Consider the following 70,740-nt stretch of genomic DNA (forward strand, 5'->3'; position numbering starts at 1 on the left):
TGAAGCCCCCAGCCCCTAAGCTTCCATTATATATACATATATATAAATATAAATATATTGCTGGTCCTGGGACTTAAACTCAGGGCCTGGGCACTGTCCCTGAGCCTCTTTGTGCTCAAGGCTAGCCCTTGACCACTGAAGCCACAGTGCCACTTCTGGCTTTCTCTGAGTAGTTTATTGGAGAGAAGAGTCTCATAGGCTTTTCCATCTGGGCTGGCTTCTAACAGCAATCCTCAGATCTCAGCCTCCTGAGTAGCTAGGATTGCAATACATTTTATCTTTTATTTATTTATTTTTGGCGGTGTGGGGGGGGTGTGCCAGTACTGGAGCTTGAACTCAGGGTCTGGGTGCTGTTCTTTAACTTTATTGCTCAAAGATGGTGCTCTACCGTGTGAGCCACAACTCTATTTTCAGTTTTTTTTGGGGGGTGGTTAACAGGAAATAAGAGTCTCATGGAGTTTCCTGCTCAAGTTGACCTCAAACTGTGGTCCTCAGAACTCAGCCTCCTGAGTATCTAGGATTACAGGTGTGAGCTACCATGTCTGGCTCTTGAACTTTTTTTGTTGTTGCTGTTGCGAGTCTTGGGCCTAAACTCAAGGCCTTGGGACTGTCCCTCAGCTCTTCTGCTCAAGGCTAGTACTCTACCACTTGGGCCACAGAGACACTTCCGGCTTTTTCCGTTTACTGAGGAATCAAATAGCCCTTTATACTATAGTTGTTTTTCAGGTAGTCTCGTATTTTTGTCTAGGGTTAGCCTCAAACCTGGATCCTTCCACCCATGGCCTCCGTATAGCTGAGCTGGGATCAATCACACGCATGAGCCACTGCACCTAGCTATATCTTGCACGCTTCAGCACAACTCAGTGAGACAGGTACTATTACTGTTCCTACTTTACGTATTGAGGAAAGTGAGTCTCACGGAGCAGTGTGACTGAAGCCATGCAGCTGGCGAGTGGGAGAGACTTGGCTTCTGACCTTGCTTCGCTTGGGCCTCATTGCCAACATTTGGTCCTTGATGTGAAGCTTTGTTTCTGGGGTTTTTTCTTTTCGTTCCGGTCTTGGGGCTTGAACTCAGGATCTGAGTGCTATCCCTGAGCTTTTTTTTTTTTCTTAAAGCTGGCATTCTACCACTTCAGCCACAGTTCCACTGTTGGCTTTTTTGGTGGTTAGTTGTTGGAGATAAGAGTCTCAACAAACTTTCCTGCCTGGGCTGGCTTTGAACTAAGATCCTCAAATCTCAGCCTCCTGAGCAGCTAGAATAACAGGTGTAAGCCACTGGCGCCCCACTTCATTGTATATTTCTGCATGTGCAGCAAGAAGCAGCGTCATAAGAAAGCTGCTCGGTAGCAATGTCACCTGTGGAGACAGACAGACCCCTACCCCAGCTTGCCTCTATTGCCTGCATTCTGGCTCCAGCCTCAGCTTCTGGAAGAGTGGGCAAAATTGCCAGAGCCTTCCCGAGGGTGATACCTTCCCAAGGGCAAATCTGCTGGTCTTTATATATCCAGGCAGCCTGGGAGGATCCAGCAGGCTGGCACCTTTGTTTAGCATGCCTCCAAACTGGCGTGAAAGAAGTGTGGTGGGGGGGTGGGGGGCTAAGGGATGCAGGCGCGTTTGTATTTCAAGGGGCGGCTGCCCATGAATCACCAATTTCATTTTGTGCTCTCAGCTCTGCGAAGGCATCGTTTCTACCCAGCCTCACGAAAAAAAGCTGGCGGCCGGAGCCTCTTAGTGAGGCTATAAATAGCAGATCATCAACTCACCTCTTCCCTAGCTCATCACAGGCTTCTGGGTTTACTGTGCGTCTTCCAGCTGCCTGTACGTCACTGTCACACCGATTTCCCAGGTGAAGCCTGGCTGAGACCTAGGGTAGACTCTAAGTGGGGCGGCCGGGTGGGGAGAGGGTGGAGGGAGGGAGGGAGGGGGGAGGAAGGGGACTGCATGGTTTTGCTTCCCAGATCTGTTCAGGGTGACAGGGAGGGCAATGGCAGACTTTTTGAAGAGCTTGACATTTAAAGACGTCATAATTACAATCTTGAGTCTCTGTGCTCCTCTCCAATTAAATGCAGTAGCAAGGGACTGTCATTTCTCGGCAAGTCTTAGAAATCAAAGGCAAAGGAGTCACCACAGAGAAAGAGAGGGAGAGGGAGAGGGAGAGAGGGAGAGAGGGAGAGAGAGAGAAAGAGAGAGAGAGAGAGAGAGAGAGAGAGAGCACCAGCCCAGAACGGGTAGCAACAAATGAACAGTTCATACCTTCCTGTGAACTCGCCTCCTCACACTGAATGAAATATGTATGGCTCTCTGGCTTCAGCTGTAACATGGCGTTTTTCAGAATTACTCCCTAGATCCCTCCTACAGGGCCTCAGGCATCAAGCCCAGCTTTGCTGGGCAGCAGCGTGTAATCCAGTCTTCATAGCCAGATGAGCTAGCTGCTAGTAGCCTGTGCTTTCTATAGGGAGGAGACATGACACTGGAGACTCACTGTAGTCACAAAGACAGACTACTGTTTGGGACTGCCTGGGGTGCAGACCTCAATCTCCGAATCTCTATCCTCTCAGCCTCCTGCTGAAGAGGCCTGTGTATGACCCTGTGATCACTCATGGTGCTGAGATCTACCCACTCCTTTCTGAACTCTCTTACCCAGCTTGATTTTTCTTTTTCTTTTCAGTCATAGTGCTTGAACTCAGGGCCTGGGAACTGTCCCATGAGCTCTTTTTGCTCAAGGCTAGTGCCCTACCAACTTTGAGCCACAGCACTACTTCTGGTTTTCTGGTAGTTAATTGGAGGTAAGAGTCTCATGGACTTTCCTGCCTGGGCTGGCTTTGAACCTAAATCCGCAGATCTCAGCCTCCTGAGTAGCTAAGATTACAGGCAGGAGCACCTGGCTTGATTCTCTTCACTTTTGTTGTTGTTTTGTTGTTTTGGTAAACTCAGGGACTCTCAGGTTTTTCCATGACACAGCTAGGACTCTACCATTTAAGCTATGCCTCCCATTCAGCTTTCTTTCTTTTCTTTTTTTTTAACTGGTTTATTGGAAATAAACCAGTTTTCATGGGTTTTCTTGCTCAGGCTGGCTGGCTTTGAACCATGATCCTTAGATCTCAGCGTCCTGAGTACCTAGGATTGTAGGCATGCACCATCAGCCTGATTTAAAAACATAGCTTATCTTAGTTACCTGCTCAAAATCCTAAGCTAGCTCTCACAGCAGGCAGAAAGCGCAAAGCTTTCGGTGTGGCATTCACAGGTCCTTTCCATGTCAGCTTGTCTGAATTCTAGATGGCATCTGGAAACAATGGGGCACAAGAAAGTGGCACAATCTTCCCTAAGACTTTGAGCCTCTTGAGCTCGACGCCAGTGGCTCAAACCTGTAATCCTAGCTAGTCAGGAAGCTGAGATCTGAGGGTGACAATTTGAAGCCAGGCCTGGCAGAAAAGTCTGTAAGTCAAAGAAGAAGTATGGCTCAAGTGATAGAGCATCAGCCTCGAGCAGAAAAGCTAAGGGATAGTATCCAAATCCTGAGTTTATGTTCCAGGACTGGCACACACAAAAACCAAAACAAAAGAAAAGAGAAACTTGGAACTCTGTTGTAATAAACATGGGGAAACCATTGCTACCAGGTTCCCCCCTATTTTTTAAGAGGGAATTGAAGGGGTTCCATGCAGACACAGCACAGTAGCAGGAGCACAGCAGAACAGGAGAGATGGGGCCATGACCTGTGGCCTTCATTTTGCTTTGGTTGGGGCCACACGAGGTAGAGAGGACCTGGCAAGTACTGGGACCAGGGCTCTGCTCCAAAATGCCTCTCATGCTCCCAGCTGTCCTAGAAAAAGCCAAACCCAGCGCTGCAGTGAGGCCTATGAGCTGTTTTGTTTTTTTTTTCCAAAAGGTCAAGAGTGTCTTACTAATATGAGTGTTAAATGACGTGAGTGTTTGGACTTTGCTCCATCTGCCATAAAGAAACATCTACCCCAAAGAACATAAAAAAGTGGACTGAAAGGAAGAGTTATTTCACAATGCAGGCAGCCTGGAAATTGTCACCGGAAAGTACTTCCAAATGAAAACCAGCACTGAAGGACTCCTGGTTCAACACCAGCAGAAGATTCTCCCGTGAATCTGTCTACTCCCTCTCCAAACACCACTAAAAAGGACCATTAAAAAGATAAAATTAGGGGCTTGGAATGTGGCTTAGTGGTAGATGGAGTGCTTGCCTTGCATGCATGAGGCCCAGGGTTCTATTCCTCAGCACCACATAAGCAGAAAAAAGCCAGAAGTAGCGCTGTGGCTCAAGTGGTAGAGTGCTAGCCTTGAGCTGAAGAGCTGAGGGACAGCACTCAGGCCCAGAGTTCAGCCCCCAAGACAAAACAAAAAACAAAACAAAACAACAGACATACCCTACCTTGAACTCTAACCATACCCAATATATTCTATCAGACTAGAGACCAAAGAGCTTTTTTTCTATAGAAATCATGAAAACCTGAAGGGAAGATCATTAGATACTGGTATTCTAGGCCCCTCGGAGGAGATCCAGCTAAGGACTTGCCAGAACCAGAACAGAGAAGTTCTTCAATAGACACGCTCTGCCCTGGTATCTGAACTACCTATTCCCGAACCCTTCAATGTGATCAGAAAGCCAGGATTCCCAGACATTTAAGGAATGTAGGAGAAGGGACCATGTAGAGGAAGGTACAGGGGATGAGTGAGTAGGAGAAGAGGAAGAAGGTAGAAATCTAGCAGGGAAAAAATGGTGTATTGAGGGAAAAACAATAAATTCCTTCTTTTTCTTTTTTCTGGTCCTGGAACTTGAACTCGGGGCTTGGGTGCTGTTCCTGAGCCTCTTTGTGCTCAAGGCTAGTTCTCTATTACTTCAGCCACAGTGCCACTTCTAGCTTTTTCGGAGTGGTTTATTGGAGATAAGAGTCACAAACTTTTCTGCCCAGGCTAGCTTCCAACCTAGCCTCCTGAGTCGCTAAGATTACAGTGTGAGCCACTGATGCCCAGTTCCTTCCTTTTTTATAACCATCATGGAGCTTGAACTTAGGGCCTAGACACTGTCCCTGATCTAATGTCAGATCATCCCTTCCCCCAGAGAAATGACTTTAAACAAAACCCACCCTCGTCCAAAGGCAATGACCCTGGGAATGGACCCAAGAGGGCCCAAGGCTTTCAGAATTAGGAGTGAGAATAATGATTTACATTTATCAAGGCAATAGTTGAATAAAAGTTATCTTCAGACAACGGAGATGTCAAATAATTGGCCTTCCATGCTTCCTTTCTCAGGAAGTCTCCCCTCCAAACAAGAGAATGATCCAAGAATGAGGAAGATGTAGCCAGGAGGGGCCAAGGATCCAAGGACCACCTCCAAGGAGAAGACATGGCTGACAGATGGGCAATAGGCCTCTTAAGACTTCAGGGGGGAAAAAATGAACTGGATAGTTTTCCCATCAGGTTTAAGTAAATGGTAAGAGGCTGTTGGCCAGGGGCGGGGGGAGGGAAGGGAAGGGGGGTTGAAGAATTAGGAATAAGTTTACAGAAAACTGAGTAAATGAAAGATACAATACAACTACCTCTACCAAACACACAGAACACCTAAACAAGAAAAGAAAATAGATGCAACATAAACCGGGCACAGTCGTTCAAGCCTAGCTAGGATTCTAGCTACTTGGAATATAGGGATGAGAGATCAAATGCCAAGGTCAGTCTGGGCATACAAGTTTGTGAGACCATCTCAACCAATAGCTGGCATTCCCAACGGTGGGGTGCAGTGATGTTCATCACGAGAGACACAAGGAAGCCCCAAGTAGGAGAATGGAAGCTGAGATCTGGCTTGGACATAAAGCAAAACCCTGCTTGGAAAGTAGCCAATGCAAATAGAAAGAAAGAAAGAGAGAAAGAACGAAAGAAAGAGAGAAAGAATGAAAGAAAGAGAGAAGGAAAGAAAGAAAGAAAGAGCCGGGCGCTGGTGGCTCATGCCTGTAATCCTAGCTACTCAGGAGGCTGAGATCTGAGGATCGCAGTTCAAAGCCAGCCCGGGCAGGAGAGACTGTGAGACTCCTATCTCCAATAAACCACCAGAAAAACGGAAGTGGCACTGTAGCTCAGGTGGTAGAGTGCTCGCCTTTCGCCTTGAGCTGAAGAGCTGAGGGACAGCGCCCAGGCCCAGCGTTCAAGCCCCACGGCCGACCAAAAAAAAAGAAAAAAGGAAAGAAAGAAAGAAAGAGAGAGGGAGGGAGGGAAAGGGAGAAAGGGAGGAAGGGAGGGAGGAAGGGAAGGAGAGAGGAAAGGAGAAGGGGGTTGATAAAAAGGGAAGGAAAGGGAAGGGGGAGGAAAGGGGGAGGAAGAAAAGAAGGGGAAAGGGAAGAAGGAGAGAAAGAAAATGCAGTGTAAAAACATTTTATATAGCCATGCTAGCATGATAACAGGAAATGAGCTAGGAAGGTGGTATAAGGAAGAGTATGTGGGTAGCTGTGGGGAAAATAATGCAATCCTCATGTCTTGGAGAGGGGAGTATAGCTCACTGGCAGAGATCATGTTTAGCATGGATGAAGTTGTGGGTTCAATCCCAAGTATTAAAAAAAATCCTTCCTGCCAGGCGCTGGTGGCTCACGCCTGTAATCCTAGCTACTCAGGAGGCTGAGATCTGAGGATCGCGGTACAAAGCCAGCCCGGGCAGGAAAGACCATGAGACTTCTATCTCCAATAAACCACCAGAAAACCGGAAGTGGCGCTGTAGCTCAAATGGTGGAGCACTCGCCTTGAGCTGAAGAGCTAAGGGACAGCACCCAGGCCCGGAGTTCAAGCCCCACGACTGACAAAAAAAAAAAATCCTTCCTCCCCTATAATTGCTTTTTTATGTGTGCCAGTCCTGGGTTTCAAGTGCCTGACTCAAGTGTTCATTACTGAGTCTTTCTTGTTCAAGGATAGTGCTCTACTACCTGAGCCACAGCTCCATTTCCAGCTTTTTGGTGGTTAGTTAGAAATAAGAGTCTCAGGGCTGGGAAGGTGGCTCAGTGGTAGAGTGCTTGCCTTGCATGCATAAGGCCCTGGGTTCGATTCCTCAGCACCACATAAGCAGAAAAAGCTGGAAGTGGTGCTGTGGCTCAAGTGGTAGGGCGCTGACTTTGAGCTGAAGAACGCAGGGACAGCGCCCAAGCCCAGAGTTCAGGTCCCAGGACCAGAAAAAAAAATAGATATGAGAACTGCACCTGGCTGTGGTCATATATGTTTTTTTTTTAACTGAAATACCTGTATCTAGTTCAATCACATATTTATTGTAGAACTGTGAATGACCATTTATTTGAATTTTCCCAATGACAGAGAAGTCAATACAAGAAAGTATTTCATATTTTTTCAGACAGTTTTGATTGTTTCGTAGATGAGTGGTACAGTGCTTGGTTGGGATACACAGGTCCTGGGTTTTATCCCCCTGCCTCCCCCCACAAATGAGATTTGGCATGGTAGTGCATTCCTATAATCAGGAAGTTCACAGTTCAGCTCAGCCCCGACAAAGAGTCAGTAAGATCCCATCTCAACAAACACTGTGCATATCTATAATTGGAGTTACTCAGGAGGAGGATGATTTTGAGCCAACCCAGATACCAACACAAGACCCTTTCTGAAAAATAACTAAAGTAAAAAAAAAAATGGGCTGGGGGATGTATGGTTCCAGTGTTATATCATCTGCCTAGCAAGAATGAGGCCCTGAGTTTAAACCTCAATACTGCCAAAGAAGGAAGGAAGGAAAGAAAAAAGAAAGAGAGAAAAGAAAGAAAAGAAAAGAAGGAAGGAAAGAAGGAAGGAAGGAAGGAAGGAAGGAAGGAAGGAAGGAAAGAAGGAAGGAAGGAAGGAAGGGAAAGATGGAGGGAGGGAGGGTTAGAGGGAAGGTGGAAAGGAGATAGGAAGGGAGAGAAGGAGGGAGGAAGGGAGGGAGGCAAGAAGAGGGATGAGATCTCACATTATAGAGCTCTCAGGATTTGACCCTAAGCTTGCCTTGAAAAAACAGGAAGAATGAGCTATCATCTACAAAATAGCTCTTCAAAGCCTCTCCAACTGCATCTTCTACCCGGCTATTCTCCACTTCTCCGCCTCCATCTCCTTCCTCTGAGCATTGGAGTTCATCAATGCTGAGCTTAAAATAAGGCACTCGGTTTGAAGTTCTCCTAGTATGGCCCCAGGCATGCAGAACCTTAAAGAGCTTAACTTTGTGATCTCCTTACTGAACACCTATTCAGGAAAGCAAGAGTAGCCACTACACTGCTATTCTAAGAACACCAATTTTAAGGTTTCTGGCAGAGAAAAGACTTGTCTAATTTATCACAAAACAGTTAAGCACACATTTCCCAACAAGCTGATCCATCCATCCAGAAAATGCCACCCTCTATGAAAGAGAAATAATGCCTTAACAGACAAACTTGTGCCAAGACAGAAGTAACCCGATTTTCAGCAGGGTGCCAGTACCTCATGCCTGTAATCTTAGCCGAGACATCAGAATCTAGGTTCAAAGGCAGCCCAGGCAAACCTCTAAGTAACCAACAAAAAAACCAAAGTAGAGTTGTGGCTCAAATGGTACAGTGCCAGTCTCAAGTGAAACAGGTAAGAGACAGTGTGTGTGTTGACCCCAAGTCCAAGCCCCAGGACTGACACCAATAAAAATAAAAAGTAACCTGACTTTTCATCCTTACTCTCTGTGGTGCTAGGAGCAGCATTACTTCCTGCCTGCTGTGGGAAAGCTATGGTGGAATAGAAGTTCCATTGCTTTTGTGATATTTCAGGCAATTATTGTAAATACACTCAAGAAAGTTTTGCAGATTATTTGTCCTGTGATGTTGGAGCCTCAGCCACAGGAGAAGCCTGGGGAGATGTCATTTCACCTTCCACCTCTGCAAGTTCCATTCTTTTATGTGTACATCAACTGCAGGTGGAAATATGCAGCTAAAAGAACTGCATCTGCAAAAAGCTGGTGCCAGTGGCTCATGCCTGTAATCCTAACTACTCTGGAAGCTAAGAAGGTTGTGGCTCGAAGTTAGCCCTGAGCAGGTAAATCCATGAGACCAACTGGTGAGACTCCTGGAAATAACTCCTGGAGGCCTCCTAGTGGGTAGTGGGAGTATGAATCATGGACCCCAGAAAAGCTCAGCAAGGGATTTATATTCATAGTGGTCTTGGATATGTCAAAGGGAGTGGGAGTGAGGTGGGGGTGGAGGGGGGGGGTAGAGAGGGGAGGGAAGCCTCGGTGGGAAAAAAGATCCTATTTTTAAAATGCTAAAAATGAAGGTACATTAAAACCACCTGGCAGGGTGCCAGTGGCTCTATGCTCGTAATTCTAGCTAATCAAGAGGCTGAGATCTGAGGATCAAGGTTCAAAGCCATCCAGAGTAGGAAAGTCTTATCTCCCGTTAAATGCCAAAGAGCCAGAAATGGAGGTGTGGCTTAAGTGGCAGAGATCCAGCCTTGAGCAAGTATGCTAATAGACAGTTCCTGGGTTCAAGCCCTAGTAACAGCATTTTTTTTTAAATAGCATAACATATGCATTTATACACCTACATCTATGCACATCCACACATTTTAAACCATATCTTGATGATTTATAATCCCTAATACAATGTAAATGCTGGTGATATACTGTATTGCTTCTGGAATTATAAGAAAAAAGTCTGTGCCTGTTCAGTACAGATGCAGTTGTGTGTGTATATGCCGCTCTTGAGGCTCGAACTCAGGGCCTGGGTGTTGTCCCTGAGCTTTGTTTGCTCAAGGCTACACTCTACCACTTGTGCCAGCATTCCACTTTCAGCTTTTTGATTCTCAATTGGATAGAGAGTCTCTGGAACTTTACCACTTGGGTTGGCTTTTAACTGTGATCCTCAGATCTCAGCCTCCTGAATAGCTAGGATTACAGCTGTAAGCCGTCAGTACCCAACCTACTCCATTCTTTTTGTTCCACCCTCTCTCATCCTGTCTAGTAATGTAGGCATTCTTTTCAATTATCTTCTGACATGCAGCTCTGTGGTCATGGCCTAACTCTTTGCTAACTTAACTCCTGTTCATTCTTCAGCTTTTCAGCAATCTATTCTATGACCTCAAGACTGGAGTAGGGCCTTTGCTTATTCATACTTGTAGCACTCTGGGCTTCTCCTTATTACTTGTCAACATTGAACTTTTCCATTTACTGGAGCAATCATTTCATTGATGTGTACCTCCCTTCCAAGATGGTAAAGTTCATTAGGACGGGGTTTTGAGTTTATATTCATGCATCTGCAACAGTTAAAAATGCCTGGCAGATACCCAATGGTTGGATGCATCATAGGCAGGCTCCAACCTGAACGTGTGTAGGGACATACAAGTCCCCAGATCTTGGGGACTGCAGCCCAGCCCATGATGTCGAATCCAGATAAGGTGGTGCCTGGGGAATCCCAGGGTGAAAAGCATAATGGCATCTACCTAGAATCGAGCAGGCGAATGAGTGTGTGTGTTGATGGGAGGGAGGGGTGTCCTAATGGAGCTTATAGGCCTCAGTTTCCCCAGCCGTTCACAGCAAGGTCGACGGCCCCAGAAGCGCCCTAACAGGTAGCCTTGAACAGACTCACGCCAGGGGCTGGCGGCGGGCTGCGCAGGCTTGAGGGGCGGGGCCTCACAGATCCTCCAGGCAGGTAGAGGGCGCTCCAGGCGGGTCTTCCGGAGCAGTCGCGCGCCGCCGGGAGGTGAAGGAAGACGTTCTAGCCGCCAGGCCGTGGCGCAGTGCTTGTCGGGAAGGCGGCGGGCGGGTCGGGCCTTTGGCGGGCCGCGGCAGGCGTCATGGTTGGCGGCGAGGCGGCCTCTGCCGTGGAGGAGCTGGTTTCTGGGGTGCGGCAGGCGGCCGACTTCGCCGAGCAGTTCCGCTCCTACTCAGAGAGCGAGAAGCAATGGAAAGCCCGCATGGAATTCATCCTGCGCCATCTGCCCGACTACCGCGACCCGCCCGACGGCGGCGGCCGCCTGGACCAGTTGCTGTCCCTGTCCATGGTCTGGGCCAACCACCTCTTCCTGGGCTGCAGGTGCGGATCCACCCCCAACCCCACCCCCGACCCTGGGCCCCTCTCCCCGGGTTCGCCCCTGGCGGGAACCCTGCCCCCCCCACCCCAGTGACCCCGCCTCCGATCTGCGATCCCATTGGCCGGGCTTCTGGTCGATGCCCTCCTTGAGGCCCCCCCTACCCCAGCAAAGATGCTTATTACCTTCTCCGAGCCTCAGTGTCCCCATTTGGAAAAAAAAAAAAAGGGTGATTGTGATCAACTGCCATAGTTTTAACTGTGGAGGGTTCCAAGATCTAAGCCCTCTGTCCCGTTGGGGTTTCTTTGCACTCTTGTGCTCTTCTTGGCCACACTGTCATCTTTGCAGGGTGCATTGGCAATCCGTCCGTTACCTCCTTTCACCCCCCACCATGGCAACAAGGCAGAAACCGAAGGGCATTGCTCTCCCCATCTGACGCAGTTGTTGAGGCAAAGGAAATGGTGGTATACCCAGGCAACTTCTAGAAGAATGTAATCTGTGACTCCTGACTTTTATTTCGCCCCCTTTCTCCCAAGCTTACCTGGCTTTCCCTTTTATGAGAATAACATGCCTTGTTGTCAAGGTCCCCTGTTGCCAAGATCCTGAAGTGTATTTCATGCTGACTACTGCTCCCACAGGCCTGCTTTTTTTTTGGGGGGGGGGGCAGTCCTGGGTCTTGAACTCGTCCTGGGCACTGTCCCTGAGCTTCTTTTGCTCAAGGTTAGCACTCTTACCACTTGAGCCACAATGCCATTTCCTGCTTTCTCTGTTTTATGTAGTACTGAGGAATTGAACCCAGGGCTTCATGCATGCTAGACAAGGACTCTTATCACTAAGCCACATTTCCAGCCCTCCCTCCTTTTTTTTTTTTTGGTGCCAGTACTGGGGCTTGAACTCAGGTCCTTGGCACTGTCCTTTACCTTTTTCCACTCAGAGTTAATGCTCTACCATTTGAGAGAGGGCTCGCTCTTGAAGTCACTGACATTTCCTTTATCCCATCATGTAGCAGGTCACAGACTTTGAGCTGCTTTATACTTTTTTGAGTGTGCTTGTGTGGAGGTACTGGAACTTGAAATGAAGGCTTGGTTATGTTCTGGAGCTTTTTTCATTCAAGGTTAGTGCTCTACCACTTGATACTGGACACTGTCCCTGAGCTGCTTTTTACTAGCACTCTACTACTTGAGCCACAGCGCCACTTCCAGCTTTTTCTGTTTATGTGGTACTGAGGAATGGAACCCAGGGCTTCATGCATGCTGGGCAAGCACTGTACCACTGAGCCACATTCCTAGCAACCCCCTGCCAGAAAGCCATTCGGTTTTTGTTCCCCATATTGGGACATTTATTAGAACAGGATGTGAGGAAGCCAAGCCGGGTGTACCCATCTCAGACACACCTATCTCTTCTGCCTTTTGTATACTCCTGGGAAATCTTTATTAACAGGATCTAAGGGTAGGCAGATGGGCAAAGAAGTGAACAAATGGTCACATGATGTTGTTTTCATCAAACCAACATTCTGCCTGTTTTTAAAGTTGTCAAAAGATATTTTTGGCTCTCGTACCATATTCATAAGTATATACTGCCAGATGTATGGTGCCTCTGCTTTTATCTTAAAGCATCTGTTCTGTCATCATTATTAAAGCCTATTTGTCTACCCACAAGCAGGAAGAACTGTTTCCTAACCTTGTGCTGAACAAACATAGGTTTCTTCTATAGTATCAGATTAGCCCTTTGAAGAACCCTATGCAATAGCATGTGCCTGTAATCCTAGTTACTAGAGAGGCCAAAGAAGAATCACAAGTCCAGGAATTCAGGTTCAGCCTGGACAATATAGCTAGACCTCGCCTTTAGAAAACAAAATCAACACATTCCTCCCAGTGACTGTATAATCCAGTAACTGATAATTTCTTATTTACCTCCGGTGACCAATTCTTCTAAGGTTCTTACTTGACAACTTTTTATTGTGCAGTTACAATAAAGATCTTCTAGACAAGGTGATGGAGATGGCGGATGGGATTGAAGTGGAAGATCTGCCACAATTTACAACCAGAAGTGAATTAATGAAAAAGGTAAACAGGGTTTTCAAGTGTAGAAAGTGACAAGCTGGTGGTGTTCAGTTAATGGCCTGCTTTGATGACCATGTTATGATGTTGCTTTCTGAATGCTTGTGTACTAACACAGATCTAAATCCCTTTATTTGTATTTCCCCACAATGGTGCAAACCCTTCCATAATTGGATAATAACTGAGAATAATAAATTATGTAACATTGGCAGAATAAACCTCTTCATTTTGTCTAGGAATACTCTTTTTCCTTTTTCCTGTGGTGCTAGGGATTGAATCCCCAGCCCTGAGTTATTCCACTTCAAGTTTTTGACTTGATTTTGGCTCTGACTTGATAAGAACATGGCTGGGGTAATGTCCTGATATCATGGTTGTTCCCTAATCAGCAAGGTTTAGTCTGATCTTGGGCTGTGGACAGCAAATTCTTGCCTGGAGTCTTGTATCTGGATCATGGAGAATTTACCATGGATATTGTAGCAGAAAGAACCCTAGAGGGTGAGGCTGGGCATCGCAGCCTTGTCAGAATGAACCACTCTACTCTTCCCTTCCCAGACATGCATTTTTTCATATTTGCCCTAGTCTCCTCAGACAGCAGGATTAATAGCTCTCTCTTCTCCTTTGGCATTTGCTTAGGCCTCTTTTCTGGCGTCTGTGACCTTAATGGTGCCTGATGTTTTAGTCTTAATAACTAATTGCAAGAAAGTACTCAGAAATTTGAAAATTGATCGAAGCAATAAAGAGCTTCTGGTTCCTTTTTAGCTTTACTCTCAGAAACATAGGAAGTTTCCTTGTTGCACTTCAGTTGCGCTTGTGTGGGGAGGCAGAGCACATAAAGAGGCTCCCTTTTGGTCACTTCAAGACCTAAAGAAATCCTTAGCTGCCCAAAAAGTATTTCAGTCCCAAGATTCACATGGTTTGTGGAAGGGAAGGAAGGATAGAGGGAGGAAAAGAAAGGTTAGTATTTAGACCTAGAGCCAGAAGCTTCAGATTGGTGTTTGGTTGTTTTAAAGTCCACTGCTAACAGGAGCTGTTTTTAGCCAGTGAGCTATGTATTCGGAGTTAAGGCTTTATGGAACCTCTCATGTACTACGTTTTTTTGAAGTCTGAACTCAGAACCTCATGCTTACCAGGCAGTCATTTGAACCAAAATACTACAGCTCTCATATAGTACTTTTTTTTAAAAAAATAATTTTTATTGAGATTAAGTGATGATATAAATTTCACAGTATTGTGGGATAGTGATACTTAAAGTCACAAACACATTTTAACCTTCACAAGGAAAATTGTCATTATCATGGACTCTAAAGATTGTGAATTCTATAAGCTTTGACCAGACAACTGTTACTTCCAAATTTGGGTGATATGTACATTTCTTTCCTTTTGCTTAGTGTAAGCTGTTCCCTCTTTCCCTCTCATTCCCTCCCCTCATATAGTCCTTTTTTTTGGGGGGGAGGGGTCCGGTCGTGGGGCCTGAACTCTGGGCCTGGGCACTGTCCCTCAGCTCTTCAGCTCAAGGCTAGCACTCTACCACTTGAGCCACAGCACCACTTCTGGCTTTTTTCTTTTTGCTTATGTGGTGCTGAGGAATCGAACCCAGGGCCTCATGCACGCAAGGCAAGCGCTCTACCACTGAGCCACCTTCCCAGCCCCCTCATATAGTACTTTTAAGGAAATCCCTGGGCATTCCTTTCTGGGTGTCCCAGACTGGTAAGGTTTTGGGGGCCCAGCGAGAAAGGAAGTAGAATTTCTGGATACAAGACTTCTTGGGGTTGGGGTAGGCAGGGAATGGGAGAAGCCTTCATTTTCTAATTGCTGTGGTACCTTTTTTTTGCTTTTTGTTTCTAAGAGGTTTTCTGGCCATCCTCATGCCTGTTTTTCTTTTTCTTTTTCTTTTTTTGGGTCCGGTTGTGGGGCCTGAACTCTGGGCCTGGGCACTGTCCCTCAGCTCTTCAGCTCAAGGCTAGTGCTCTACCACTTGAGCCACAGCGCCACTTCCGGCTTTTTTCTTTTGCTTATGTGGTGCTGAGGAATCGAACCCAGGGCCTCATGCATGCAAGGCAAGCGCTCTACCACTGAGCCACCTTCCCAGCCCTCATGCCTGTTTTTCTATTAGTTCTCCATTATAGTTGTTAATGGTTGAGTATGTTTGTGTGTATGTTAGGAAGAGTTGTGTGAACTGTTGAATGTCACAGGGGTCTCACACCTTAAAAAATGCACGGAGCCCACCATTAAGATTCTTTCTTTGACACTTTCAGTTTGCATCTGTACCTGGAAGAAGCCTGCATGGAGGTCATAATCCTATAGTTGTTTCTCGGGATTATGTGTTGTCATTTGCTTCATGTAAAACTTAGTAATTTTCAGCCATTTATGACAGTGAAAAGTGAGTGCATTGAGTCTTGCCAGTGAAGACCCTTCTTAGAAACTGTGGCTCAGTGGTGGATCACTTGCCTAGCATTCATAAGGCCCTGAGTTCAGTCCCCAGCACCACCAACATACTACCACCCCGAGAGCAGGTCCTCTACCTGCGTGTCATGATGCATCTGTGGTGTGGAAGGAAGGCTCTCTTTCCATTGAGTGCCACCCCAAGGACCCACTGGAGAGAGAACCTTGGCGTCCTCACAGCAGGTTTTCCTTTGTCTTCAGCTTTTTCGCGTCATGGAAGGAAGCTAGCAAACCTCAGGCTACATTGCCAGCCCACCGATGAAAAACCTTGATGTCAAGCCATGCACCTGAAAATGTGTGTTGCTGTGCTTTCAGAATTGATCCTTGGCTCTAAAATTAGAGTTAAGTAGGGCTTTCAAGCTAGCTAGCAAGTAGAAATGAATTGCCTGGCATTGTTGACATCTTAAGACCAGACGGTGAAGATGAGTTGAGACGTGAGCTCTCTGAAATAAGATATTAAAAATATTTTCTGGCTACTCTGCAGCTCTGGGTCAAGTACATCTTTGAGATCGGTCCAACATTATTATTATTTTTTTTTTTTTTTGTCTGAGAACTGAGCATTGGCCTTCGACAGGTGGATTTGCTGAACAGTTACAGTGTATGATTTTGGGGGGGATACACTGAGCAAACGATCTTGATTACCTAACCGCCATCCCGAGGCATCTGCTTGCAGTCTGTTGTTTTCTGTACCGCCAAGCTTACCCCACTAATGAGCCATAGAAAACGGCAGCAGCTGACTCCAGAAGGGGATAATTTCCAAGGTCATGTGTTGAAGGGACAAGTGGCTGACTGGGAAACTGTCATTCTCAGCTTAAGGAGGTTGCCTCATTCATTTTTTTTTCCTTCCTGATAACATTCTTAATCCCAAAATGAAACATGGCAACATGCAATCATAGGGACAAGAGGTAAAATAGGAAAGTCACATGCACCCACCTTTCAGGAAAGCTATGCATGAAAGCCCAGTTTTGACAAGCTCTGATGAAAGCAGCCACGTGTGGAAGTATTGGTGAGAACTTAAAAAATTCACCCTTTCAGACTCAGTAAATCAGAGGTGGTTTTGCATGCCAAGGTCAATGTTCAGTGGAGCTACTTGTATTTTTACTGTAACTTCCATTAGAAGTCAGAAAAGCTGGGTCCCACTCCATGAGCCAGTCATGTCTCATGCCCACGCTGGCTGTGTCTACTTATAACAGCCCAGCCCAGAAGAAGCTGTTATGTTACAGTTGTGTGGGTTTATCCTGTTGGAAATTTGAGAAGGGGCTTATGGGGCCTTTTCCTTTAGGACTAAAGGTGGTTTGTTTAGATGTTCATAGTCCTGAAAGGAGAAAGGGCTTCTTTTATTATGCTTTTGTTAAGGGCTTTTGGCTTCTCTAGGAAATAGGGCATACCTTGACATCTCTGATTACTGAAAAGACTCTCAGGATTGATTCACTCACACTGCTCAATGTTAAGGAAATCCATTCAAATACAAGGTGAGAGCCAAAGCGATTTCTTCACACCCTCCTCAAAAGTTGTCCAGAGCCAAGTTTAAATTTACCAGAGGTGCTAGAGTACCCAGAAAGAATATATGTGCTCTAGTTCACCGATGTTTGAAGACATGCTTTTACAGTTTTCTAATAGTGTGAACTCCAGAAATAGATAACCTATACCTGACTCAACATGAAATATTGTGAATGGCTACCTGATTCTGTGTTTAATTTAGAGCAGTGTTTCCATGATGCTTCTTTTAGAACCCTTCATTGTGGAGCAGGACAGGAAAAGTTGCATTTGAAGTATTTCCGTTACCACAGTAAGTTGTGAACACTTAAGAGACTGCAAGTGACAAGGCAGGAAAATTGAGGTTCTGGCTTCCAAATGGATGGTGTGGTCAAGGCTCTGCTGAATTTTCTATGTGTAGTAAAATATTAATAATATCTGAGTAGACTTACCATCTGGATAGTACATAAATATTATATCAGTGCTCCATTTTAATTTATAAAGATGAATTTGATTCTGTGGGCTTCATGACTACATAACCTTTCCTTTTTTTTCTCCCAGCATCAAAGCTAAAGCAGAAGATTTATCACCTTCCCATCACCGGCGGCAGGCAGAGAGAGGACGCTGGGTGACAGCATGGCAGCTCTCAAGATTCCTGCCATTGCCAACGTAGAAGTTGGAATGACAAGGAATCAGTCTACACGGGCCTTTAAAAGTCTGCATTCCTCCCGTAGCTATTGCTGCAAAAGTATGCATGGATATTTATGTATTTATAAATTGTCTATTTCATCATTGTACAAGCAAACTTCGTTTAAAATGCCCCCTTTTTTTGAAGTTGATGTAATAGTTTGGATTTTTCAACAATGTACTGTATGTGATTGTTTTTTGGACCATTTTGTTCCCTACTGAGACAAACCAGATCCATTGTACCATGCCCCTACTGGATGGCTATACATACTTAGCTTCTTGTAAGAAATTATAGAGTCAGTCATAGGCCTGAGAGGCCATGAGCTAGCTCATGGGAAGATGCAGCCTACAGAAAAGTATTTGCCTTATTCTAAAATTCATCGGGGAATGGGGATGTAAGCTAGTGGCAGATCACTTGCCAGGGATGCTCAGGGCCCGGGTTCTGTTCCCAGGACTGTAGATAAAGTAAATGAAGTTCATTGAGAGGAAAGTCATTCGGCTGGTCTTCCAGGCAGCTCAGTAAATCCCATGTTGTCCTTGTCTCTGGATCTTCCAGATTTGAGAAAATGTCTTGCATGTATTATCTCAAGAAATACTGAGAATTTGGTATTTTAATATTCCTCTGTTAATGTATGTGTTCTGTGCTGCCTTAGTGTCCTTTTGTTTAGTCTCACAATTAAGTCTATACGTTTAGGTATAGGCAACAAGAGGGGCTTCATTACCGGAGGTAGTATAACTACTGCAACAGGACCCCTCACTGTAAGTACGGAGCTTAGTACAGGAAACTGGTAACTGAGACTGTAGCACTTGCCTTAATCTACTGGTGAATACAGGTAAGCAAGCCACTGGCAGTGAGGAGCAGGGCTGGTGGGCAACATGGTGTCTGAGGCAGAGATGGGATCGCACTCACTCATTCACGGAGGGGAATGAAGGCCAGGCAGCATGCCTCATAGGGGCTACGCTGTGCAGCCTCTAGTTCTGTTCTCCCTAGTGACCAATAGGAGGGATCCAGTGAAGTCAGGACCTCCGATCTGTAACCTCAGACCGGTTTCCTATTAGAATACCATAGAGAGCTATGGCAAGGATGAAGATAGCAAATGTTGAGGGCCAAGCAGTTCTTTGAGTGTTAGCCACATCTTTTCCTCAAATGCAGCCTAGCTTTTTTCCACTGTTTGCAAATTCATGAGGCTTAAAATTTCATTACAAAATGGAAAAAAAAAAAACCCATCAAGGTCCAATTCACCTTTGTCTCATGGATTTCCTGTATGATCAAAACCCCAATAAAGTATCCTTTCCATTGTATGAAGTTTAAATTGTGGCATGATTCCCAATCTTTCAGCTTAATTTGCAGGGCTAGGAATCAAACCCAGGACTTGATAAGTGCTTTACTACTGAGCCACATTTCCACTTTTATTCTTTTCTTTATTTTGGTGACTACCTTCAGAAAATTTCTTTGTAAAATAATTCCTTAGAGTGTGGTCCACACCATCAACCTTCTGCCTTAGAAGAATTCCATGTGGACTGTGGCTTATATTTGTGGACACTGGAAAAAACCCCTGCCTACTCTCCCTCTGCTTTGTGGTCTATAGTAAGTTGTATTCTGTCCCATCTGAACTTTATCTTTAAAGAATCTCTACTAACAAACATAAGGTCCTGAGTTCAAACCAAGCACCACCACTACCCCCACCCCCGAAAAAGTCTCTGGTTTCTGCTGGGCCCCAATGTCTGGAAGAAGATGGTCAACATTTGGTGTATGAGAACTTGTGTGGTATAATGTAGTTTGTTTTTTTGAGCTAGTATAGGGACCTGAACTCAGCCTCCTGCTTTCATTCTGCTTTCTGGCTCTCAGTTGGCACTCTACAACTTGAACAATGCTCTAGTCCTGCATTTTGCTGGTTAGTTGGAGATGGGAATCTCAGATTTTTCTGACTGGGCTGATCCTTCAGGTCTCAGTCTCCTGGGAGCTTGGATTGCAGGCATGAGCTGACGGTACCTGGTCATGGCTCTAATTCTGGTATAGTTTAGTGGCACTTGTCCTATAGGAACAAGAGGTTTAGAACCTATGAAATAGACTTTAAGTCATGAAAATTGGCTCATTCAACAAATATTGAGTGTACATTAAACAAATCTAGTGGTTCTGTGACTGAAGTTCAGGGAACATTGTTCTTCCTCTTTCTGTCCTTTGTATGAGTTGGACACTCCTAGGCTAAATGGTAGCAGTATTGGTACTCTTCTCCCTGTGGTTTCTTTTTTTTTTTACCCAAAGCTACCATAGGGCAGAGTGCTTGGCATGAGGTCTGTCAGTGATAGGCAGGCTTGAAGGCTTGCTCACAGTCATCCACACACTGAGAACCAACTGAAGAGCTGGACCAAAAACTCACCTGCTGGGCGCTGGTGCCTCATGCCTGTAATCCTAACTACTTAGAAGGCGGAGATCTGAGGATCATGGTTTGAAGCTGGCCCTGGTGGAAGTCTGACATTTAGCTCCAATTAAACACCAAAAACCTGGAAGCAGAGCTGTGGCTCAAGTGGTAGCACCAGCCTTGAACGGAAAAAGCTCAGGGACAGAGCCCAGACCAAGTACAAGCCTCAGGACCAGGATACAACATGCATGAAAAAAAAGACTATCATCACCTAACACAGAGTCCCTTGGAAGTCAAAGAATAGAAAACAAGAATGAGACTTGAGCTATCATTAAATTTGAGCTGGTTTTTTTTGTTTGTTTTTTTCCCTTTTACCTAGATCTGGGTATGTGCGCCAGAGCTTTTTCCTTGCCAGCGTTGACAGGGATGCATCTTTAGAATACAGCCAAGCAACAATGCAGCACGGGGTCTCCATGGTGGAGCTGTAGCAGTTGCTGGTATCAGAGCTGGTGGATTCCATGGTGAAGCATGTGGAGAGAGATCATCTGGAAGACGCAGGGCCTTGTGTTCTGGTGCAGGCCCACTGCTATGAAGACAACAGTGCATTGAGCGGTCATGCACCTCTGTCTCAAGCTCAGGCCTTGGTGACCAGTGAGCTGGCAAAGTTCAAGGACCGCCTGGCCCAGTGCAGCATGCATTATAACAAATCCAAAGATTATAACAAAGCCAAAGATTCGATGGATGCAAGGACTAAGGAGCCTCAGGTGAAGCGGCGGCTGGACCTGTGTGACCGTGTATGGATGACCACATGCAACTCATTCCCAACTATGACCAAGAAGATGGAGTCTCTCTCATCCATTGGGAAATAAAAGTCTTTGCCAGTGACCATTAGGGCTGAGGGCCGGAATCTATTTAAAAAGAGGAATGGGAATTTTAGTATTTTAAGCAACATTCATGAAGAAACTAAGGATGGCAGTAAGTTTATGGCATACTTCATTGCCTCTGGACACTGGTTCTTTTGTTTCAGTAAAGACAGTGAGCTAGTTACTAGGTGGCTCACGACTGTAATCCTAGCTACTCAGGAGGCTGAGATCTGAGGATTGCAGTTGGAAGCTAGCCTGTGCAGAAAAGTCTGTGGGACTATCTCCAATCAACCACCAAAAAGCCAGAAGTGAAGCTGTAGCTCAAGTGGCAGGGCACCAACCTTGAGCACAATAGTTCAAGGACTGTACCCAGGCCCTGAGTTCAAGACCCTGTACCTACGTGCTCCCCACCCCCACCCCCCCCCCCGCAAAAAAAAATGAAATGAGAAAAACTGGTGCTAAGATTTGGGTCAAAGACAGTTTGGGAGCCTAAATTCCATGTGGTAGGAAGTACCCCTTGTACCAAGCCAGGGTTGTCCAGGGTTGTTCTTATTACACAGGTACCAAAAAGCTGGCAGGTTTCCCTTTCACTTATGATCTGGTGAAGTCTGAGAACAGATGTGTCTGTGTGCCAACCTCCTGTTTACCAGACAGATTGGGTCTTTACTTTGCTTGGTTTTGTTATATACCCAAGCATGAAGTGGATATAAGGTGAGAGGTTAGAAGAGGGAGTGGTTCAGAAAAGAACTTTAACAGGTTCCTTGTGTTTTTCCTTAAAAAAAAAATTTTTTTTTTTTTGCCTACTCTCTATTTTTGCCTGCCCCAGCATGGCAACTTATCTCTTGGATAAGTTAGACCATGCTGTCTACTTCAGCAATTTATGACTTGAAATGATAATTAGCCTATTTGTTGTATTGGAGATGATGTATTTTCCCAGTGACATGGTTTTAAAATACAGTTTCATTGTCCACTCCCTCCTCCACACAAGAAATACCATCAAACTAGCCCCATTGAGTTTTCCCAGACTAGCAGGCAAGTCAACAAAGCATATCCTTGAATTTGACTTCTCAACCTTATTTGCCTAGAGGAGAACCAGTTAAGCTGAGACCAGTTTTGGTCTTTCCCTGGTTATTGGAGGAACAGTTACAGCAGTAAGGGGCCAACAGTGTGTGTGTTCCCTTGCTTTACCTCAATCTCTTCCCCTTCAGGTTTTTTTTCCTTTCCCTTTGGCCCCTTTCTGTCCCCTGCATGAGCTGGCTGATGCTTCCTTCCTATTGCAAAGTTAGCCTAGCGCAGGCATCACAAAGTGGGCACGTTTCCAATCTTTTTTTTTTTTGGCTGGGCTTGGGGCTTGAACTCTGGGCCTGGGGGGTTGTCCCTGAACTCCTTCCACTCAAGGCTAGTACTCTGCCACTACAGTCACAGCACCACTTCCCAAGTTTCCATGCTTTACTGGAGGAGTCAGTGGAAAAGTGAATGCCTGCAGATATACCTGGCACTGAGTGGGCTCTCATTGCTTCATTTCTGGCCTCTTCAGGCTGGGAAGATAGGAAAACTTTCAACCCAGTTAGATTTATACCAAAGAAACACAGGGGGTTCACAATCATTCCACTCTACCAAGTTCTATCCCCAAGGCTGCAAGAGGGTGAAGCTGGTCCCAACATGGAACTTGGCATCTGTGAAGCAGACACCAACCAAATACCAGATATTCTGGAGAAGGGACAGAGGCAAGGGGGAAATGGGGAAATGGTCACCTGGAAGCAGAACTTGGCCAAAGCCTATGTTGTCACATCCCCAACACTAGGTATTCTAGAACCCTCTAGGATCGGGGGTCTTAGGCTTGCGTGGAATATGCTCCTGGCCTTGTCTGCTCCAATGCTGCGGGGCAGGAGGCCTGGTCCCATTTTGCTTTATTACACCCACTAGATTGCTCATCTGGTTGTACAGTTTAGGCTATGACTGACTGACCACAGCCACTTCTCCTTAAACCAGTAGTTTTCGACATCTCAGATAATATATGACTCATACTCCCTCCTTTTGCTTTTTTTTTGTAATTACCAAATTACCTTTTATGACTACTTTTATAACAAAGAAATAAATAAACAGGACTGCTATTTATAAAGGCTTTCCCAGGAGGACTTAGAACTTGGGCCTTAAAGATTCTCTACTGATCTCCAGACCTCTCCCTGTGAACCAAGGCTGTCTGGGAAGCATTGCCTAGTTTTTCTTTGATACTTATATTGTTCCTCTTCTAACTTGATCCCTGATGCTGACTGTGCCTTCTGTCCAGCAAATGAAGATCCAGCCCATTAAAGTGAAACAACAAACGACTCTCATTAGCCACAATGGTACACATGTCATCCTAGTACTTGGGCTACACTAGTGTCTTACCAAGAAAAGCAAAAATCACTACCATCACTTCACCACCCCCCACCTCTCTCCCTCCCCCACCAAACTACCTTGTAATGCTAACAAGTCAGGGAAGAGTGCTGTTTGACACATCCATTCATCAGAACCCAGTGCTGCCCTTGTTCATCTTATTGCCTTTCCACTTACCCCAGAACTGTCCTGACTATAGTTATCAGGGAAGGCAGAAAGATGGCAAATGAGGTGGTGAGCATCTTCTCACTGTTCTTTGTACTAGCACTAATCACTCAAGTCCTAATATTCCCAACTGTTTTCTATGACTTTATAAAGGAGCCCAGCCAAAGCTACCTGGGGAGTGCTGCCAGTCCAGCCTGTGGTATCCTTAGCAAAAGATCTTGTCATGGGGCTGGGAAGGTGGCTCAGCGGTAGAGTGCATGCCTTGCAAGCATGAGGTCCTGGGTTCGATTCCTCAGCACCACATAAACAGAAAAAGCCGGAAGTGGTGCTGTGGCTCCAGTGGTACAGCACTAGCCTTGAGCTGAAGAGCTGAGGGACAGCGCCCAGCCAGACCCAGACTTCAGGCCCCATGACCGGCAAAAAAAAAAAAATCTTGTCATGTAAAGGGGGAAGGGAAGAAGACAACTTTGGGCTTCAGAGAGGAAGCAACTGTAACCAACGCTTTGCTCCTCATCCTTAAGAGGTCTGCAGTAAATAGTCTTAAAAGACAAATTTTCAGCCTGGCAGCTTTCAATGCAGGAGAGAAGCCCTCCTGCATCCCAGGAAAAACTTTTCTTTTTCTGCAGGTGCCCCATCCAGCAACACTTTATGGATCAGTCTTTCCAATAAGCCTTCACTAACAGCCAACTTCTCCTAAGGCTACAGGAGCATCTTCCTTGTTTGGTATGTGTAGGGCTAGAGGTTGAACCAAGAGTTTTCACCAGCTTATTAACCCAGAAATTGCTGACAAAGAAAAGCACCACACAGGCAAGCTTTAGAGCTCTTAGGAAATGGCAGAATTCCATGTTCAACTAATTCTGAGCCTTCCATATGCCAAACAGGCCTGGAGCTCAACCCCTTCCAGGGCTCTGGATTTCAACCATAAAGGAGCTAATGTTGAACCTCGAGTGGTACAATCATGGTAGCACAAACCAACAAGGTTTATAAAACTCATTTCATCTTTTTCAGTCCCAAAAACATTAAAATGTTAAGCCACTGCTGAGATTACCTTCAATGATAGTGAATTATTTCTGAAGGAAGAATAGCACACATAGGTCATTATCTCTCCTTTGTCCAAAGGACAGAGAAAAAGTCAATCCTTTCAATATCAGGATTTTTTTTCTATTGTATTTAGCCTGCTACAGTCTAAAATAATAGAAGACTGCCCTATCAGAGATCAGCTTACTTTCTCCCTAACTAGATAGGATGCAAACAGAGGGAGTTTCCACCTCCATGGGGGACCCTCCTGTTCTATGGACAATTTCATTTACCTTCCATAGCCTGCTAACGACTGGCTTCTCTGTTTTACACGCATAATCCTCATGTAACTGCGATATCCCATTGGTGCTTTGTATTGCCAAATACAAAAGGAATGGTAGTAAACAGCTATTTAAACCCCCAAATTTGGGGAAATTGTAGTATGTTTAAAAACCTTAGGGCTGGGGATATAGCTCATTGGTAGAGTACTTTCCTAGCAAGCACCAAGTCCTGGGTCCCATCACTGCAGCATCAAAACCAAAACAATACACAGGTACTTTTGTTTACTGAGCATGAAACAGACTTACAAGTTCAGTACCAATACATAGCTTGCATGCTTTTTGACTATATTTCAGCTGTGTAAGAGTGTAACCAGCCACTGGTGGCTCATGCCTGAAATCCTAGCTACTCAGAAGGCTGAGATCTGAGGATCACGGTTAAAGCCAGCCCCAGCAGGAAAGTCTGAGACTCATCTCCAGTAAACTACTCAGAAAACAGCGGAAGTGGTGCTGTGATTTAAGTGGTAGAGTGCTAGCCTTGAGCAAAAGAGGCTCAGGGACAGTGCCCTGAGTTCAAGCCCTAGGATCAGAGAGAATAAAAAAGGAAGAAAAAAAGAGCTCAGGTCTGAGGTACTGATATTAATGTAACACTTCTGTTGTTCAGGGTAGAAGGCACTTAAGGAACGTCCTACAGTCTCAAGAATAGTTGCAGGAACAGGAGAATGTGGTTTATTAGTAAGTCAGAGTCCTTTATACAAGAGACCAGAAAAGGGTTCCTATATCTAGACTTTACAATGGGGGGTAGGGAATGGGAAATGATGATCAAAGACCTTTTCATTGGATAAAAATCTATGTATAACTCTAAAATATTACAAACTAGAATGAATGTCTCAATCCCTTTAATATCTCTGAGTGGGTAGTATTGTTAGTTACTAGTTAAAAAGTCAGACTAGGTTTTAAATCTTAGCTCCTCTTCGATAACATTGTAATATCTACCTTAAGAGTTACTCTGAGGGCTGGGAAGGTGGCTCAGTGGTAGAGCGCTTGCCTTGCATGCACGAGGCCTTGGGCTCGATTCCTTAGCACCACATTAGCAAAAAGCCAGAAGTGGTGCTGTGGCTCAAGTGGTAGAGCGCTAGCCTTGAGCTAAAGAGCTGAGGGACAGCGCCCAGGCCCAGAGTTCAGGCCCCACAACTGGACAAAAAAAAGTTACTCTGAGTTTAAAATGAAATAATGCTAAAGAGCTTAGAATTGTGCCTTGTGCAAACTGTTCTATACTAGAAGTATTGTTACCAAGGAAGCACAAGACAAAGGCATTTAAACTTTTACCACAATTCCAACAATACAAAGTTATACCTAAGTATCTTACTTCTAGCTTCTTTCCATAGTTGTAGAAAACTTTACCTAGAGTTTAAAAACAAGTATTTTCACATGTCCTATTATCGACTGAAGGTTCACATTTGATACCCAATAAAAGAAATAGAAAGCTGTTCCAAGGCCAAAGAATAAAAAACAGGTGTTACGGATCAGTGGACTTTGCTAAGAATTTTCTCCAAAAGCTATGCAGACCGGGTATGAGATTCATGTAACTGTTGAACTAAGGTCAACATAGCTTCCTATAATAATCTATCACCACTTAATGTGCTAGCTTTAACCTGGGCAAGGAAAAACAGATTAAAGGCTAAAAGTGGGTGCTGAAGCAGTACTAAATAGCATTTAATACAACTTAATGAGAGACCCTCATAGCCACTGCTTAATATAGGTGTCACTGAAGTAAAATGGCTGTAATTTTAAAGCTAAACTAGTAAAGTATCAAAATATGACAATCAAGTACCTTTAAATAAAGCATCTCTTGTATTTAGCCATGATTTCAAGAGATGTATTCCCATTTGTACCAAGTTCCCTAAGATGAAATATTTACCCATACATTTGCCAAGCAATAAATTCTTGGGGAGAAATAGGCCTTGTTATGCAGTCTAAGGCTAGCCTTGAACTTGCCATCCTTTTGCTTCAGCCTCCCAAGTGCTGGGGTTAAAAAAGGTGTGTGACACCATACCCAGTTTAACCAATTTTAAAGGGAAACACCAGTTCTTATCCAATCCAGTGTTAAAGTTGGCTTAGTGAATAGGAATTGTAGATAAAGGCACCCTTTAACCCAATCTTCTTACCGTATTTCTAGGAGGCTGGCATGGGTATGACAAGAAACTCCAGGTTACTGAAAAGTTTTAACTACTAGAGAGACTACACAAGTGGTTCAACAGAATTTACTTGTATATTTTCCATTTTCTATACTATTTGAAGGCATAGGATAACTTTGTATTAGCTTTCTACAATACTGTGTTTTAAATTCATCCAGTAAACTAAGATGCAGCACAACTTTGATACAACTTAGGAGATTAAAAAAAAAAAATCTCCACAAGAGAAAGCAACTCATCAGGCCTCGGTGTTAAAACATTTTCCCAGAATAAACAGATAAGCAATTGCATGAAAAGGTAGTTTAGAAATATTGAAATCACACCAATTCCTTCCAACTATTTGCCTTGCTGAAATCAAGGCAACTAATTCATTGCTACTAGTGGGGCATGAATTTTACTAAGTGTGGATGGGTTTTACTTTTCCTCGTTACATTGAAAGTGCTACCAACCAGCAGGATTAAGTTGCGTCCATTCTCTCTGCTCTGGTAGGGGTACCAGCTGTGAGATGGCAAGGTACAGCTGAACAGTGAGTAATGGACGAATAAACCATAATAACAAGTGGCCTAAACATAGAACTGGACAGAATCAAACCAGTTATATCTATAATTACTCAACCCAAACTAATATTTTAAAGGTATCGTCAAAATAAAAATGGAGATTAGAATTGGTATTTTGAATCAAATTTGAAGACTCTCTTGATAAAACAGAAATGCTCTTTTGAAATCAAAATGAAGCTCTCACCTGATAGAGGGCCAAGAGACTTGTTAGCCCCTCCTACCCACATCAGGAAATAAGTGACAAAGTCTCTTGCACTGAAGTTATGTATTTTAACAGGTTTACATGTAATATTCATATATAAAAAACTTTAAGTGCTTTTCTCCAATTTAAAAATCTAAAGAATTCAAAAATAAGGCATTCAATATTTGAAAAAAGTACAGATTTACAAAATGTGTATATTCTGTCATGAAAACTCCACACCAACATTATACACTTGGAAAAAAATACAAACAGGATATATTACAAATTTATGCAGCAATAACTTAGTTCACACCATGCAATAAAAAGTACATTAATCAAGATACACAAGCTTTTTGTAGGTTCTAAACTGAAGGACTTTTTTTCTTTTTTCTTTTTTTGCAGAATCCTTAAAACCTGTGGCACTTAAAATTTGTTAGCCTTTCTACTGGGAGGTAAATTATACACAACAATGATGAAAAAGATGAACAGACCAGTTGTCTATTATGAATCATTCCAGCTCTGCTCAACAATGGCCGAAACTCTTTTCTCATATTCTCGTTTGTTTTCCTGATAAAGCTGTGCTGCCTGGCTATTGGCTGGACTGTTTGGATTCGGTTCATCCAACAAAGACTAGGGGGGGGGGGAGACAGAAGAAAAAAAGAAAAAAGAGATTTGCAGAGTTATTCTTTTTATACTAACAGCACAGATAAGGAATATAGAAAAATTATACAAAATAGCAAACAATTTTAGAGGTTAGAATGACATCTATTTTTAGGTTTAAATACTTTCAGAAATGGCTTTAAAAAGGTTTCCTACTTCTAAGCAGTGTTAAGTTCCCCAAACAACTCTCAATTGCCTTAAGATGTTTCAAGAAAAATCAAAACAACAGTACTTTTCAGTGTACTCAAGACTTTCTTACTAAGAAGAGCTTGATTTGGTTAAGATGTAATGTGTAAACAGCTTAGTAGCCAGCCAGTATTTTCCAAAGTTAAAATCTATCATCATTTTTTTTTTTTTTTTTTGCCAGTGGTGGGTCCTGAAGTCTGGGCCTGGGCACTGTCCCTCAGCTCTTCAGCTCAAGACTAGCACTCTACCACTCGAGCCACAGCACCACTTCCAGCCTTTTCTGCTTATGTGATGCTGAGGAATTGAACCCAGGGCCTCATGCATACAAGGCAAGCACTCCACCACTGAGCCACCTTCCCAGCCCTCATCATTATTATTTGGGACTGAACAAGGGCCTTAGAAACAGCTGGCAAGCACTTCTACAGAGCTACATCCCCCAGTTCTAAACTATATCAATGTGGCTCAAGTAGCAGAATGCTAGCCTTGGGCAAAAAACCTAACAGATAGCACCCTGGCCTTGAGTTCAAGACCCAGGACTGGCGGGCGCATGTGCATGCTCACACGTGCACACACACACATGCATGCATGCATGCACATGCACACACTAATTTCTTGGATGGATCAACATATGAATGTTTCTCTGAAATTGGCATTTTCTTGAGGTCTCTATGGTTTTTCAAGCAATCATCTTTATTTCCCCAAAGGTTTTCTTTTCTACAACTTGCTCTGGCATAGGCATGAGTTTAATTTGACTTCTAAGAACATGTGTGTTATACATGATCAAGAAAGGAATTATAGAATGGATCTCATGTGGTCAACTAACAAAAGAGCAGACCAGCCAGCTGGCAGCTGAGTTCCTGTCTGTTGTGCATTATTTACCTAGGTGCTGTGTTATACTGCTTACCTGTCTTTGGAGTGTTTCTGAAGGAGCTCACTAGATCCCATTGACCACTGACAAAGTATGATGTATCCTAACATGTGCTTACCTGAATTGATGTTAAGATAGAAGATACATCATATGTTGGACTCCATCGATTCTGAAGGATATCTAAACATATGCTACCATCAGCGTACACTGCAAAGACAACACTCAAGTTGATTACAGGTTAACTGTCATATTTTAACCGTTGAAAGAATTCTTTTTGTTGTTATTGGTGGTGGTCAGGGGGCTTGAGCTCAGGACCTGGGCAATGCTGTCCCTGAGCTCTTCTGCTCAAGGCTAGCTATCTTATCATTAGAAGCTTAAAAGTTAGCTTTTCCACTTAAGACAGACATTCTACCAGAGGAGCCACATGTCCCTGCCTGGCATTTTGCTGGCTAACTGGAGATAAGAGTTTCACACTTTTCTGCACTGGTTAGCTTCAAACCAGGATCCTCAACCTCTTGAGTAGTTAGGATTACAGATGTGAGCAATCAGTTCGTTTTTCTATATACCTTTAAATAAAGTTTTTGGGCCGGCACTAATCAATGGCTGTAAATCCTGGTTGTGTGGAGTAATAGACAAAGAATGGGAGGACAGGATTCCAGACCAACCTGACCAGAAAGTTTGACCAGACTTTATTTCAAGAGAAGAAGCTAGGTGTGGTGAATAAAATGGATGCAAGGTAGAAACTAAGACCCTACTTCAAATAAGGTGCTAAAAAGAGGCTAGGAATGTGGCTCAAGTAGTAGAGTACCTCTCTAAATGCAAGGCCAAGTTCAAACCCTACTACTGCCAATAAATAAATAACGCTCTTGAAAAACTGTTTATTAACTAGCACAGCAATTATATCATCAGAGTAAGGAAATTAAAACATTCAGAATGTTTACTCTAATAGCATCTGTGAGTAAAACACTAGAAACTGCCTGTGATCCATATGGGAAGGGTCTGGCTAGGGTACACAAGATCTGGGGTTTAATGTCCAGTACAGTACCACAAAAATAAAGAGATAAATAATGGTACATCTGAATAACAATGAGCCATAAGAATGGTACCTACTTAATGTTTATATATAGAAAGATAAAGTATATTACCTTCAAAAATAAGCTTATGAACTATTTAGATCTAGCAATCCTTATGTTGGTAAAAATATATTAAAAACTTTTAATAACCAAAACACTCTTAAATGTCAATATGTAACTATCTAAATAGTTGGATTATGAATACTTTTAGTTCCTTTAACCTTTCTTCATCTTATGGTTTGCTTTCCCTATAGGGACATTCCTCTCATGATTAAATCAAATAAAATAATAAAATAAATAAATGCAAGCCAGGAACTGGTGGCTCAAGTCTGTGATCCCAGCTACTCAGAAGGCCTAGATCTGAGGATCACAGTTCGAAGCCAGCCTGGACAGTGAGTTATGAGACTCTTATCTCTGACTATCTATCAAAAAGCCAGAAATGGAGCTCAAGTGGGAAGACAGCTATCCTTGAGCAAAACCCCTCAAGGACAGTGCCCAGGCTCTGAGTTCAAGCCTCAGTACCAGTGTTTGCCTTGAACCAAGATCCTCAGATCTCAGCCTCCTCAATAGCTAGGATTACAGACAAGCGTGAGCTTGCACTTGCTAAGCAGTCAATCTACCACTTGAGACATGCCTTTAGCCCATATATTTGTATTTTTAAAAAGCCAGATTTCAGGTGAAAACCTGTTGGTTATTGTTCACAGTTCTGTAAAAAAATACACACTATGTTCAGTTCAGAAGATATTACAACAAAATTTTCTATCAAGTTTGGAAGCTTGTTAATATTTCAGCTACAAAAATATGGATGGCATGGACATGGCCGGTCCTGACTGAGAAATGACCAACTAGACCTAAAGGAAGGAGACCACTGCCCTCCTTACCTCCCCCCCCGCCCCACTATCATCTTAAAAGTCTAATAAATTGCTACTTACCATTTGGATGAAACATTTTGGATAAAAACCTAACAGTTGGTGGTTTATTTGGATATTCTTCAGAAAATTCTATTACTAGTTTGAAAGTACCTAAAGGGAAAAAAAATAGTAATAATTATATGGTGAAGCCATCAACTAAATTTCTTCAATTGAGTCTCAACCTCATGTTGGCTTTTGCACAAGCACACAAAATTTAAGGAGTGAACTGTGCTTTAGCACATAAAACATATTATACTTCTATTTATGTTAAGGCTGGTATCACACAGCATTGGCAAGCACAGGCAGAACAGCCTTTCTAGTGTGAGTGTTACTGTCAGACTGTATGGCAACTGAGCCCTAGTTACCAAGATTTTAAGCTACACGTTCAGAGAACATCCAACAGTTTATTATAGCTTGCAAAGTGGCTGCCAAAGGATTTTTGCAAGGGGCAGACTACCACATGGCAAAGAACCCAATTAGACTTGGGTGCTGATGTGGAAGTAAGTTCTGTCCCACACCAAACTCTTCATTTGAATATGCCAACAATCAATAGGCTTTTCTGTAATTTCCTACTATTGGTTACAGGCCAACACAACACATATTCTGGTCAGTATTTAATGTCAACAGAGAGAAGATTTCAAAAAATCATGAATTTCTAACAAAGGCAACCTGTAAAGAGTACAAAGAAAGCCGGGTGCTGGTGGCTCTCGCCTGGAATCCTAGCTACTCAGGAAGCTGAGATCTAAGGATCATGGTTCAAAGCCAGCTTGGACAGGAAAGTCCATGAGACTTATCTCTAAGATAATAACCTGAAGTGGTGCTGTGGCTCAAGTGGTAGAATGCTCGCCTTAAGCTGAAAGAGCCCAGAATTCAAGCCCCATGACTGACCAAAAAAGAGTACAAAGAAATTAAGGATGTCCAATTGTAGTTTCAATTCTACTTCTAAGAAGTAAACATTAACCATTATTAATGGCTTTGTGTTTGGGCTGACATAACTAGAACTTTTTTATTTAGAGGAAATCCATTTAAAGGGTGGAGAGGTTCTTCAACTACAATCCCTTGGATAAACAGTAAAATTATAACTTACTTCTAATGAAGTAAACCAATTTCGTTTGGTTAGCTTCTAATAAAACTAAAACCAATCCAGATTTCCACAAGGTTCTTGCCTTATTTCATCAATACAAGTGAAAACAAGACTTCTGTTGGTCTAAATTCTCAAGTCCTAGCTTCAATCTATCAAGATTAGTCTCTCTCATACTTCAAAGAGAATTTTTATATCTCTACCAGTCATATAGGTTGAATACAACCAACTTCCACTGATTTATATATTTTTGCTGCTGTTTGGAAATATGACATTAGGATGACCAAAGATACAAGCAAACCATAGGTGACTCCCATTTCACATTTGCTTATATGTGTGTGTGTGTGTGCACTCAAAACACAATTAATGAAGTTGTCCTTATGCTTAATTTCGCTCGCTGTGCTGGGGACCAAATCAAGGATCCCGTGCATGCTAAGCACAAACTCTTCCACTGAGCTGTATCCTTATTCCTTATGTGGAAGAAAGGAAAGTAATGGCTTTATAACACTTCAGATGAACACAAATATAAAACACTTATCTCCTTAGGCTTTGTAGTCACTTTATACTTAGTCCATCATGAATTCATGGGGCATGAAACAGTATCTCTAACAGCATACCACTTTATGGCACCTCATCATCAGACGTGGGAAGGCAGCACCATAATAACGTCAAAGAGTTAGAATCAGTACAGAGTATCTCCAGCAAACCACTAGTTCTATTCGTTGATATTTGAAAATCTTAATTGAGCAGGATGTGCAAGTACATTCCTGTAATCCCAGTTACTTAGGAAGCTGAGGCCCATAATGAACAATTGAATAAATGGCTGAAAAGTAGATTATATTCATAGTAAGGAAAAGATGCACCAATCTCAATCTTTCAAATAGAAGCTTGCTGAGCACTGGTAGCTCATGCTTATAATCCTAGCTACTCAGGAGGCTAAGATTTGAGATTTATGTCCAAAGCCAGCTGGGGCAGGTAAATCTGTGAGACTCATCTCCAACTAGCAAAAAGCTGCCTCAAGTGGTAGAACACCAGCCTTGAGGGAAAAAAGCCAAGTAAGAGGTGGGAGGGAGGATCTGAGTTCAAGCTTCAGTACCAAAACATCCCTCCTTCCCCTCAACAAAAAAATAGATGCTTGCTGGGCATAGTGACACATAGTTATAATCTGAAGTACATAGTAGGTGGAGCTAGGAAGATTATGGTAAAATTTTGAGAGCTGAAAAGTAAAACTCAAATAGAAAAGGCTGGGTATGCCATTGGCTTACATCTGTAATCCTAGCTACTAAGAAGGCTGAGATCTGAGGATAAGGTTTAAAACCAGATGAGGCCGTAAAGTCAATGAGACTCTTTTTTTTTTTTTTTTTTTGGGGTCCGGTCGTGGGGCCTGAACTCTGGGCCTGGGCGCTGTCCCTCAGCTCTTCAGCCCAAGGCTAGCGCTCTACCACTTGAGTCACAGCGCCACTTCCAGCTTTTTTCTTTTTGCTTATGTGGTGTTGAGGAATCAAATCCAGGGCCTCAGGCATGCAAGGCAAGCACTCTACCACTGAGCCACCTTCCCAGCCCCCAATGAGACTCATCTCTAATTAACCACCAAAAAGCCAGATGTAGAGCTCTGGCTCAACCAGCAGAGAACTAGCCTTGAGCAAAAAAGGGATAGTGCCCAGAGCCTGAGTTGAAGCCTCATGACAGGCACAAAACCAACCAACCAACCAAACACCACACCACCACAAAACTTCTCAAGTAAAAATGCTGGGAATGGGCTGGGAAGGTGGCTCAGTGGTAGAGCGCTTGCCTTGCATGCATGAGGCCCTGGGTTCGATTCCTCAGCACCACATAAACAAAAAAGAAAAAAGCTGGAAGTGGCGCTGTGATAGAGCGCTAGCCTTGAGCTGAAGAGCTGAGGGACAGCACGCAGACCGAGTTCAGGCCCCACGAACGGACCCCCCCCCCAAAAAATGCTGGGAGTATGGCTCAAGTGTACAGTAATTGCCAAACAAGCCCAAGGTACTCAGTTTAAACCCCAGTACCACCACCAATAAAAAAAAAATCTCAAGATGCAGGCTACACTGAGCAACTTCAAATGAGCAACTTCAAAAGACATTAGCTTGGAACATTAGCTCGTTAGTATAGCACTAGCCTAGGAATCAATACCCTGGGTTCAATCTTCAGTATTGGGGGAAAAATTAGCCAGGCACTATTTAGCTCATGCCTGTAATCCCATTGACTCAGAAGACTAAGTGAGATCTGAGGATCATGATTTGAAGCTACCTGGGGAAGTACAGTCCATGAGACACTCAACTCCAGTTAACCACCAAAAAGCTGGAAATGGAGCTGTGGCTCAAGTGGTAGAGTGCTAGTAGTCTCATGTGTAAAAGCCCAGGGACAACGCCCAGACCTTGAGTTCAAGCTCCAGGACCAGCATGCCCACATGTACACACGTACACACACATTTTTTTTTTAATTGACTGGCTTTAACAGAAGACAGCTGGCTCCTCTTATCTGTTTCTGCACTCAATCTGTTACAATATGTTGTTTTGGTTCAAGTACAGTACATGAAGAAAATCTGGTTTAGCACAAATGTGTAATTGAAAAAAGGACATTTCCACAGCCTTTTTAGCAGGTAATTGTATTCTTTTTTGTTGTTACTGCAGAAAAGAAATGGTCATTTCTTAAATATTTGTTGCAATGTAGAATCAGAAGTTAAAAACCATTTTTTTTTTTTGTCAAGTCATGGGGCTTGAACACGGCCTGGGCGCTGTCCCTCAGCTCTTCAGCTCAAGGCAAGCACTCTACCACTTGAGACATGGCACCACTTCCAGTTTTTTGAGTGGTTTATTGGAGGTAAGAGTCTCACAGACTTTCCTGCCACTGCTGGCTTTGAACCGTGATCCTCAGATCTCAGCCTCCTGAGTAGCTAGGACTACAGGGGTGAGTCACCAGTGCCCAGCTTATCAACAATTTTTTGTACTTAGTTTCACTGCAATCTGTGGTACTATGTATCCTATTTTTTTTTTTTTGGTTCCCCAACTTCCCAACCCTATGCTGATTGTACCCATGTCCTCCTGAATACCAAGGCCAAGCAAGCTTGTGCTCTGCTGCTAAGCTGCATTCCAGTTCTGTCAATTATTCTTTCAATAAAAACTGTTCCATGACAAAAAGACTTTTTCTTCCCAGTAACCATCACTCTGTGGCATGCAGAAAAAAGTGCTTAAAGTCTGGCACTAGTGACCCAGGCTTTTAATCCTAGCTACTCAAGAGGCTGAGATCTGAGGACCTGTAGTTCAAAGACAGCCTAGGCAGGTAAGTCTGAGACTCTTATCTCCAATTAACTACCATAAAAAGCAAGAATTGGTAGAGTGGAAAAGCCTGGAGTGAAAAAGCTCAGGGATAGTATCCTGGCCTCGAGCACAAAAAAAAAAAAGGAAAAAAAAAGTGTATTAGTCAGACTTCCCATTTCATCACACAGAGTAGTATTAAGGAAAATTACAACAAAAGGTCAGTTAGGCTGGGAGAGGTAGCTCTTCCCTGTAATCCTAGCTACTCAGGAGACTGAGATCTGAGCATTATGGTTTGAAGCCAGCCTAGGCAGAAAAGTCCATCACTCTTACCTCCAAGTAATCACAGAAAAAGCGAGAAGTGAAGCTGTGGCTCAAGTGGTAGAGCACTAGCCTTGAGCAAAAAGCTCAGGGACAGCACACAGGCCCAGAGTTCAAGACACAGGACCAGCAAAACAAAAACTATTGCTATAATAGGGGAAAAAAAATCTAAGTAGCTTGTTAAAATAATTCTGATAACTTCAATTTTAAACACATATTAAAACTAGTTTCTAGGGCTGGGAAGGTGGCTCAGTGGTAGAGCGCTTGCCTTGCATGCCTGAAGCCCTGGGTTTGATTCTTCAGCACCACATAAGCAAAAAGAAAAAAGCTGGAAGTGGCGCTGTTGCTCATGTGGTAGAGCGCTAGCCTTGAGCTAAAGAGCTGAGGGACAGCACCCAGGCCCAGAGTTCTGGCCCCACGACAGGACAATAAATAAAACTAGTTTCTAGCCAGGTGCTAGTGACTCATGCCTGAAATCCTAGCTGTTCTGGAGGCTGAGATCTGAGGAACGTTCTGAGGCTGGAGGCTGAGATCTGAATATCGTGGTTCAAAGCCAACCTGGGCAGGAAAGTCCATGAGACTCTTTTTTTTTTTTTTTTTTGCTGGTTGTGGAGCTTCAACTCTGAGCCTGGGCACTGTCCTGAACTCTTCAGCTCAAGGTTAGCACTCTACCACTTGAGCCATAGCACCTACTTCCAGCTTTTTCTGTGTATGTGGTGCTGAGGAATCGAACCCAGGGCCTCATGCATACAAGACAAGCACTCTACCCCTGAGCCACATTCCCAGCCCAGTCCATAAGACTCTTATCTCCAATAAGTAACAGAAAAAGCTCAAAGCGGCACTGTGACTCTAACAGTATAGGAGTGTTAGCCTTGAGCAAAAAAGGAACGCAAGGACAGTGTCCAGCACCAGCAAAAAAAAAAAAAACATACAAAAACTAGTTTCCCATTTTTCTGGCTCCTGGTGAATATACCCAGGATACAAAAAATTATGCAGAATGCTTCTGGCAGCTGTAAACATTTAAGAAAAACGTCTAAGATAGGTCTAATTCAGTGGTAAAGTACTTTCCTACCAATGCACAAAGCTCTGGGTTTGATCTCCAGCACTACACACAAAAAGAAGCATGTTAACACAATAGCTAATGAATACAGATAAAGTAAACAAGCAGGATTATACCCTGATACCTACCTCAACATCACATGCTGCTATAAGGCCACAGAAATACAAACCATTGTCAAACCTCAAACCTTGTCATCTAGGCCTACAAGCTATCCAAAAATGATATAAAAAGTAACAGAACTAGCATTGCAAGCAACCAAGCTGATTTATATAGTGTTTTGAGGGGTTTTTTTGGTTTCAATGTTGGGGATAGAACTCTGGGTCTAGGCATTGTCTCATGGATTTTCCTGCCCAGGTTGGCTTCAAACCATGATACTCAGATCTCAGCCTTCTAAATAGCTAGGATTACAGGTGTGCGCCACCAGCACCCAGCCCCAGCAAGTCTTGAGTTTTAGCTGAACTTATTAACAGTAGAATATGGCTGAAAAGTAGATACCCGGGTGTTATAATTTCTAATTTTAAAACATCTTTTTTATACTATATAGAAAATAATTAAGAATAACTTACCATCCTCAAAGGGTGTCCCTTCTGGCCTAAAAACAAGAAGAATTCTAATTAACATTTTTTATTGTGCTTTTCCCTTTTCTTCAACAGACAGGATAAACTCCAACACTAAAAGGGGACCATGCAATGATGTACAAAGCTTTGAGGAAGTAGCTGAACATCATTTTAGCCTTGGCATTTAATAGGTAGAAGCATAAAGAAGAACTGTTTTTTCTTTTAGGGTGATTTTACTTAAATAAACAAATCTGCCCATGATTTTTTTTTTTGGGGGGGGGTCCTGGGGCTTGAACTCAGGCCCTGTGCACTGTCTGAGTCTCTCTGTGCACAAAGGTAGTGCTCTACCACTTGAGCCACAGCACCAATTCCAGGTTTTTCTGTTTAAATGGTACTGAGGAATAGAAACCAGGCTTTGTGCATGCTAAGCAAGCACTCTACCACTAAGCCAGATTCCCACCCCCCCCCATGATTTTAAACATAACAAGAATTCTGCTCACAAGACTGAAAATTTTGTAATTTTCTTTTTTTAAAGACAAGGCCTTATTATTTGCCCACAATGAAGTGATCATTCTGCCTCAGTCTCTCATGTGCTAGATTTTCAGGCAGTTGCCACCAAGCTCAGTCATTAATATGTATTAAAAACAGCATTCTTTCATTTTACAGTAATGTAAAGGAAATTAATACCAGTCAGTTTAAGGTAATTATGACACCAAATTCAAAAGTCCTGCTTTCCAACAGAGTAATAGATTTCTTTCAGCTAAGCATAGCTGTCTCACCAAGAAAGCCAATATTAGGTTCAGACCTTTGCTTCCAAATTCCAGTTTAATTTTCTTAAGTAGCAGCATATAATTTATTGCTGGTAAAGTATATTCAAGATCTCAAAGAAAGCTGGGCGCTGCTGGCTCACGACTGTAATTCCAGCTACTCAGCAGACTGAGATCTGAGGATCACGGTACAAAGCCAGACCAGTCAGACCAGGCAGGAAAGTCCACTAGAAAACCAGAAGTGGCTCAAGCGGTACAGCGTTAGCCTTGAGCTGAAAAGCTGAGGGACAGTGCCCAGGCCCAGAGCTCAAGCCCCACAACCAACTGAAAAAAAAAAAATAAAGGGGGGGCTGGGAAGGTGGCTCAGTGGTAGAGTACTTGCCTTGCATGCATGAGGCCCTGGGTTCGATTCCCCAGCACCACAAAAAAGAAAAAAAAGCCAGAAGTGACGCTGTGGCTCAAGTGGTAGAGCACTACCCTTGAGCTGAAGAGCTGATGGACAGCGCCCAGGCCCAGAGTTCAGTCCCCACAACCAGACCCCCAAAAAAAAAGATCTCAAAGAAGCCAGGTGCACGTGATGGTGCTCACCTGTAACTCCAACATTTGGGAAACGGACATAGGAAGATTAAGAGTTCCAGGCCAACCTGAGCTACATAATCAGACGTGTCTCAAGAAGCAAGTTAATAGCCTAAATGTAATAGAATTTCTTTATCCTACATGGACAAACCACTTGTTTTATTTTTCAGAATGTACTCTTATAAGTTACTTTGTAGAAGTTCAAATTATTATTTTTTTTTGGTTGGCCGTGGGGCTTGAACTCTGGGCCTGGGTGCTGTCCTTCAGCTCTTTAGCTCAAGGCAAGCGCTCTACCACTTGAGCCACAGCATCACTTCCAGCTTTTTCCGTTTATGTGGTGTTGAGGAATCGAACCCAGAGCCTCATGCATGTGAGGCAAGCACTCTACCACTGAGCCACCTTCCCAGCCCCTCAAATTATTTTTATTTGTTTGTTTTTGTTTTTTTGGGTCCGGTCATGGGGCCTGAACTCTGGGCCTGGGTGCTGTCCCTCAGCTCTTCAGCTCAAGGCTAGCGCCCTACCACTTGAGCCACAGCGTCACTTCCGGCTTTTTTCTTTTTGCTTATGTGGTGCTGAGGAATCGAACCCAGGGCCTCTGGCATGCAAGGCATGCGCTCTACCACTGAGCCACCTTCCCAGCCCCTCAAATTATTTTTAAAGTATTGGTTCTACGTATCTCACCACAAAACTCTAGTATTAAAAGAATTAAAAAACAAAACAGAACAGATCAAACCCAAGAAAGCTAAAGGCATAAGAAAGCATATATCTGCCAGGTATGGAAAGACATGCCAGTATTTGGGCTATACAACATTTTCAGCTAAAATTCTTGCTAGTGAGAATTCTCAGTGTTTTATTCCACCCCTTCTCAAGGTGCCCACAGAACATGCATAAACATTTGCTCTACATACACATAATTTATCTTTTCTCCTTTATTATTTCATTCCATTTAGGATTTTGTTGTTGTTCTGTCGGTCGGGGGACTTGAACTCAGGGCCTGGGCACTGTCTCACAGACTTTCCTGCCCAGGCTGGTTTTGAACCGTGATTCTCAGATCTCAGCCTCCTTAGTAGCCAGGATGACAGGCATAAGCCATTTGCACCTGGTTCCATTTAGTTTTTTCATCCTTTTTTCTTGTTTTTTTTTTTTTTTTGTGGTACTAGAGTTTGAACTCAGTGTTATGCTCACTAGGCAGGTACTCTATTACTTTAGCCACACCCACATCCCTTTTTGCTTTAGGTTATTTTTCAGACCAGATCCTCTTATACTATGAAAACAGGAAGAGTTATGGTACTAGGCTGTCTTGTTTGCTGAAACGGGAGTCTCAATAACTTTTTCAGCAGGCTGGCCTCAAACCTCAATTCTCCTGAAATAACTGGTATTATAGGTGTGAATCAGTAAACCCAGAACAATTTAGTTTCAAATAGGTATGCATGTTGGGGATCATACCCAATGCCCTACATATGCTAAACAAACATCATCACCGAGTTATACCTCCAATTTTTGTTTGTTTTTTTCGCATGGGTGTTGGAGCATGAACCCAAGAGAACCTCTTTTAGCGTTTTCCATTTAAAGCTAGCCCTCTAAGACCTGAGCCACATCTCTACATTTGTCTTTTTGCTGGTTAATTGGAAATAAATTTCAGGGACTGTTCAGACTGGCTGTGAACCAGTCTCCGATCTCAGCCTCCCAAGTAGCTAGGATTACAAGCATGAGCCACCAGTGCCTGGCACCAACAAGTGTTTTGTTTTTTTAAATAGAACAACTTTACTTAGTACAAAAATGTCATGTAGCTGGGCCCAATATCGTGGTTCATCTATAGCAGCTGCATGTCCAGCTACATACCCTATTTAAGGCAGGAGCAGTTGAGCCCAAATAGTTCAAGGCTAGCATAGGCAAAATAGCAAACACCACGTTGTCTCAAAACAAAACCATTTGTTGTTAACAGCAAGAAGCAAAGAAATCTTATACAAATGCCAAACCTTTATGTGTTTTCTGGGGCTAGGAACACATTGCTGCTGGAGTACTTGCTCAGTGTGCCTGCCTAAAATCCCTAACACCTCCCCACCCCCCCAAAAAAGTATTTTTTACCTTATATTGGAGTTTCAATCCTTCCAAAACCAGATTTTATCTTAGTCTCTTTCCCTAGACACCTGTTATACATACTTTTCTTAAAAATCACCATACCTATTATTTAGCAAATCTTTTCACTCACCCAAATATAACTGCATTCCACTGCATGATGTTGTTTTCAGATGGTGCACCACTGACCCCCACGGGTGGGTCCTCTTGCAATCTAGAAATCCAGAGTAATAATTTTCAAAGTTGAACATTAAGGCAATGAAGAGGCCATAGAGTACCTATAGACTCTGTATCACCTACTTGAGAGAGTAACTAAATCAACTTCCTTGTTGTTGTGTTGCACTGGAATGAGCCATATTTTGATTTAAATAGATCAACCAGGGGTACATTACTATATACAGCTAATTATCTGTGAATCCAAATGGTTAAGAATCATCTCTTCAAATATCAAAATTAAGACAAACCTTTTCAAGAACTAGTATAGAGCCATAAAAATTTCAAACTACAGTGGCAAAAAATAGTTTTACAAAAATACCAACTTTCCTTCTCTAAAGACTGAAGAACAATGAATTTTAACTATTGCTATATCTATTTGTACATTGCTACTAAAATTTAAAAAAAGAAAAGCAAGCAACTCTCAGTGTACACACTAAATCAGTAAGAACTACTTCAATTTAATCAGGAAGCAAGATGTAGCAAAGATCCTCTTGCTTCTGACAGAAATGGCTTTGTAATCAAGTTTTTCAGCAGTATCTGCACTAAGATCAACTCTACAGGAGAGTCAATACAAAACCTTTAACAGTTGTGATCATCAAATTCTCGTAACATGAAGACCCTTGGAAAACTACCAAAGGTGCCATGTGTTCAACTAGAATTAAGCAGAGAACTCCAATAACCAATAAGAGGAAATGATGGACAGAAAATGAAGTTTTATTTGAATTTCAGTAATGGGAGCAAATTCAAGACTAAAAGACCTTTGTACTAAGAGTATCTTTTAAATAATATCACCTCAACAAAAATAACCATTTCTACAGTATACAAAAATACATATGTGGTCATTTTCATGTGTCATAATACTTTGCAATTAGTCCACATGAAAAGTGTACCGTTTGGTTAACCTCAAGCAAATAAGGCCTCCAGTACTTACGGTTCAATACCCATCTTTAAGAGGCTAAAAACTACCTAAATGATAAAGTAAATGCCTCTGCTAATAGGGCTTTGTACTGGCGTGAGGTTAATTACTTCCTGAGTATTTTGGGAAATGGTTAAGTTTCATATATTAACTATTCGCATCAATCAGACCAGGTACACAGAAAATCGTAATGCTCAACTGGTCACTCTGTTTCCCTACCTTTAAGTATTGGATGAAAGGTAAACAACGGGGGGTGGGGGGGGTCACTTCCTCCAAGTCCCACACCTCCTAACAAAACCCTGTTTTTACAAAAGGAGGCCCTCGAGAGTATCGGATTAGCTCTAGTCGGAGGGAACGCTTCCTCCCCCCCCACCCCCAGACTGGAAAGGCTATAGATAGGCCTTTATTCACTAGCCAACGCTGTTCCAGAAGGCACTGGCAACAGGGAAGGCCAAACCCGAGGCCCAGGTCTCTGAGCCAGTTCTCAAGGTCCTCCCGGCAGACGGGGGCAGAGTCGGGTTTCGGGGGGATGGGTTAACCACCTTCGGACCTCGCGCGGTGGACCCCACCCTCACTGCAGAAAGGGCAGGAATGGGGGTGGAAGGGGAGGGAGGGGGGAGCTCGCCTCAATCTGGTTCCACCGAGGAGCTCCGCGGGGCTTTTTAACAAAGCTGATCGGTGCTGCAGGCGAGGCCTAAACCCATCCACAGAGCTCCATTTTAGGGGATCAAGGAGGGGGGTGCCGCGGAGTACAGGGGTGTGTGTGGGGGGGTGAGGTTTGAGTGCTGGGGCCGAGACGTCGAGCATCCGGCCCTCAAGGGCCCGCGGGCACCCCGAAAGGCAGCCGAACGCCACCTTTTTTTTTTTTTTACTTAAGAGAGAAGGAACAGCACCGAGAGCTGCCCGCTGCCAGAGTGAGCCGGGCCTGCGTCGACCTCCCCTCACCCCGTCCGCAGACCCCCCCCCATAGGCCCATCGCCTCCCGCCAGCCGCCCTCCTCCGCTTGAGGGGGGTCCTGAAGGGAAGGTGTCCGGAACCCCCCGCCCGCCCGCCCGGCCCTGCAGCCCCGCGCAGGGTGGGGGGGGGGGAGAAAGCCGTCATCTTGACGAAAGGTGAAGGCCCTTACCGCTTGAAATCTCGCATGAGCCTTCTCCGAGCCGGGGTCGACATGCTTCCCCAGCTCCCCCGCGGTCAGTCTGAAAGAAAAGAGTCCCGCGCAGCCCCCCCCCACCCCCCGGCGCCGCGGCCGAATCACTGTGGGTCACCGCCGCCGCCGCCGCCGCCGCCGAGACTGCACAAACAACCCTGCAATGACGTCTCCCTCCGCCGCCTCCAGATCCCTCCGCCCTCCGCCGCTACCACCGAGCCAGTGAGGTGGGAGGTAGGCGGGGCGTCTGGACGCCCGCCCGCTCCGGGTACTTCTTAGGCTAGGGCGGCTTCCATGTTGGGCTGCTGGAGTTAAACGGCAAAGATTCGTGTGCCCTGGTGACCGGTTCTTAGAGGCTGGGAGCCGGGAGACGCCAAAACCGGGACGCTTCCTTGGTCTCTCCCCACCCCGTCACTGTCTTCGGTTCGGCGGGATGGGGAGAGAGGAAGAAAGGACGCATCCGGACCCGAGATTTCAGGGAAAGGAGGTGGGAGGGAGTGGGGGGGGGAGAAAATGACGCGATGTCACGTGACCGCTCGCGGCCTTGTCAACAATCCACCCTCCCCCCCCCCTCCTCTGAGGGGGTTGGGGGTGGGGAGGGAGGGGAACGAAATGTCCAGAACCACGTGTCCCTGTGACGCGCGTAGAACGGGTCACGTGAGAGCGTCGCCCGGATCTCAGAGTTTACCCGGCCCGGGTTGGGAGCCCCACCTTTGTGAAGTTGTCCTCCTGGTTTGTCCCGGGTGCAGGGCGGGGGACGCTGGCCCCGAAGGAGTCGTGGTGGAAGCAAACCATTTGGTTTTCCTCTTTTGTATAAGAGGGAACCAAAACAATTAAAAAAAAAATTGGACTTAATCTATGTCCAAGTGGTTTATCCATTTTTGGTGGGGAGGATCGGGAGGGGAGAGGGGAATAAAAGTAGCATTGACTTCCCAGGCCCGAAGTTAAAATTCTATCATGCTTTAAGGCCACCAAGTAGAGTCTGTGCCTCCCATTTGAGTGGAGTTTCCAGGATCGGGCAGAGATGACAGATTGACCTGGTCTTGTTCAAATAGCCCACGGAACTAGAGGTTCTTTTTTTGTTTTCCTTTAGGGCCTTCCCCCCACCCCTTTGTTAAAAAAAAAAAAAACTTATTGAAAAGGTGATGTACGGAGGGGTTACAATAATATAAATCAGGTAATAAGTACGTTTCTTTTTGAACAGTGTAGGGTCTTATTTTGTTCGAGGCTAAAGGTGAATCTGTGGACTTACTTAGGGTAGGTCACTCTGTGAACCTATCTAGGGTAAAGTACCTACGGGTCAAGAAAGGCCAGGGTGTGATCTCAGTGCATAATCGATGGGAAGTTATCAAAACACAAAAGTGATTCAGATCTGGGGAGTGAGAGAGCCCAGACATGGGTGGAGTTATGTATCTAGACAGGTAACTTACTTCAGGCTTTTTATACCAGCAAAGTGCAAGTGGACCTCAAGTGTCTCCAGTAGGGTTTTCAGAAGTGTTGACTTTGAAACTTTCCTATAAGTTCTGTTGGCGGGAGGGAGGGTAGGCTGCAGCTTTTTTTTTTTGGTACCAGTTCTGGGGCTTGCACTCAGGGCCTGGCTGTTGTCCTTAAGCTTTTTTGCTCAATACTAGCATGCTAACACTTGAGATACAGCTCCACTTCTGACTTTATGGTGGATAGTTGGACTTTCCTGCCTAACTTGGCTTTGAACCAGGATCCCCAAATCTAACCATGATCCACCAATGCCTGGCTGCAGCACTTTCTTTCATAGGACATACAGGGAATTGTTCAGCCCTAGAAGGGAAAATGGAAGGAGGGCCTTAACATTGCCCAACTCTTGCCCCCAGGATGATTGCATATTCACTGTGTGATTCTCTAAATCAAAGCTAATAATTCCTATCTTTATTATTTTCTTTTTACTTTTTATAAGGTAATAGAGATTGAATTTAGCACCTCAGACATGTGAGGCACACACTACTGCTGAGTTACATTCCTCAACCTTTTTTTTTTTTCTTTATGCCAGTCATGGGGCCTGAACTCGGGCCTGGGCACTGTCCCTCAGCTCTTCAGCTCAGGGCTAGCTAGTGCTCTACCACTTGAGCCACAGTGCCACTTCTGGCTTTTTCTGCTTATGTGGTGCTGAGGAATCGAACCCAGGGCCTCATGGATGCAAGACAAACACTCTACCACTGAGCCACCTTCCCAACCCTCCTCAGCCTTTTTGTAAAATTTAGTTTTAGACAGTCTGGCTAACTTGCTCAGGCTGAGGGCCAGGAGTAGTCATGTGCCACCATGTACAGCCCCTTACCTTTAATTTTTGCCTACCAGTCATAACAATCCTTATCCATCCTATAGCTGAAGAGGAAGACTTTAAGATATATAGCTATAGACATATATACGTAGATCTAGATATCTATATTTCTATAATGTTTAACAATTTATAACTTTTAGAAATGTTCCGTTTTATTTTCCAAAATAAATGAACACTTTTTTCTTCTGTGCCTGTCCTGGGGCTTGAACTCAGGGCCAAGGCACTGTCCTCCAGGCTTTGACAGCATCCTCTGCTCTCAGCTTCCAAGTAGCTAGGATTGCAAACCTGATACCTAGCATGGATAAAACACTTTTGACAAACTCAATGAGAGGTGATTCCACAGCTGAATTAAGTATAGCAATGCCCTGGCCTTGAAGCTTACTACATAAACCTATTTGTGGAAAGAACAGTCTTAAACCTATAATTTTATGTTGTAGCAATTTAGTACTCTATGCTGAGTTCAGCCAGAGTAGGGACTCAGTCTGGTTTATGCATTTCCCCCCTTTCAAATACTTAAAATACTAAGAATATATTAAACTTACAGCCAGTCCCAGTGCACATTATTTATGCTGGCATTACTTGCAGATACACAACAGCAACAAAAAGACAAGTTACTTGTTCTCAGGCTCCCTCTCACTATCATTTTGTTTTGTTTTATTTTTGTTAGTCAGGGCCTGGGCCCCGTCCCAAAGCTGTAGTGCTTAGCCACAGCTCCAGGCTTTTTTTAGTGGCTAACTGGAGATAAGATTCATTGACTTTCCAGCCAAGGTTGGCTTCAGATCTTGATCCTGACATCTCAGGATTACAGTTGTGAGCCACCAGTGCCCAGTTGAGCAGGGCAGTTTTAAAGCCTTCCAGGTGTGACTTTAATATCTGTACTGGGATGAGACTCATTGGATTTAAATAACAATAATATCATTCTTCTTCATAGTTTGAACAAGACTTGGCAAGATTTCACATTTTACATTTAATACTTTATAGAAAAAAGGTAAAATCTCTAAATAGAGACAGCACTCCTGGAGCACCAGCTCTAGTGATATCGTTATTTCACTGGAGGCTGACACTACAGCTAATTCTCATCACCTTAAACAACTCCCCCCCACACACACACCATACACACACATCTTGTGCCCTAAGAAATCACTACATATGTTGTAAGACCCTCTGAATTATTTTCTAGAGCCCATAGAGTTTGGGAGCTGGAAATATCTAAAAGGCAAACTGAGGATGTTCAAGAAGGGTTTGTGCCTGTTGGGGATGAATTGAGGACTACAGGGTACTGGGGAAACTGTAGGCACCAGATTTGATTCTGTATCTTTTGTCTTTTCCTTTTGGGTACTGGGGATCGAACCCAGGACCTTGCACTTGGGAGACAAGCCTTTTTGCTAGTAAGCTACATCCCAGCCCAACACCAAGGCTTGTCTTCAAGTCTAGTCTTTCCACTTGTCTTGTTTGATGACGAGGGGAGCGCACAAGGTGTTGCTGTGCATTCTGCCACAGGGGTCGGGCATGCTTCTACCTCGGTTTCCTTTCTCCCCCAAGCAATGCAGACATCCCGTGGGGGGGGAGGGGTTCAAAACCAACCTTTCGGGAAGCTCAAACTGCGACAGCCAATCCCCTCTCCCACCCCACCCTGAGCACGTTTCCACTGAGCGCCTACCTGGAGCCACTTTCTACTTCCTTCGCCTTTCACTTCCGGGTCAGGACCCGCCGTTCTTCCGGTCTTGCGTACTGGCGCCTTGCGCAGCCTCCACCTCCCCCCCGCCCCCCAACCGTTGCTATGGGAGCCGGCAGCCGGGAGCCGGCGGAGTTGGCCCGTGTAGTAGTGTCGGTGTCCGGTGTCCCGCTTGGGACTTCGCCGAGCCAGGCCAGCGGGGCTTACGGAATGGGTTGAGGCGGCGGCGCCTGCCTGGACGGAAGTCGACTGTGGGGCGAGGGGAGCGCCACGGGTCGGGTCCGGGCTTCTTAGACGTGGGGTTTGAGGAGAGGGCGGGACCAGGCCTCGGGAGCTCTCGGGGCCTGTGTCTTGGGCGGCTGCTGTGGTGGGGAACCCTGACTGGACCCGACCTGACAGGAAATGTGGGGTGCTTGGTGGTGCTGATCGCTAGTGAGGGGATCTCCGTCGGGGGTGGAGGGGGGGGCGGTGAAGTGACGGAGAGGGACCCCGTGTTAATGGTGAGGACTGGGGCCTCCACATGCACCCTAGAGCCGAGGTGGCAGAGCTCCCACCGACCCCCGGGTTCTGTGGACAAGAACATTATTTCTTCCCCCCCATGTTCCTGTATTTCAAAGAATTTATTGAGTCTATACCTTATTCCATGGACAAAATTTCCTGTTTTCTATATTTAGATTTAAAAGTAGGAGATGAGTCTATACCCTGTCCAGCTTCAATCAATAAAAGTGTCAAGGTTTAACGTTTTCCCTTTTTTATTTTTTAATTTTTTTTTATTTTTTTATTTTTCTGAAGTAGAAGCAAGGCTTGAAAATGGAGATGTATGAAACCCTTGGAAAAGTGGGAGAGGGAAGTTACGGAACAGTCATGAAATGTAAACACAAAGATACGGGGCAGATAGTGGCCATTAAGATATTCTATGAGAAACCCGAAAAATCTGTCAACAAGATTGCCACGAGAGAAATAAAGTTTCTAAAGGTTTGCTTCTTTTGCTTTAATCTGTTTTCTAAGACAGGGTCTCCACGTAGCCCAGGCTGACCTCGTATTCTCCATCCTCAAAATCTATAAATTTAAATAAACATATATGTAAATATTTCAGTTAATGGACTAAGATGTTCACCCTTAAAAATCTTTACATTTTTGTATTTTTATAGTGTTAAAAGAGGTGCATGGGAATGTAGAATGTAATATTTTGGCCAACTTGTGAAGTCATTCAGGAATATTCAGGTATAATATTAATGAAAATGGCCTGTTGCCAGTGACTCATGAACTTTCATGAGACTTTTATCTCCAACTAGCCACCAAAAAGCTCCACATAGGACTGTGAATGTGGCTTAGTGGTAGAGTGCTTGCCTAGCATGCATGAAGCCCTGGGTTCAACTCCTCCATACCACATACACAGAAAGAGCTGGAAGTGGCACTGTGGCTCAAGTGGTAGAGTGCTAGCCTTGAGCAAAAGAAGCTCAGGGGCAGTGCCTAGGCCCTGAGTTCAAGCCCCAGGACTAGTATTTTTTTTTTATTTAAAGTCTGCTTTGTGCAAGGTAATGTGTTATAAGCTGAGAACTAAAAAGGCTTAAGGACGTTTATGATTTCATCAGAAAGACAGAAAGGTAGATAGAAAATGAGACTCATGGGGCTGGGAAGGTGGCTCAGTGGTAGAGCACTTGCCTTGCATGCCTGAGGCCCTGGGTTCAATTCCTCAGCACCACATAAGCAGAAAAAGCTGGAAGTGGCGCTGTGACTCAAGTGGTAGAGTGCTAGCCTTTAGCTGAAGAGCTGAGGGACAGCATCCAGGCCCAGAGTTCAGACCCCCACACCTGACCAAAAGAAAAAAGATAAATGAAACTCATAAGTCCCAAGTTGACTGACAAAGTCCTGTTGGCTGGAAAGTTTCTTGGAAGTCAAGTGGGACATGGATTTGGCTTTAAAGGATGTGTAGGATTAGGGTAAGAGGGAGAAACAAGTTTTACGTTACGGTAACAAAATGACTAAAGCAGAAAAAAAGACATTTGTAGAGTCTTATAGAGTTTCTTATGAAGTTTCAGTAAATTGGAGATCGATTTTAAAGGTGTGTGTGTGTTCCTTCTGGTGTGAGAGAGTTCTGGAGCTTGAACTCAGGGACTGGGCTCTGTCTCTGAGCTGCTTTTTGCACAGGGTTAGTCCTCTACCACTGAACCATCATTCTACTTCTGACTGTTTCTAATAGTTAATTAGAGATAAGAGTCTCATGGACGTTCCTGTCTGGGCTGGCTTCAAACCACAGTCCTCTGATCTCAGCCTCCTCAGTAGCTAGGATTACAGGCATGAGCCACCAGCACCTGACTGATTTTAAAGTCTTTTAGGATAATGAGGCAGAACTTGATTTTATAAGAAAATTAAGTTTGAAATCAATGTAAAGAAATGAAAATTATTTGTCTAGCATCCTTGTCTAAAATATATTCAAATGCTGTGAAATAGTGCAGTCTGTTTTAATCCACAAATTATGGCAAATATCTTGAAAGCCCTTTCCAAAATGCAGCAATATGAATGTAAATACACTTAAAACATGATACAAAAGAAAACATGGGAGAGTGTAGAAACATAGGCAAGTCAAAGGAATGTTTGAAGATCAATGACTGCTGCAATTGATGGGAATTTGAAGGGATATTTGGGAACTAGTTCACTTTTGGGAATGATGAATTTAAGATATCAGAATTGTTTAACTAGAGAGAACCTAGTAGGCTCTTACAGATAAGTAACAATACCTGGAAGGTCAGGGCAGTGTAGGCATGTGAGATCAGCTTAGGGAAAAGATCTGACAAAGATGCATTAACATTCTATGGAGATTGGGTACAAAACCAGTGACTGAAAAATACTTGTGTGTATATATTCTATTTATTGGAATTGATCTAAATGCTTTAAGTTTTATGGTCTTGACAAGGTAGTCTGTACAATGAAGAAAACAGGTGCTTTTTTGTGCATCTTTATCAGATAGAAAAGTACTTTCTTCATAATCAGATTATTTTTCATCTAAAAAGATTGCCAAAATGGCTCATTTGACTTAAATTTTTGTTAGTAGTTTATTAAATTATACAGCATAAGTAGTATGAATAGCTGTAGAGCTTGTCTAGTGATGGAGAAAAGCAAAAATAAAAACAACTTGAAAAGAGATAATGGAGCATTTCCAAGAGTTTCATGGTTTATCTGAGAAAAATACCTAATTCCTTATAAGCCCTTTGTGAATCTTCACTAATACATACTCATTACTTTCAATGCTTTTGCCTTTAAAACAAAGACTAAACAGGAAGCGGGGACTTTTCCTTAGGTAGAGGATTAATACCATGGTGTTTCAAAGCAGTCAGTTCTTTTTAGTGCTACTAGGATTTTACTACTGCAGCCCTGTAGCATCTTGCTGAAAAGGAAAATTAGGAGCAAAAATAGGAAAAGAATCTGGCATTATATTTTGGCATATTTTTTCTATTAGTCATATTACAAGGATTTTAGTCTCCATTAGTCATAGAAAAGAAGAAAAATTGATACTGTGCCATTAGAATAAAGGCAAGAAAAATGTTAATGAAAATATAATTTTTGAATGAATTCAATACTGAAAATATATCCATTATTTGTAGCCAAATACTTTTTTTCTTGTAATTTGGAAAAATGGATGATTATCTCGGAATTGATTCTAGTAAGGTCAAAGTGTTGGAAAAAATTGAACACACAACATAAAATGGTAAGCACATTTTTTTTCCCAAGCTGATAGTCATGCACATTTTTGACATTTCACAATTATTTTTAACAAGGAATTGCCAGTACCTGCAGGGTCTTTTTGGTTATTGTCATCTTTGTTTATGTTTTAAAGATCCCTCTCAGGCTGGCCTCAAGATCCTGTTCTCCTATCCTCAGCCTTCTTAGTGGCTGGGATAAAAGTTGTTTTGTTATTAGGGAGAATAGTACAGACAATAAATGAAAATTATCAAAGATAATTTCTTACTTTTTTACCTGTTTTGATATTTCACATTTCTGAAATTTTTCTACATATTTTTATATTCTCTTGTTATAATCTAATGAATTTATAATGCCACCTAGAACTAATGGTTTGTTCACTAGAGTTTAGGACCAAAATTAGAGAATTAATTTGTGCAAGTTTAAACCATACAATGAGTAATGTTGGAATTCATGCTCATTTAAAAACACAGACCTGTTTTCAAATACCTCAAATAGCTTGCTAGAGTCTGGAGGTATAACCTAGCTTAGCATGTAGAAAGAAGCCTCTGGATTCAAACCCTAGCAGAAAACAAAATAAATGGGCAGTCCCAATGCTGGAGAGGTGAAGGCAGGAGGATTGTGAGTTTCTGTCCAGCCTGGTCTACATAGCAAGACCCTGTGTCAAAACACCAAATGACAACACCAACTGTAAAAGTAACAAGAAAAATATAAGGACTTTAAAAATTTCAGATATTAAATTTAACCACAAGCCAAGTTAAAAGATATCAAGATATTTCTCAGCAGCATACCAAATTACAAGATACTAGCTTTAAGTTAATTTTAATAAGAAATCAAATGTCACCTTACTTATAATTTAAAAAATAGGAATGGCCTGGTGCCGGTGGCTCACACCTGTAATCCAGCTACTCAAGAGGCTGAGATCTGAGGACCATGGTTCAAAGCCAGCCCTGGCAAAAGCGTCCATGAGCTTCTTTTTTTTTTTTTTTTGGGGTCCGGTCATGGGGCCTGAACTCTGGGCCTGGGTGCTGTCCCTCAGCTCTTCAGCTCAAGGCTAGCACACAGCGCCACTTCCAGCTTTTTGCTTTTTGCTTATATGGTGCTGAGGAATCGAACCCAGGGCCTCAGGCATGCAAGGCAAGTGCTCTACCACTGAGCTACCTTCCCAGCCCTCCATGAGATTCTTATCTCCAATTAACCACCAGAAAACTGGAAGTGGCACTGTGGCTCAAGTGGTAGAGTGCTAGCCTTAAGCTTAAGAGCTCAGGGACAGCACCCAGACCACAGTTCAAGACCCACAACTGACAAAAAAAAAAAAGGAATGTGTATCAATTGAAAATTTTCTGTTGATATCCATGGAAGAAAGGAGCTGAGAATATTTGTTTCCTTTTAAAATTATGTAGATGTTATATATACAAGTTATATTTGATATGATTTATTAAAATCTGTTTTTTGTCATTAATAGCAATTTCGTCATGAAAACCTGGTCAATCTTATTGAAGTTTTTAAACAGAAAAGGAAAATTCACTTGGTGTTTGAATTTATTGACCACACAGTATTAGATGAGTTACAACATTATTGTCATGGACTAGAGAGTAAACGACTTAGAAAATACCTCTTTCAGATCCTTCGAGCAGTTGATTATCTTCACAATAATAATGTAAGTGCCTCATAGTAAGCCAAGCTAGGATAAATATGAATTCTAGTGCTATTTAAATATCATGGTTACTTTTATGAAAGTTGTTAAGATTCTTTTTCTGTACAGTATTTAATAGCATCTTGAACATGGATATGGGGAGGGTCAAATTTAGTTACAGAACCAAGAAACATTTTTTGAGAACATAATTAACTATAAGGCAAGTATAGGATACTAAAATGTATTATCAAAGAGATGATTATGAGGTAGCGGGGATGTCTAGTAAAGGTACATTGTATGTGTTTATGGACATGTAAGAATGAAGCTCCCTTATAGGATTAATCGATGCTAAAAAAAAAAGTGAGGGGAAAGTGTCGCTGTGGCTCAAGTGGTAGAGGGCTCACCTTGAGCTGAAGAGCATAGGGACAGCGCCCAAGCCCAGAGTTCAAGCCCCACAACTGACAAAATAAAATAAAATAAAATAGAAAAAAAGTGAGGGGAGAGAAAAAAATGGTTGTGAAAGCCACTGAAATTTCAGATTGGAATTTTCTTGCCAGCTAGAACCAAGGCTGTATCATGTGATAATTACAATAATGTATTGCCGGGCACTGGTGGCTCACGCCTATAATCCTAGCTACTCAGGAGGCTGAGATCAAAGGATCGTGGTTCAAAGCCAGCCCAAGCAGGAACATCCATGAGACTCTTATCTCTAATTAACCACCAGAAAAGAAGTGGCTCTGTGGCTCGATAGAGTGCTAGCCTTGGGCAAAATCTCAGGGACAGTGCTTAGGCCCTGAGTTCAAGCCCCAGGACTGGCAAAAAATATAGATATCTGGGGAGCTTGGGGACTTAGCACAGTGGTAGAATGCTCACCTAGCTTGTATAAAGCCTTGGGTTCAATTCCTAGCTAAAAGCAGCCATTATATAAGTGCAAGTTTTGGCCACTTTATGGGGAAGAAATATTTATTTCTTTTTGTATTCATTTACTCAACATATGTATCGAGCATCTGCCAATGACAATGTGTGTATGTGTGCTGATCATGGGGCTTGAACTCAGGGCCAGGGAGTGGTCTCTGAGCTTTTTTGTCAAAGCTAATGCTCTACCACTTGAGCCATAGCTCTACTTCCAGCTTTTTTGGTGCCCAGGCAGGATTCTCAAACCAAAATCCTCAGATCTCAGCCTCCTGAGTAGCTAGGATTACAGGTGCCAGCCACCAGCACTCAGCTTCATTTCATTTTGGAGGGATAGCTAGGACAAAAATTGAAAGTATGTAATTACATTTACATATGGCATGAATATAGCTTCTCTATCTTAATTAGCTAGATTTTTTTCTCTGTATAATTTCTGAGAGATTTTCTAGAAACAAAACTCATTTTTAATATAATTTCATTTTCTGTTTCTTTTTTAGATTATTCATCGAGACATAAAACCTGAAAATATTTTAGTATCCCAGTCAGGAATTACTAAACTCTGTGACTTTGGTTTTGCACGAACACTAGCAGGTCCCGGGGACATTTATACAGACTATGTGGCTACACGCTGGTATAGAGCTCCAGAACTAGTGTTAAAAGATACGACTTATGGAAAGTATGTTTGTTTTGGGTAACCTACTTGGCCTTTTCCCTGGAATCTCTCTTTTTCCTACACCTTTCTTTTTCTCTCTGTATCTGGGTTGGGACTTAGAACAGGCTAACGACTATCTGTAACTGCAAAACCTTGTAGACCGTGTACCACTGGCTGCTGTTGCTACGATTTACTCAGATTCAGGTAGCTGCATCTACAAGAGACCTATGTAAACATCCTCACATGTGTCCATGCTTGCTTTAAGCTGTGCCACACCCCCGACAGAGCTGCCTCCTCAGTTTACTTATAGCCTCTATAGCCTATAAAGATTTTAAAGATTTTAAACTCATTTGCTTTCCTGAAAAAATGGTATTCTCTTTTAAATTGTACTCATGTCTTTAAAAGGATCATGATTTTGGCCTCATGTAAAACAGTCATCTAAAATACAAATAACTGACTAGGCACCAGTGGCTCACGCCTGTAATCCTAGCTACTCAAGAGGCTGAGATCTGAGGATCGAAGTTCAAAGCCAGCCCAGTCAGTAAAGTCTGTGAGACTCTTGTCTCCAATTAACCACCAGAAAACTGGAAGTGGCGCTGTGGTTCAAAGTGGTAGAGCACCAGCCTTGAGCTAAAGAGCTGAGGGACAGCGCCCAGGCCCAGAGTTCAAGCACAACTGATTAAATAAACAAACAAATAAATACAAATAACCAGCTGGGAATGTGGTTTAGTGGTAGAGTGCTTGCCTAGCATGCATGAAGCCCTGGGTTCAATTCCTCCATACCAGATAGACAGAAAAAACCAGAAGTGGCACTGTGGCTAAAGTGGTACAGTGCCAGCCTTGAGCAAAAGAAGCTCAGGGACAGTGCCCAGGCCCTGAGTTAAAGCCCCAGGACTACAAAAAAAAAAAAAAAATTGAGAGAAAAGTCTTACTATGTAACCCAGGCTGGCCTTGGCCTTGAACTTACTATGTAGCCCAGGTTGGCCTTGAACTTAAAATTCTCCTGTCTCAGACAACGAAGTGCTAAGATTACTGGCAGGAGGTATCATCACACCTGGCTAGCAATATTTTTAAAATAGATTATATCTTTCCTTCTTCTTTCTTTCTTTCTTTCTTTCTTTCTTTCTTTCTTTCTTTCTTTCTTTCTTCCTTCCTTTCTTTCTTTCTTTTTTTGTAGGTCACAGGGCTCGAACTCTGGGCCTGGGCTCTGTCCCTTAACTCTTCAGCTCAAGGCTAGTGCTCTACCACTTGAGCCACAGCACCACTTCCGGTTTTCTAAGTGGTTTATTGGCGATAAGAGTCTCATGGACTTTTCCTGCCAGGGCTGGCTTTGAATTGCAATCCTCAGATCTCAGCCTCCTGAGTAGCATGGATTACAGTAGGATTACAGTAGCTAGCCACTGGCGCCCAGCTATTTCTTTTTTTTTTTTAAGGATATTTTTTAGTTATTTATTTATTTGTCAGTTGTGGGCCTGAACTCTGGGTCTGGGCACTGTCCCTCAGCTCTTCAGCTCAAGGCTAGCATTCTGCCACAGCACCACTTCCAGCTTTTTCTGCTTATGTGGTGCTGAGGATCGAAGCCAGGGCCTCAAGCATGCAAGGCAAGCACTCTACCACTAAGCCACCTCCTCAACCCTACAATAGATTATATTTCTGCATGACACAGTCATTCTGGTTTGTTTCAGACCTGTGGATATTTGGGCTTTGGGCTGTATGATCATTGAGATGGCCACTGGAAATCCCTATCTTCCCAGCAGTTCTGATTTGGATTTACTTCATAGAATTGTTTTAAAAGTAGGTAGGTAATACTGAAATATCTATTATGTGTCTAAAGTAAACATTGCCAGATCAATACTGCTTGATTTTCAAGTTTAGCTTTTCTGCATATGAATAAGGAAACATTGTTTTGATAGGTGGTGACACTGTAGTGATAAAGAAGCCAGAAGATTCTGCTTTTACAAAAAAATATTTTCTGATTCGGGTGCCAGTGGCTCACACCTGTAATCCTAGCTACTCAAGAGGCTAATCTGAGGATCAGTGTTTGAACCCAGCCTGGGCATGAAAGTCCATGAGATTCTGATTTCCAGTTAACTACAAAAAGCCAAAAGTGGCTCAAATCATAGAGCACGAGCCTTGAGCAAAAAAATTCAGGTACAGCACAGGAGTTTAAACCACAGGACTGAAACACACACACACACACCCTTTTTCTATCTACCACAGGAGTTCAAACCACAGGACTGAAACACACACACACACACACACACACACACACACACACACACACACAAAACCTTTTTCTATCTACCTACCTATCTATCTAATTTACCAGGATGCAAATGCAAATATTGAAGGCAGATGTTGATGCTAAGAAAAATAGTACAATAACAATATACTTCAATTTTAAATTCTAGCTTTGGGGTTGGGTAACACTTGTTTTTGTTTTTTTTTAATTTTTATTTTTTATTGTGAAAATACTATACAGAGGGGTTACAATTAGATGGGCTGAGCCACAGCACCACTTCCAGCTTTTTTCTTTTTGCTTATGTGGTGCTGAGGAATTGAACCCAGGGCCTCATGTATGCAAGGCAAGCGCTCTACCACTGACCCACCTTCCCAGCCCTACATTTCTTATCAAGCGGTAACACTTGTTTGACAAGTGCAAAGCCCACAACACCCTGAGTGCAGTCCTCAGTACTGCAGAAAAAGCAAAAAAAACAAGCTAGCTTTTACAAATATTTGCACTACTTTTCTTTTTAGGTTTGAGACTGGGACTCAGTACTCAGTGCTTTTGCTCACTGGCTGGTACTCTACCAACTTAACCACGCCTCCAACTCTTATTTGAACTTCTAAACAAGAACTTCTGAACAAGAACTTTCTTTGTGTGTATGCCAGTATTGGGGCTTGAACTCAGGGCATGGCTGTTGTCCATGACCTCTTTTGTTCAAGGCTAGCACTCTACCAATTGAGTCAGCTCCACTTCTGGCTTTTTATGGTTAATTAGAGATACAGTTTCTTCAGCTGTAAAATGACAGAACTAGAATCATTTCTAACAATATCATAGCAGAACTTTAAACAAGACACAAAAAAATGTGATGCCTCAAAACTCTGACATATTGTAAAATCAGTATTTACCCAGATTTCACTTAGATTGTTCAAAGGACTTCTTCCTAATCCTGAAACTACATGTTTATGAATAGCTTTTCCACCAGACAAAGAGGTCTTCAAGATCTTTATTCAGAACTATTTTTAAAATTTATTATTATCATTATTATTATTATTGTTGTACAAAGAGGTTATAAGTCAGGTTATGAATAAAATGCTTCTTGGTCAATGTTACTCCTTCCTTTATTCCCCTCATTTTCCCCCTATTGTCCCTACCCTCAAGTTACATAGTTCATTTTTTACATAATGTACATTTGCTATAATGACTGCATTTGCTCATCCTTCTTCCCTTCATTCCTATGTCCATCTCAGAACTATTTTTTTTAAATTACACTAGGGGCAAGACTAACCACAAAAATGTTTGAATAGTTAAAATATATCATCAAATAAACTCTCACCAACTGTATTTTCAATATTCAGTTTGTCATTAAATATATTCTTTTTATTTTGCATGAAGAATCTAGATTTTTTAACAGTTTTTATTATTATATTTAAGTAGTTGTACAAAGAAGTTCCCATTCCACAAAACAGTATATGAATGCAAGGTGTCTGACTTAAATATATTATTGAATAAATTATTTACCTGGCTATCAACTCTGTATTTTGTTTTGTTAATGAGGATTCTGAGCAACTAACAGATTTTCTTTTTCCTTTTCTTTATTTTTTTAAATTTTTTTATTCTTTGGTCTTTCATGAGGCTTAAATTCAGGGCCTGGGAGCAATCCCTGAGCTTTTATGCTTCAAGGCTAGCACTCTACCACTTTGAGCCACAGTTTAATGGTGGTTAACCAGACTGGCATTACACCTAGATCCTCAGATCTCAGCCTCCTGAATAGCTAGGATTATAGGCATGAGACACTAGCACCTAGCAAATAACAAACTATTTATCTCCAACTACTTGTAAGTTTTATATAGCTAACTTCTAAAAAAAAAACCTATCTCACCGGTGCTGGTGGCTCACACCTATAATCCTAGCTACTCAGGAGGCTGAGATCTAAGAATCACGGTTCGAAGCCAGCCAGGGCAGGAAAGTCCATGAGACTCTTTTTTTTTATTTTTTGGGTCCAGTCATGGGGCCTGAGCTCTGGGCCTGGGCGCTGTCCCTCAGCTCTTCAGCTCAAGGCTAGCGCTCTACCACTTGAGCCATAGCACCACTTCCGGCTTTTTTTCCCTCCTTATGTGGCGCTGAGGAATCGAACCCAGGGCTTCATGCATGCAAGGCAAGCGCTCTACCACTGAGCCACCTTCCCAGCCCCATCCATGAGACTCTTATCTCCAATAAATCACTAGAAAACCTGAAGTGGTACTGTGGCTCAAGTGGTAGAGTGCTTAAGCTTAAGAGCTCAGGGATAGTGCCCAGGCTCAGAGTTCAAGCCCTACAACTGACAAAAATAAATAAAAAATTAAAAAAAAATCTCATCCAACCCAACTATTTAAGTTTTTGTTTAGGCTAGGTGCTAGTGGGTCATCCCTGTAATCCTACTCAGGAGGCTGAGATCTGAGGATCATAGTTTGAGTCACCCCAGGTAAGAAAGTCCATCAGATTCTTTATCTCCAATTAACCTCCAAAACTCCTGATGTAAAACTGTGGCTCAAGTGGTAGAGTGCTAGCCTTGAGCAAAAGACACAAGGGATAGTGCTCTGGCCCTCAGTTCAAGCCTCAGGATCAATTAATTAATTAAATGAATGAATGGTCAGGTACTTCTTGTTCAATGTTAAAAAACAAAACAAAACTGAAAAAGCCAGGTGCTGATGGCTACTCAGGAGGCTGAAATCTGAGGATATGGTTTGAAGTCAACTCAGGTAGGAAAGTTCATGAGACTCTTTATCTCCAATTAACCTCTAAAAATCTTGATGTGAAACTGTGGCTCAAGTAGTATAATTCTAGCCTTGAGCAAAAACATCAGGGACAGTACTCTGGCCTTGAGTTTAAGCACCAAGACAAATAAATACATTCAGGTACTTTCTTGGTCAGTGTTAAACACTCCTCTCCCCCAAAAAGAAAAAGCTAAAAATGCCGGGTGCAGGTAGCTCACACCTGTAATCCTAGCTACTGCTAGCTACTCCTGAGATCTGAAGATCATAGTTCAAAGCCAGCCTAGGCAAGAAGATCCATTTGACTCTTATTAGCTACCAAAAAAAGCCAGAAGTGGAGCTGTGGCTCAAATGGTAGAGCACTGGCTTTGAGCATAAAAGCTCAGAGACAGCTCCCAGGTCCTTCATTCAAGCCCCAGATAAGACACAAAAGAAAAAAAAATGTTACTCTTCCTTCTTTTTGTTTTCAGTAATCTAATGTAGATCACATACCAATTTCATTGTTTTGATTGTATATTAATTTTTCTTTTTTCTTATATCCATATTTGTCTCTTTTCAGGCAATTTGACACCTCACTTGCAGAGTATCTTTGCCAAGAGTCCCATTTTTGATGGGGTGATACTTCCTCAAGTTCAACACCCTCAAAATGCAAGGAAAAAATACCCAAAGCTTAATGGGTTGTTGGCAGATATGGTTCATGTATGTTAACAGATTAAGCATTTGTATCTGAGAAATGTGTATAAATCATAATTCAATTTTAAAATATTACTTAAATGAAATTCCATTTGTTGAAAAATTACAGAAAAGTGCAGTGATTCCTGCCTGTAAGCTTAGCTACTCAGGAAGCTGAGATCTGACTATCATGGTTTTGAAGCCAGCCTAGGAAGTAAAGTCCTTGAGACTCTTATCTCCAATTTACCAAAAAGCTGGGAATGAAGCTGTGGCTCAAGTAGTACAGTAATAGCTTTAAGAGGGAAAAAAAAATAAGGGACAGCCTTCAGTTTTTGAGTTCAAGTGCCAGAACCAGAACAAAAATAAAACAGCTGGGTATTGGTGGCTCACACCTGTAATCCTAGCTACTCAGGAAGCTGAGAGCTGAAGATTTCGGTTTGAAACCAATCTGGGCAGAAGTCCCTGTGAAACTTTTATCTCCAGTAAACTACTCAAAAAAAAAAAAAAAAAACAACCCAGAAGTGGTGCACTGTAACTTAGGAGGTAGAGCATTAGCCTTAAGCACAAAGAGACTTAGGGACAGTGCCCTGAGTTCAAACCCCAGGACCAGCAATCAATCAGTCATTCAGTCAATTACAGAAAGGTTGTCAGGTGTTGGTGGCTCACTCCTGTAACACTAGTTACTCAGGAGGCTGAGATAATGGAGGATCATGGTTCCAAGCAATCTTGGGCAGAAAAGTCCTGTGCTGGTAGAGTAGCTCAAATAATAGGCCAGCACAGTGAGCAAGCAACTCAACTTCTCACATTGGGCTGATAAAAGGATCAAATAACTAAATAATTTCTGTTAATTCTATGTATCATTATTCTTTTTTAAAGTGCTAGGGATAGAGCCCAGGGTCTTGCATGTACTAAGCAAATAACTCCACCCTCCACCTTTGAGCTATACTTCTAAACCCCCAATTTCTGTCATTTATAGTAGAAAAAAAAAAGACTGACCTTTGTTTTGGCAAGAGTCATAGAACATTTAACCAGTAATAAAGCTTTACAAGTACAAATTTCTTAGGGAAGTAAATAATCAGATCTAATTCTATCTTTCCAGAAAGTCTTTTAGCTCTGGGGAATTAATCCTTTATCAAAGTTTATATCCTGTTAAGAACCCACTTATTTTAATAGGTAAGGTTGACTTGGATATATTTTTATGTGTGTGAAAAGTCACAATAAAACACCTCTATGCAACTAATATATGCGAATAAAAACAACTCATTTATTAAAATGTTGTTTTCTTTTCTAGGCTTGTTTACAAATTGATCCTGCTGAAAGGATATCATCTAATGATCTTTTGCATCATGAATATTTTACTAGAGATGGATTTGTTGAAAAGTAAGCATATTATGAATGTGGTATTTTTAGTAAGAAATATTGCTAGCCTAAGAATTGCTAAATAAATTAATGTTTTTGTTTTTTGCTTTTTTGGGTCCAGTCGTGGGGCCTGAACTCTGGGCCTGGTTGCTGTCCCTCAGCTCTTCAGCTCAAGGCTAGTGCTCTACCACTTGAGCCACAGCGCCACTTCTGGCTTTTTTCTTATGTGGTGCTGAGGAATCGAACCCAGGGCCTCATGCATTACAAGGCAAGCGCTCTACCACTGAGCCACCTTCCCAGCCCCTAAATAAATTAATGTAACAACAAAAATATGCGAATTAGTAAACATTTATTTACTCATTTGTTTGCTCATGCCTACAAGGCTGAGATCCTAGGTTCACAGTTCAAAGCCAGCCTGGACAGGAAAGTCCATGAGAATCTTTTCTCTAGTCAACCACAAAAAAAGCCAGAAGTGGAGCTGTAGCCTAGTTGGTAGAGTGGTAGCCTTCAACACTGATGCTCAGGGATAGCATCTTGGCCCTGAGTTCAAGCCCCATGATAGCACAGAAAAACCCTTTTTTCGGTGCCACACTGTCTATTATATGCTCAGTGTTGATTGAAATTAGTCATACTTCTTTAAAAAATGTTTATATTTGGGTTTTGAAAGAAACAGGAAGGGCTGAAAGCATAAGAGTAGAACACACCTGTCTAACTAGCATGAGTCCCCAAGTTCCAACCTCTGTAGTGCTAAAAAATATAGAATGAAAAGTTTCTCATTTATTGCAAAGTCATTCAGTTGACCTATGGACATGAAGTTGGAAAAACAAATACCAACTTAAGGTTAGTTATAAAATAGATATAGAATTAAAGTTAGGTATAGAAAAGTCTGGGAACTGCCATTAGAGGTAGAATAGGGTAAAGTGTATTTTTTTTTTTTTTGGTCAGTTGTGGGGCTTGAACTCTGGGCCTGGGCACTGTCCCTCAGCTCTTTAGACAAAGGCTAGTGCTCTACCACTTGAGCCACAGTGCCATTTCTGGCTTTTTCTGTGGTGCTGAGGAATTGAACCCATGGCCTCATGCATGTAAGGCAAGCACCCTACCACTGAGCTACCTTCCCAGCCCCGAAAGTGGATCTTTGAAAGTAACTAGAACTTCAAGAATGATAGGAATTTTGCTGTAAAACCAAAAAATGAGGTGGTACTCTATTGATGAAAGTGCCATTGATAAGTATCAGTAACTAAATAAGAAAGTTGTGTCCTATCAACTCTATTAAACTAAAATGATTCCTTTGGTATTTAGATATTAAGATTTTATTATTATGGCCTGGAGCCAGTGGCTCATACCTGTAACATTAGCTACTCAGGAAGCTGAGATCTAAGGATTGCAGTTCAAAAACTAGCCCGGGGAAGGAATGTACATGAGACTCTTATCTCCAGTTGACCACCAGAAAGCTGGTAGTGGAGCTGTGGCTCAAGTGGTAGAGCTCTTGCCTTGAGCTGAAGAGCTCAGGGACAGCGCCCAGGCCCAGAGTTCAAGCCCCACGACCAACAAAGAAAAAAAAAAAGAAAAAGAAAAGATTTTACTATTACCGGTAAAAGTGCCTTGAGTTCAAACTATTAAACCTTCAGAAAATGGGGACTGGGAAGATGGCTCAGTGGTAGAATGCTTGTCTTGCATGCATGAGGCCCTCGGTTCAATTCTACAGCACCACATAAACAAAAAAAGCTGGGAATTGGTGCTGTGGCTCAAGTGGTAGAGCACTAGCCTTCAGCACAAAAGTCCAAGGACAGTGCCTAGGACTAGCACCAAAAAAAACACCCAAGGCTGGGAAGGTAGCTCAGTGGTAGAGTGCTTGTCTTGCATGCATGAGGCCCTGGGTTCGATTCCTCAGCACCACATAAGCAGAAAATTTTTTTTAAAAAGCCGGAAGTGGCGCTGTGGCTCAAGTGGTAGAGTGCTAGCCTTGAGCTGAAAAGCTGAGGGACAATGCCCAGGCCCAGAGTTCAGGACCCACGACCAGATCAAAAAAAAAAAAAAACCAAAAAAATCACCAAATTATGCCATCTCTTGTCATGGATTATAACTATACAGCATTATTTATGCTGTACCTAAAATGTACATTAATTGATTAAATTGTTCAGTAGAGATAAAAGTATTTACATAAATGAAAAGTTTACTGTTTGATATTGTTTGGTTTTTCTCAGATTCTTACCAGAGCTGAGAGCTAAATTACTACAAGAAGCAAAACTCAATTCAGTTGTGAAGACAAAGGATATTCCTAAAGAAAATGAATATATGAGAGAAGAAAGAAAAACAAACCTTAACAATACAGTGATAAATAATTCCCACATTGGAAAGGTACGTTAATTTTCATTTCAACTATATTCTAGTTAGCACTGGAGAGATAAAAATAGCTGTTCTGATGACTCACTCAGATTTTCAATCTGTTCCAGGAAACAGAAAAAGAGAAAAAGAGTAAGGACATTAGAGTGAGGGTTTTTAAAATCAAAGGAGGAAAAGGAGATACCTCAGAACTGAAAAAGTTAGAATATGAAGGTGTTCATCGTCAACAGGATGCAGTTGACAATGCTCATGCTACATCTTTAGATACAAAACCTGTAATCATTGAACCACCAAACTCTGTCAATCCCAGCACTAACACTAATGGTATGAAAGAAGATCCATATGCTGGAGGTTGTATGATAATGCCACCCATCAACCTTACAAACAATAATTTCATGGCTGCAAATCCAAATCCAAATCTCCCTCACTCTAATCCAAGGTGAGCTGTAACAGCAAAGAGACTTGAGTAATACTGTGTTCCTGCATATGGTATTTTAAAGAATTGTTTTCCTAGTGTCTGTATGTAAATTAAGTTACAGGCATCTATTTGAAATTATAATTATATAACAGGTCATTACTGAATAGTTCTTATGAATGCTATGGAATGAATTAATTTTTCTTGGCTATAAATATATTTAATTTTTCTCTGATGTCTTTGTTTTGCAAGTTTTTCATTGGAAAAAAATCTTCCATTTTGAAGCAGTGTAATGTCCTAAATTCTAGTATCCATGTATCTTGGTGTCTTAATTTTCTGTTATTTGCTATGACAAAGTATCAGAGGTGAGACCATGTACTTTTTACAAAGAAAAGAGGTGGCATGCACTAGGCTCCTTTGGAGCTCTTGGTACTTCCAAATGATTGTTGTTTTTTGGTACTCAATGTTCTCATAATAGACTTCTACAGTATAACTTATTCACTTATTTTTTTTGGGGGGAGACTAGTCTTACTATGTAGCCTAGGCTAGCCTTGAACTGTGGTCCTCTTGCCTCAACCTCCATATGCAGAAAAATATTATTAGACTTATTTATTTATTTTTACAGCGCTGAGGATTAAACCCATGGCTTTGTACATGCTAAACAAATAATTTACCTCTGAACTATATCCCTAGCCCTGTTTATCCTCAAGCTAAAACATAGATACTTCTGGGGAGTTCTATTAACTTCTTATTTATTTTTAAATAATAGGTTAGGTGAAAGAGCAAAAAAGAAACAAACTACTGGACAAGTTATATCTAATACCAGACAAGAGGACACAGTTCCAACTCAAGTAAGGCAAGAAGCTAGTCATTGAAAAATAGCCTTTTTTAACATTGACCCCTTTTCCTTTTCTCTGTCTCTGGGCTATAACATTTAAAAATAGGAATATATGCTTTTAATTTTTCTCTCTGTATCTTTTTGTTGTTGTTGTTGTTCATAGGGTTTGAATTCAGGGCCTAGGTACTGTCTTTGAGCTTGTTCATTCAAGGATAGCACTCCACCTCTTTGAGCCACAGCTCTACTTCCAGTTTTCCAATGGTTAATTTGAGATAAGCATCTCACAGACTTTCCTGCTTGGGCTGGCTTTGAATGGTGATCTTCAGATCTCAGCTTCCTGAGTAGCTAGGATTGTAGGTGTGAGCCATCAGTGCTCTGCTTATTTCTGTCATGTTTATCTCTGTCTCTGTTTCTTTCTCTCTGTGGCACTGTTGACCAAAGCCAGGGCTTTACATATGCTAAACACATGCTCAACTACTCAGCTGCATTGCCAGCTCTCTTTTTTTTTCTTTCAGATATGAAAATAGGTCACATTTTAAAGCATCCTTCTTCCATTTGGCTCAGTTTTAGTTAATTTACTATATTGTAATTTGATATATAGCATGTGACCTGCCTAGCAAATACAGGTGCCTAAGTTCAAAGCCCAATACCATTAAAAAGAAAGAAAATTAGCCAGGGACTGGTGACCTGTAGTCCTAGCTACTCAGGAATCAAATCTGAAGATCACCTTTCAAAGCTGCCCCAGCAGTAAAGTCAATGGAGTGAACTATTCAGAAAAGGACATTAGTGCTGTGGCTCAAGTGGGTGAGAGCTTGCCTTGTGCAAAACAAACTCAAAGACAGTGCCCAAGCCCTAAATTCAATCCCAGGACCAGCAAGAAAAAAAGAAAAGAAAAAAAAATCAACACAAAAAGTTTCCAGAGGGCTTGGAATGTGGCTTAATGGTAGAGTGCTTGCCTAGCCTACATGAAGCCCTGGGTTCAATTCCTCAGTACCCAATAAACAGAAAAAGCCAAAAGTGGCGCAGTAGCTCAAGTGGTAGAGTACTAACCTTGAGCAAAAGAAGCTCAGGGACAGTGCTGAGGCCCTGAATTCAAACAACAACAAAAAAAAGTTTCCACATAATGACTGCACAAGATATTTTTGCTTACTTTAACTTTCCTGGGGTCTAAATCCTGGGGTCCATGGGCTGGGAAGGTGGCTCAGTGGTGGAGCGCTTGCCTTGCATGCCTGAGGTCCTGGGTTCGATTCCTCAGCACCACGTAAGCAGAAAGAAAAAAGCTGGAAGCGGCGCTGTGGCTCAAGTGGTAGAGCGCTAGCCTTGAGCTGAAGAGCTGAGGGACAGCGCCCAGGCCCAGAGTTCAGGCCCCACAACCGGACCCAAAAAATAAATAAATAAATCCTGGGGTCCAAAAACATATCATTTTATATATCAAAAAGTAAATTTTTGACAAAACAACTGAAGTAAATAATCCAAGGTCAAGTACAATGAATAGTATTATAAAAGTAAGATTGTGGTTCTGAAGGTTGAAACTATTATTCTCAGAATATTACATATAATGAAAAAGTTACATATATATTTAATAGTATTCTATTTTTTATTTGTATGTATGTGTGTATTAATGTATTTAGAGAGAGACAATCTTGCTATGTGGTTTAGGCTGACCTCGAATTCACAGTCCTCCTGATTCTGCCTCCCGAGTTCTGGAATTAGAGCCTGGACTTAAATCTACTTCCTCGTCCTCGTCCTCCTACTCCTTCTCCTTCTCCTCCATTTTGTCAGTCTTGGGGCTTGAACTCTTGAACTCAGGGCTTGGGTGCTGTCCCTAAATTTTTCTGCTCAAGGCTAGTCCTCTACCACTTTGAGCTACAACTCTACTTTGGTTTTCTGATGGTTAATTGGAGGTAAGAGCTCACAGACTATCCTGCATGGGCTGGCTTCAAGCTGAAATCCTCAGATCTCTGCCTCCTGAGTAGCTAGGATTACAGATGCGAACCATCAGTGCCAGGCTTTAATCCACTTCTTAATTATGAGAATAATTGTTCGATTTTACATCCAAATGACTAGCAATTCTAAGTTTGTCATAGTTACACAAAATAGTTACACAATTTCTTTAAATCTATTTGTTTAGAACCAAATGGAGAAGGGTGTTTTTAATGAGCGAACAGGTCAAAATGACCAAATAGCAAATGGGAACAAAAGGAAGCTGAATTTTTCCAGATGTGACAGGAAGGAATTCCATTTCCCTGAATTGCCATTAATACAGCCAAAGGACGTGAAAGGTACATATTTATTGTATGACTTTACAAATTTCTTTATAAATAATATCATTTACAGAACTTTTTGTGGTATAGTTTTAATTTTATAGTGTGATTCGGGTAGAAAAGTAGTAAATTGCTGAGAAAATAGTAAATTTCTATGTGTTACTTAATGTAGATCATTTTATTTCTTTTTTTGGGGGGGTTCCGGTCGTAGGGCCTCAACTCTGGGCCTGGTTGCTGTCCCTCAGCTCTTCAGCTCAAGGCTAGTGCTCTACCACTTGAGCCACAGTGCCACTTCTGGCTCTTTTCTTTTTTGCTTATGTGGTGCTGAGGAATTGAACCCAGGGCCTCAGGCATGCAAGGCAAGCGCTCTACCACTGAGCCACCTTCCCAGCCCCAATCATTTTATTTCATAAGTGTGTATGTGTGTGTGAGAAAGAGAGTGTGTGAGTGCGGTGCCATTACTGGAGCCTAAACTCAGAGCCTTGTACTCTCCATCAACATTTCAACTCTACCACTTGAGCCACACCTCCAGTCCATTTTTGTGCCAATACAGAGGCTTGAACTTAGGACCTCAAGCTGCTCTGTCACTTGAGACACACCTCCACTTCCTGCTTTTACTGGTTAACTTAAGTCTCTTGGATTTGTTGGTCCCAGCTGTCATCAAACTTGAACCTCAGCCTTCTGAGTCGCTAGGATTACAGGCATTAGTCACTAGTACCTGTTCAGTCCACCTTTTAGCTAGTTAATTGTAAATAAGAATCTCAAAGGTTTATTTCCCTGGGCTAACCACAGTTATTAGATCTTAGCCATCTGAGTAGCTAGATGTGAGCCATTGGTATCCAGCTTTATTATATTTTTCACTAGCATACATTAGTTGTACAAGATGGGTTCCTTTGTGATATTTCCATTCGTGCATACAATTAACCAAATCAACCAAATCCCATCTTTTTTTTTTTTTTTTTGGTCGGTTGTGGGGCTTGAACTCTGGGCTTGGGCGCTATCCCTGCGCTCTTCAGCTCAAGGTAAGCTGCTTGAGCCACAGCTCCACTTCTGGTTTTCTAGTGGTTTTTATTAGAGATAAGAGTCTCATGGACTTTCCTGCCTGGGCTGGCTTTGAACCACAACCTCAGTTATCAGCCTCCTGAGTAGCTAGGATTACAGGTGTGAGCCACTGTCACCCAGCTTCAACCAAATCCCATCTATTACTTCCTCTTTATCCCACTCTCCCTTCCCCAATTTCAGCAAATTTCATTTTTCCATTTTCATACATGCAAACAAACTGTTTTCACTAAAATTCATCCTCATACATCTTCATGGAGATAGTTTTACATACACATCTGCCTAAAAGGGTAGAGTTTCATTAGTTTAATGCTGAAATTTTGGGACAGTATTTGAGGACAGTGGTTTTAACTCAGTAATTTAGTGACCTGGAATACGTTATTTCCTCTGTTGCTCTGTGATTACTTGTCACTATATTGAACTAAGGGTGTTACATGTGTTTTAGAAATTCAAGGATTTGGTAGGTTAAGATTTATAAATTTGAGATTTATCTTAATATTAAATTAGAATGAGACTCCCCCCCCTCCTTTTTTTGATTTTTTTTTTTTTGCCAGTCCTGGGGCGTGGCTGAGGAATCGAACCCAGGGCCTCATGCATGCAAGGCAAGCACTCTACCACTGAGCCACCTTCCCAGCCCCCTCCCCGCTTTTTTTTGTCAGTCATGGGGCTTGAACTTTGGGCCTGGGTGCTGTCCCTCAGCTCTTCAGCTCAAGGCAATCACTCTACCACTTGAGCCACAGCTCCACTTCTGGTTTTCCAGTAATTTATTGGAAATAAGAGTCTCAGGGACTTTTCTGACCAGGCTGGCTTTGAACCATGATCCTCAGATCTCAGCCTGCTTAGTAGCTAGGATTATAGGCATGAGCCAATGGCACCCTGCTGACCCATTTATTTTTGTGCTAAGTAAATGTTCTTATCTTTCTTTGAAGAATAGTGACACCTTGTGAAAATGTGATATCATAGCAAGAATTTACTACTTGGACAACTGAAGAGAATTTATTTGGTCCACTTTAACAGTTTTACTCCGAACAAAAATGAAATAAATGTCTTTTAACACTTGAATGACTTTCTAAATTATAAAACAAATGTTTACCATATTTTACTATTGCAATTCATAATTTATTTAATTCTTTGGAAAAAACTAAGAAACTGACTTTATGGACATCAGAATTTCCATTTGAATTCTTGAAAATAAATTTTCAAGACAAGGATAACAAATTTTCATCGTTTTGTATATTTTTTGCAAAAGTTAAACAGATAAAAATGCTCAAGAGGGAGTCAAAGAAAACAGATTCACCTAAAATACCAACCTTACTTAATATGGATCAAAGTCAAGAAAAGTAAAAGGTAAATTTTTTTGTTTATAACTTTTACTAAATGTTACTTAAGGTCCTTGACTCTATAAATTTAGTTGTTACTATTGAAAAGCTACGTAAAAATTTCAAACTTTGTAATCTTTGAACTCTAGAACTGTGTCACTTTTCATAAAATAATCAATTGCTAACAATTTCTAAGTTATTTTTGGGTCAGGTGACAGTGGCTTAATCCAGTACACCTATAGATACCCAGGAGGCTGAGATCTGAAGATTGTGACTCAAAGCCAGCATGGGCAGGAAAATCTGTGAGACTTCTATCTGTAGTTAATCACCAAAAAGTCAAAAGTGCAGCCGTGGCTCAAGTAGTAGAGAGCTAGCACAAAAGAGATACCACCCAGACTCGGAGTTTAAGACCCAAGTCTAGCACCAAAAGAAAAACAAATGTTTATAGACCTAAGTCATCCAACACACTGAAAAAAAAAAAGAATTCTTAAAACCTTCTATCATTTTTAGGATAAGTAAATAGGAAGGGAAAAACTCCTTTGCCCAGTCCTGAAAATACTTTAAAAAGGGGTTGGACTGGGTTGAGAAGGTGGCTCAGTGGTAGAGCGCTTGCCTTACACGCATGAGACACTGGGTTCAATTCCTCAGCAGCACATAAGCAGAAAAAGCTGGAAGTGGTGCTGTGGCTCAACGGGTAGTGTGCTAGCCTTGAGCTGAAGAATTGAGGGACAGCGCCCTGGCCCAGAGTTCAAGCCCCACAACCAAAAAAAAAAAAAAAAGTGTTGGATTGGGCTGGGAAGGTGGCTCAGTGGTAGAGTGCTTGCCTCCCATGCATGAAGCCCTGCGTTCGATTCCTCATTACCATATAAGCAGAAAAAAAGAAAAAGCCAGAAGTGGTGCTGTGGCTCAAGGGACAGTGCCCAGGCCAGAGTTCAGGCCCCACAACCAAAAAAAAAAAAAAAAAAAAAGTTGGACTTCGGTGGCTCACACCAATAATCCTAGTTACTAAGAAGGCTGAGATTTGAGGATCATAGTACAAAGTGAGTCTGGGTGGAAAAGTCCAAGAAATTCGTATCTCTGCTTAACCATCAAAAAGCCAGAAGTAGGGTCTGGGAAGGTGGCTAGGTGGTAGAGCACTTGCCTTGCATGCATGAGACCCTGGGTTCGATTCCTCAGCACCACATAAGCAGAAAAAAAAAAGCCAGAAGTGGCGCTGTGGCTCAAGTGG

At 42.6% G+C, this 70,740-nt stretch overlaps 3 protein-coding genes across 5 annotated transcripts in view; 2 read left to right on the forward strand and 1 right to left on the reverse strand.

Moving 5' to 3' along the window:
• The first annotated feature begins 10,735 nt into the window (after positions 1-10,735).
• On the forward strand, positions 10,736-19,000 carry Cdkn2aipnl (CDKN2A interacting protein N-terminal like). Its single transcript, XM_013030959.1, has 3 exons — positions 10,736-11,027; positions 12,989-13,088; positions 17,562-19,000. The coding sequence occupies exons 1-3, from the start codon at positions 10,789-10,791 to the stop codon at positions 17,571-17,573; spliced, it is 351 nt and encodes a 116-aa protein (XP_012886413.1). The 5' UTR covers positions 10,736-10,788; the 3' UTR covers positions 17,574-19,000.
• A 1,376-nt stretch (positions 19,001-20,376) lies between these two features.
• Ube2b (ubiquitin-conjugating enzyme E2B) lies at positions 20,377-43,852 on the reverse strand. Its single transcript, XM_013030958.1, has 7 exons — positions 43,358-43,852; positions 41,233-41,313; positions 37,687-37,712; positions 31,405-31,494; positions 29,518-29,606; positions 28,177-28,315; positions 20,377-20,958 (listed from the first exon to the last, which is right to left on the reverse strand). The coding sequence occupies exons 1-6, from the start codon at positions 43,399-43,401 to the stop codon at positions 28,187-28,189; spliced, it is 459 nt and encodes a 152-aa protein (XP_012886412.1). The 5' UTR covers positions 43,402-43,852; the 3' UTR covers positions 20,377-20,958; positions 28,177-28,186.
• Positions 43,853-47,823: 3,971 nt separating this feature from the next.
• Cdkl3 (cyclin-dependent kinase-like 3) overlaps positions 47,824-70,740 on the forward strand; it is a 45,580-nt gene continuing 22,663 nt past the window's right edge. For 2 of the 3 annotated variants that reach the window (XR_001175617.1, XM_013030914.1), the window contains exons 1-11: positions 47,824-48,339; positions 52,532-52,726; positions 54,112-54,290; positions 55,952-56,064; positions 59,803-59,942; positions 61,207-61,295; positions 63,479-63,632; positions 63,728-64,056; positions 64,802-64,883; positions 67,002-67,152; positions 69,443-69,540. Coding sequence is in view for 2 of the 3 variants with exons in the window: in XM_013030914.1 (XP_012886368.1) it covers positions 48,175-48,339; positions 52,532-52,726; positions 54,112-54,290; positions 55,952-56,064; positions 59,803-59,942; positions 61,207-61,295; positions 63,479-63,632; positions 63,728-64,056; positions 64,802-64,883; positions 67,002-67,152; positions 69,443-69,537 (1,692 nt within the window). In the remaining variant the exon portion in view is untranslated. The remainder of the gene's footprint in view (positions 48,340-52,531; positions 52,727-54,111; positions 54,291-55,951; positions 56,065-59,802; positions 59,943-61,206; positions 61,296-63,478; positions 63,633-63,727; positions 64,057-64,801; positions 64,884-67,001; positions 67,153-69,442; positions 69,541-70,740) is intronic. The other variant, XM_013030915.1, reaches the window with a different exon arrangement.

Source organism: Dipodomys ordii, unplaced genomic scaffold, assembly GCF_000151885.1.
Source record: "Dipodomys ordii isolate 6190 unplaced genomic scaffold, Dord_2.0 Scaffold135, whole genome shotgun sequence".
Taxonomy (NCBI): domain Eukaryota; kingdom Metazoa; phylum Chordata; class Mammalia; order Rodentia; family Heteromyidae; genus Dipodomys; species Dipodomys ordii.

What these genes read in the sequence shown, in the direction of transcription:
- Cdkn2aipnl (XM_013030959.1), top strand. Translation starts at nt 10,789, where the DNA reads ATGGTTGGCGGCGAGGCGGCCTCTGCCGTGGAGGAGCTGGTTTCTGGG. An exon ending in CACCTCTTCCTGGGCTGCAG is followed by an intron (nt 11,028 to 12,988) that starts GTGCGGATCCAC and finishes TTTATTGTGCAG; the next exon opens with TTACAATAAAGATCTTCTAG.
- Ube2b (XM_013030958.1), bottom strand. Translation starts at nt 43,401, where the DNA reads ATGTCGACCCCGGCTCGGAGAAGGCTCATGCGAGATTTCAAGCG. An exon ending in CTCATGCGAGATTTCAAGCG is followed by an intron (nt 41,314 to 43,357) that starts GTAAGGGCCTTC and finishes CTGGATTTCTAG; the next exon opens with ATTGCAAGAGGACCCACCCG. An exon ending in CTATCTTAACATCAATTCAG is followed by an intron (nt 28,316 to 29,517) that starts GTAAGCACATGT and finishes CCCCCCCCCTAG; the next exon opens with TCTTTGTTGGATGAACCGAA.